A 52731-nucleotide genomic window follows, 5' to 3' on the forward strand; every position below is an offset into this window, starting at 1 on the left:
ACAAACAAAGCACATCTATCCTTTCCCCACCCCCCACCGCTACCCCATGGACTGCTGTCCCTCGGTACTGCCTCGTAACTGACTGTGGGTATAAAAATAGAAAAATAGAAAAATAGAAAAAAGAGAAACTAACATCTGGCTTGACAGTTGACCCTGGTGTTAGGAAACCATAACCTTTTACACGGAAGCCAGCCCACTCATGACCACAGAGGGCTCCACCACCAGATAGTCAAGTAAACCACATCCACCATTTACCCACAGTGTGTTTTTAATGCAGATGCATCGTATTTATGCTGTAAGGAACTATTACTGGTATCATTGTGCAGCTTTCTAAAGTTAAACATGACTTTTTAAATTTCAGTAAAGATAATGAGCAAGATTAGAACCATAAAGAGGTTTAGGAGCTCCCACCTGTAGGTGTAGAACAGCATAGCTGGCTGTTGTTTTCCAGTAGCTACAATGATATAAAAATCCATCATAGATGTATAGATGGTCAGTCTTGAGGATAAATATACAAACTGTGTCAGATAATGGCGTGGAAGTATAATTCTGTAGGATAGTAAGTTATGTTTAATTCCATCTAAATATTTCATGTTTTTTTTAAGAAACAGAGGTATGTGCTTACTATAAGCTGATCTCTGCATCAGCAGGAAGATTTCAGCCTCAGCTGGACTGATTACAGCTGTAGTGTTCAAAGCATCAATGATGTAAGTAAAGGACTGATCTTATTTACACGTTTACAGCTACTTTAGTTACTTTTACCAATATTTTGCTGCAGACTTGTCTATTTTATATAAATTGTAAATTTAGCCTTTTCTGCTTTCAGCTGCATTTGACAGTGTTTTACATCCTTCGATGGGCATTGTTATACTGGAGGTCCTGCACCATGATGGTCTGCAGTAAGAATGGTCCAGTGTTTACAGTGAGGTCACGGGGTGGTGGAGGGAATGTGATGTTTTCTATAAAGTCATGACACCCAGTGAGACACAGACACAGACTGTGGGGAAGCGTACGAGTAATCATGTTCTAAATAAAACTCATACTTCTGTACAAACGTTATGCTTTTCCAGACAACAGAGACATTATGCGAGCTGTGGCTCTTCCTGAAGCTCCGTTAAGCTCCGTTAAAGGAGCTCCAGGTAGAGCCGAGCGACTGGAGGTGAGTTCAGGTGCAGCTGTATGTGCTGAAAGCGGAACTGAATTCCAGGAATGATCAAAGTGTTTTCCAGCACAGAGAAGTACAGATGCCACAGTCAAAGCACAAGAGGATGTGTTTCTGTGCCAGTGATCCTCCTACCTGCAGCTTCGTGTAGTGGAATGACTTATTTTCATAGTTTGTGGTTTAAATTTCACATGAAATTCAGCATCAGGAAAATGTTGGCATGCTTCCTGCTTCCTCTTTTATGTAAACCTGCATGAGGAGTTTAGTTGTACCTTTAAACATAAATGTGTGGCATTTTCTTTTGCTGTGCACATAAAAAGCTATTTTAATTTGTGTTTAAAGTAAGTTACTTTTAAAGACACACAGCAGATTTCCTCAGTAACACACCCCCTGTCGATGGCTAATCCAGCATCTGTCTTACATCCTACATGTACTGTGAGATTCTCCAGACAGTAAAACACCATCTTATCTTTCTTTTCCTCTCTTCTTTGCTGAATCAGCCACGGTGTGCGTTAAAAACCTCCGGTGTGTTCCTATCTGCTTGCTAGCATGTGACACATAAAGCAAAACTCAGCTGCAATGTCACGCGGCGTCCTGGAAAATAAAGTTGTGGCGTTTCAGCCTCAGAAAGCTGCCGGGCAGCAGCAGCTCTGGAAATGTACATAATGGATGTCGCTGCGTCAAACAAGCCTGGAACGCAGAGCTTTGAGGCTGGAGAGTTATGTAGTGTGTCTTTAAGAGTCAAACAGGTTTTGCTTGTCAGAAGAGTTAATTTGGTGGGACAGGTGGTAAAAATGGATCTTTTATAGGTAAACGACCCCTGGATTAGACACTCTTAGAATGCTAAGGCTTTAGACTATAGTCCATTATGCCAAGTTGAGATGAAGATGTTGTCAGTTACAGATCTCGACACGAGTCACCCTCTCATTTCCCACCATCAGCTACTTGGAGAAAATAACTGATCCCTGTCTGGATAACTGTAACTCTCTCTTTCTGGAATTGGTCAGATTTCCATTTCTAGTCTACAGCTGGTCCACAACACTGCTGCTCGTCTGCTAACTGGAGCACACGGATTTCCCCAGTTTAGTTTTCTCTTCACCGGCTCCCTGTGCACCGTAAAGCTGATTTTAAAATCCGTCTGTTAAAGAATAATTTCTTTCAAAATGCTCTTGTTCCACAGTACTTGTAAAAGTTGCTTTTAAATCTCTTGTAAACGCCTTGTTTCCTTTAGCCTTTTCTAATATATGACCAATGTTTTGTGTGTGTTTATGTGGTATGGGTGCACAATGTGTGTTTATGCATATTTAAGCTTTCTTATTGTAGACTTAATCTTTTTATGGTGCATATTATTTCTATATTTCCTGAATGTACAATGGGGTGTATGCTTTTTGTTTTAAATGTGAGAGATGCAGTTTATTCCTGTTAGTCAAGTTCTCAATAGTCTTATTTTGGGTCATTTTGCTTCCCCTCACTGTGTGTACAATGATGACTTTACGCTGTGAAAACAGAAAGTGTAAAGTTTCTAAATACCTTCCAGCACCCACACGACATGCATGCAAGTATTAGCTGGTTGCAGCAATGATGCTGCAGGACTGATAATTTATTCTGTATCTGTGCAGCCACATGTTTCATTAATGATACAAGCCGATATTTGAGGTAGATAATGCATTACATTCGCTTCAGGAAACACGGAAGTTATCTCTAAATTTGGTGACTGTGGCTAACATGAGCTTAGATAGGTTAGTAGCAAAACTCCTCCCCCAGCTCTCTGTGAATTAAAGGAAATAAAGTTTAATATAAGAGATTACTTCTGTTTCACTTTGATGCTTTTGAACTACTTTTATTCCTTTGTTATTTTTTTATAAACCTACTGAAAAGGCAGAGGACTTTTTATATCTTATATTTTTTTCTTTAATCTAAAGAAAAGATTTTCTGGCATCAAGGTAAAAACATTTTATCTTTTAAACTTTTTCTCTGATGTCTTTTCACCAGATGGTAAAACATGAAGGATGAGTTGATCTCTGTCAGATAACAGTAAATGAACAAAGAAAGATCTCTAATACTGACCTCATACTGTTTGTTTTTCTGTATCATGTCAGATTTCATAGAGATAAATGACTTTTTATGTTCATTAAATAAGATCACGTTAGGAATAAAAATAACCTTTATTTATTTCTTTGTTCTTTTCTGAGTTATTATTAGTAACTGTTTAGAGACTTTATAGGAGTTCATAAAGTTATTATATTTTCTTTTTATATTTACATCTCACTACATAAAAACCTCTTAATGGAACAACTGACATGTTTTTTAAAGTTTGGTGTAAAACCTTAAACAACCACTGGGTTGTTTAAGGTGTTCAGCAGTATCTCTGTAAGAATGAGGCGAGTTTAATTCCAGGAAACTGAGCTTATGAGCAGCAACTCATGCAGAGAAACGAGCTGCATTACATTTTTATATCTTCACATGAAAACTAAAATGTTAATAACTAAGCAGAATTAATTTATTTGCATTTTACTGCTGCAAATGATTAAAAATTCATAAAGTACCTCCAATTCTGAAACTAAAAGTGTTCTTGTGTTAATGTTTTTTATGTTTTATTACTAAGGAGCCAAAATGAATCTAAAGAGGGAAACAAAGGATTTTCTTTTTCTTTTATTGGAATAGCATGACATGTTCAAATCTTCTTACAGCACCAATTCCACAAAAAAGGCTCTGTGTAAAATGTAAATAAAAACAGAATACAAGGATTAATAAATCCAATTAATCCATATTTTATTCCCAGTAGAAGATAAATAACGTATCAGATGATGAAACTGAGCCATTTCACCATGTGATGGAAAATATGAGCTGATAGTGAATCTGATGGCAGCGACACGCCTGTAAAAAGTAGTTCCAGGGTGACGTTCGGCACGGTGTAAAAAGAAGTTCCAGGGTGACGTTCGGCACGGTGTAAAAAGTAGTTCCAGGGTGACGTTCGGCAAGGTGTAAAAAGTAGTTCCAGGGTGATGTTCGGCACGGTGTAAAAAGTAGTTCCAGGGTGACGTTCGGTACGCTGTAAAAAGTAGTTCCAGGGTGATGTTCGGCACGGTGTAAAAAGTAGTTCCAGGGCGATGTTCTGTGTGCTGTAGCACCCCCTCTTCTTCTAACATCTGTCTTGGAAGTGAGAAGTCCACTCGCTGGAGTTTTAGGAGAGGAATGTTGTCCCATTACTAGGCCTGTACTATGAAGCAGGATTAATAAACCCAGGATATCTCTGTTACCTGGGCTGACTTACCCAGACATTCACAAAACTGATAACCAGCTACTACTCAACTCGGTAATTCAAAGTCTCCAAAGAGCGTGTAGAGCTGGTCCACTGTTCCACAACCGGGACGAAACCCACACTGCTCCTCCTCAATCCGAGGTTCAACTATCCGACAGAACCTCCTCTCAAGCACCCCTGAATAGACCTTATTGGGGAGGCTGAGGAGTGTGATCCCTCTGTAGATGTAGCACACCCTCCGGTCCCCCTTTATGAAGAGGGGGACCACAACCCCTGTCTGCCAGTCCAGGGGGACTGTCCCCGATGTCCACGCGATGCTGCAGAGGCATGTCAACCAAGACAGCACTACAGAATCCAGAGCTTTAAGGAACTCTGGGGGGACCTCATCCACCCCTGGGGCCTTGCCACCGAGAAGCTTTTTAACCACCTCAGCGACCTCAGCCACAGAGATAGGAGAGCCAGCACCAGCTACCCCAGACTCTCCTTCCTCATCAGAAGACGTGTTGGTGGGATTGAGGAGGTCTTCGAAGTATTCCCTCCACCCCCTAACAACGTCCCGAGTCGAGGTCAGCATCCCCACTGTACACAATGTTGATGGAGCACCACTTTTCCCTCCTGAGCTGCCGGATGGTGGACTAGAATCTCCTCGAAGCCGTCCGGAAGTCATTCTCTATGGCCTCTCTAAACTCCTCCCATGCCCGAGCTTTTGCCTTAGTGACCGTCGAAGCTGCGCTCCGCTTAGCTCGCCGATACCCATCAGCTGCCTCTGTAATGGACCACAAATACTAGTCAATACTACGGATTGGGTGATGAAGGATTTTTATTGTAACAATGCAAATAATCCAGGAGGGTCTGGTCACAAAGTCCATTTTGCCCGCAGAGGGAATTGAAGCCGGCCAGGAGGTTACAGGAACCGAGATGGTTGCGATGAAGCTCCGCTGGGCTGTGGAGACTGCTGAACCAAATCAGTGTTAGTTGGATCTGATAGTGATAAGAGCGGAGATGTCCATTCTGGACAAATCCTAAGGAAATAACCAGGTAAATCCTCCAAATGATCCAAATGAGAGAGAGACAGGTACTGTAATCCAAATCCAATTTCCAGTTTCCAAAATCCAACAAACAGTCCAAGGGTCAGAGTACCGGCAGAATCCTAATGACAGACAAACTGAGTTACCAGACAGGGGCAGGCAGAATCAGGGAATCCAGGTCAGAAAACGGGTTGAAGATTGGAACACAGGTTAGCAGGCAGGAAATAATGGCTGAAAACGTACAGGGTAAACCGAGACGATCTGGCAGGGAAGAGTTGTCACTCACACGTATATAAAGTACCTAGCGCAGGTGGAGCACATCAGCAATCAGAGGCAGAGCTGGAGGGAGTATGCCTTCAGGGACGGCTGGGAAATCCTGACCCCAGCCAAACACCGTGACAGCCTCTGGAGTCCCACAGGCCAAAAAGGCCCGATAGGACTCCTTCTTCATCTTGACGGCATCCCTTACTGCCGGTGTCCACCAACGAGTTCGGGGGTTACCGCCACGACAGGCACCGACGACCTTATGGCCACAGCTGTGGCTGGCCGCTTCGACAATAGAGGCACGGAACACAGCCCATTCGGACTCAATGTCCCCTGCCTCACCCGGGACATGGTTGAAGCTCTGCCGGAGCTGGGAGTTGAAACTCTTTCTGACAGGGGACTCTGCCAGACGTTCCCAGCAGACCCTCACAACACACTTGGGTCTGCCAGGCCTGACCGGCATCCTCCCGCACCATCTGAGCCAACTCACCACCAGGTGGTGATCAGCTGACAGCTCCACCCTCTCTTCACCCGAGTGTCCAGGACATGCGGCCGCAAGTCCGGCGACACGACTACAAAGTCGATCATCGAACTTCGGCCTAGAGCAGGGATCACCAGCTCCGGACCTCTTGAGCCAGTGTCCTGCAGGTTTTCACTGCATACCTACTACAACACACCTGGTTCAAATGAAATAGTCAAAAGTCAAGGTCTACACCAGCCTCTTAACGACCCATTATTTGAGTCAGGTGTGCTGCAGTATGGAGATACTGAAAACCTGCAGGACACTCTCAAGAGAGTTGGTGATCCCTGGCCTAGAGTGTCCTGGTGCCAAGTGCACATGTGGACATTCTTATGTCTGAACAAGGTGTTTGTTATGGACAATCCATGACGAGCACAGAAGTCCAACAACAAAACACCACTCGGATTTAGATTAGGGGGGCCGTTCCTCCCAATCACCCCCCTCCAGGTCTCGCTGTCATTGCCCATGTGAGCATTGAAGTCCTCCAGCAGAACGAGGGAGTCCCCGGAAGGAGTGCTCTCCAACACCCCCTCCAAGGACTCCAAAAAGGGTGGGTACTCTGAACTGCTAATTGGTGCATAAGCACAAACAACAGTCAGGACCCGTCCCTCCACCCAAAGGCGAAGGGAGGCTACCCTTTTGTCCACCGGGGTAAACCCAAACGTACAGGCGCCAAGTTGGGGGGCAATGAGCATGCCCACATCTGCTCGACGCCTGTCACCGGGAGCAACTCCAGAATGGAAGAGGGTCCAGCCCCTCTCGAGGGCAGTGGTTCCAGAGCCCAAGCCATGCGTCGAGGTGAGTCCAACTATATCTAGCCGGAACCGCTCAACCTCGCGCACCAGCTCAGGCTCCTTCCCCGCCAGAGAGGTGACATTCCACGTCCCAAGAGCTAGCTTTTGCAGCCGAGGATCAGACCGCCAGGGTCCCCACCTCTGGCAGCCGCTCAGCTCACAATGCACCCGACCCCTATGGCCCCTCCCGCAGGTGGTGAGCACTTCATCTGGTCCCTCCCCTAGACACCTGTTTGCCATGGGTGACCCTACCAGGGGCATGAGCCCCCGACAACATAGCCATTAGGATCGTCAGGACGCACAAACTCCTCCACCACTCCTCCACCAGGACAAAAACTGTCAACATTTTAGTCTAGTTTTAGTCAGGAGAATCATTTTACCCTTTTAATTTTGTGTCAGCAGGAAATATTGAACATTGTTAAAAGAAGTTTAACATTATTAAACTACATTTAACAAGCCATTTAAAACTTTTACTTAAAACATAACTGTCCTATTTTATACAGAATTAATTGCAGGAATTTTTATGTTTACATGCATTTATTTACATTAATGTTGAAGCCAATTCAAACCAAATGTCCTTGTGATGGTAACCTGAAGACAAACAGAACAGCATTTTATGTCACCAAATAAATACACTGGGATGCTGCTCCTAGACCTGTGGTTCCTTTTTTAGCTTGGAACCCCATTTTGATGAACCCAGACATTCAAAACACACTTTTACTTACGTTCATACCACATTAAGACTATTTCATGTATGAAAATTTAGGTTAAAGTTGTTTTGAATTAAGTGTGGCGTATTATTTAATTTTCCTTTATTTAACCAGGATAAAAACTCATTGAGATTAAAAATCTCTTTGTATCTAGATGATTTGTTTTAGTATGCTTTAGTATGCTTTAGTTTTTAGTTTGTATCCATGTGTAGCTGCCCAGGTGTTTTGTGTTAACTATAGTTCGCTTGCAGCTTCTAGATTAGCTCAAACTTCTGTCTGCTTTAATTAAACATGCAATCCAACTGAAAACATAGTTGCCCGAGCAGTTTAACGTATCTAAGATAACATAAATTCAACTTTACACACAATTTTATCAACAAGTTTAAACTCATCATTTAACGCTGCAATTTGCTGTTAACACTGTAAATAATATCAATACATAAGGTCTAACTTCAAGACAGAGTTTCCTGTAGTTTTAACACAGTACTGACCTGGAAAACAGGCCAAATGTTTGCAGGAATAAAGACACGAACCACATATTTCTCGTCCCGAATTTCCTCTGAGGTAGAGAAGTGACGTTCATGAACGAATCGATTCTTTTGAAGAACTCTTTTAAATGAACAATGGGAACCGATTCACAGCTGTGAGCCGTTCATTTGTGAGCCATTCTTTTTATATACAAATTTTTGACACTGCCTTCATCAAATCAAACTTTATTTGTAAAGCACTTTTCATGCCATAGGCAACATAAAGTTCTTTATATGATTAAAAACATAACAGTAAAAACACTCAATGAAATCTTTCACAGTCACATGCACACACGTAAACACACACACACACGCCAAGCCCAATCCCCCCCCCCCCCACCCCCCTTCCAGTTAAAAATGATTGAATGAATAAATAAATGAATAAATAAGTAAATAAGAAGTAGTACAGTTGAGTGAATGAAAATAAAATAAATAACATTTGTGACATCATAGAAGTCTGATGTCCAACACGCTCCATTCATGTGAAGCATCGATGGGCAGAGAGTATTGTTTGGAAACAAATACTGTGAGTTTTATCCAAAACATTTACTAGAATTTGCACTGACTGCTCCGGTTTATCTTTTTTTATCTCTGTTTTACTTTGAAAGGAACGGCTCCTCAAGATCCGGCTCCCTTCAAAGAGCCATAAATACAAATACAAAAGGGGCTGCACATTTTAAGGTTACCACAACTACGTAATACGATTGTTGTAATTTTAAAAACTTTATCAATGAAGAAACTACTTACATTTGTGAACGTCATTTGACTCAGTAGCCGCCATCTCGCCGGTGAATCGCTAGGCCAGGGGTGCCCAAGTTCAGTCCTCGAGATCTACAATCCTGCAACTTTTAGATGCAACCCTTCTCCAACGCGCTTGAATCAGATGTCATCTGCATGTTATTCAGCTCTGCAGATGCCTGGTAATGAGCCAGTCATTTGATTCAGAAGGAGGACAGGATGATACAAGTTTTTGAGGATTTGTTGAAAGAATTTCTGTAATATTTTCTGCTGATTTTCTCTGTCATTCTCATGAATGTTGCACAATCAGCCATGATTATTTTTCTTTAACTTCCTTTGAGAATCAGATATAAATAATCAGAAACAATTTCCTATCTCATACATCCGTGCTGGGTATTAGATCTGCAGGACAAAATAACGCATTAAAGGAGTTTTTCACGTGTGATTCTGCAGCATTAAAAGGTAAATATGACTTCATTTACACACACAAAGATCATGTTTTGTCTAAAAATGTCCTCTGTGTCTGTATTTTTCTTTTATCTATAAAGATTAAAAAGCAGATAACAGACCTGCAGTCATGAACATGAATATGCAAACTGAGACAAACTGTGACTGGAGGTGCAGAACTCTGCAGTTTTATCAGTAATGTTACATTTTATTAGATTTTTGTTCTAGAAGTATTTTTCTGAAATAAAGAACCCCAGGCTGCAGTTGTTTTTCCTAATTTAATCCTATCCCAAATAGTTTAACTGTGCAGTGGGATTGTAAATAATGTGTGAGCCAGTACATCACTTTTGAGACTCACCCATGCATTCATCTCCAGTGGACTGGATTACTGTAATGGTCTTTTAACAGGACTTCTTAGAAAGATCAACAAGAAAGATAAACACTTTGGAGATTTCAGTCACATGAGAAAACTTGGAGGATTTTGTCAGAAGCCTGGCAGCAGCATTTTGAACCACTTGCAACCTTTCTAGAGAGGTTTAGCTAAGACAGGTGTATAGTCCATTCCAATAATCCAATCATGATGAAACAAAGGCATGAATAATTATTTCCAGTTCAGGATGTGACACAATTAGTTAAGTCAACATCTGCTTCATTGTCAATTCTGCAGCATACAGAACAAACAGAGATCGTCAGAGTCAAGTGTGTGTGTCTGTATGTGTGTGTGAGGGGGCAGAGCAGGGAGAGAGTTCAGCATCCTGACAGCTGCGAGGACGAGGCTGTCTCTAAGTCTGCTGGTCCTGGCCTGCCAGCTCCATAGTTTCCTTCCTGAAACAGACTGAAGAAGCTGAGTGACGGGTGGGTGGGGTCTCCAATGTGCTGGAGTGTCTTCCTGCAGGAGGTAGAGCAGGCACCATGCCACATGGTGATGCCATCGGTCAGGATGCTGTCAGTGATGCCTCTGTAGAAGGTGCACATGATGGGGGCTGGGGCTCTAGCTTTCCTCATATTGCAGAGTAAGTAGAGGTGCTGGTTGGCTTTCTTGGCCAGTGATGTGATGTTGATGGTCCAGCAGAGGTCCTCTATGATGTGCACACCCAGGAAGTTGGTGCTACTCTCTCTCCACTGTAACACCATTGATGGTCAGAGGTGCACGCTGTAGTGGAATTTTATTATCAAAGATCACACACTAAGTGAGAATCAAACAAAGTATTTTTATTAAGAGCTGATCAGCAATGAGAATCACACAGTCAAACAGCTTTGGCTGACCGAGTCTGCAGAGATACACATGAGTTTGGTTAATATAGACTCGCATGACGTGATAGCATCAAGGTCGCAGGTGCAAGCCCTCAGTACACTGTCTTCAGACCCTGCTCAAACTGGTACAGAGTTTCTGAAGAGTGTTAACAGCAGTGTGATAAGAAAGAAAAGCTCATTACCAAATATTTGTTGGGTACAGGTCGTTCTGCTCAGTGAAATATAAGCCATGGTTTTATAATACAAAGTGCAAGACTACATGTCTCATCTAAATACCACACAAATATATAAGGGTTATGTGTATAATTTTCCATTACAACACTGGGGGTGCGTTCTCCTGAATTTCATTCTTCTGAATCTCCTTTGCCTTCTCCACGTTCACAGAGAGATTGTTGTGTTCACACCACAAGGCCAGGTAGTTCACCTCGCTCCTTTACTCGGTGTCATCGTCGTTGCTGATGCTGTTGTAACCCACTCCTGGAAATACACGATTCTCTAGGTCCTGAAAGAGCGAGGACTTGAGTGCAATGACCACAACACCACAATTTCAGTTAACTGCACTTTAACTTTGATATTGATTTATAACAAAAATATGGAACACTTTAAAGAAATGATATTTATATGGAAAAAAATAAGAATGAGTCCCTTTAAAGAAAATAAAAGTCTCAGAGTTTTTGTGTTGTGTGTCTCGCAGTTTGATCACTGTTTTTAAAAGTCAGAGTCAGTCATTTCAGCTCTGTGTATTCTGAGCTGTCTTGATCCAAAAGTCAGAAAATCCGCACGGTCTAAAGATCGTTGGAGTGCACTCTTTCTATCGTGTATTCACGTTGGTGCCGCCTCAGGTGACGGCACAATCCTACCACAGGCAGACAGTTTGTCAGCTAGTTCCCAGAGAATTTGTCGATCCTGTGTCCTGGAATCAAGCTGGGTGGCTCGCCATCTACTGGATCCCTGGAGTTCTTCAGAAGCTTCTTCTGGAAACTTTTCATCCCCAAATAAAAACCTGACCTGTATTTTAAAAAAACAGGTTTAAAATCTTTGCCCTGAGTTATTATAGGACTGTCTATATCCTGTATTTTTTCCTCAGGTATATCTATTGTTGTACAACATTTTTTCCCAGGTTCTCATATCAATTTAAGCACTGCTGGATGCAATTTCTTATGTAAAGAAAGATTACTCTAGTAATGAAATTATTGTAGAATTATTTTGTTCTAACAACATATTTGTCTGGATTTTAACTCACATGGATAATTTAACATTCAGTATCAAACTCCTTCCGCTTAACCAATATAATAAAAGAAATACACAAACATTTCACATAGAGCATTTACCTATAAACCTCATCCTTAGTAAAACAACATTGTAAATGTTTTCCTATATTTTCTATATCACCTTGTTTCACTTAATGTGTAACTTTTAAAACAATTAAATCTAACAACAGCTCATTTTTATAAATACAAAAGTACTGCTTGACTAATGACTTCATAATGAAATCATTCATGGAAAAGAAACTGACTAGTAACTTTTACATTAATAACCCAACATATACGTTTCAGGTAAAATACATCATCTTACTCTGACACATAAAACATATCCCTTTCAATGTGCTTTTAGCAGTGAAACAAACAAAAACATCAACTAATAAATATGCTGTTTAAGGTGCTAATCACATACAGTATGCTTAAATAATCCAAATAAACATTCAGTGCATATCAGCAATTTCAGGAATCAGCAACAGTAATCGCTAACATGTCAAAAATCAATGATCTCTCACCGAGTTACATATTTCACTCCACTACCGAGGCACGCCGGGGCCTAGTCTCGGGCTGCAACCTCGACAAGTGGGAACGCTCGCTGTTTTAATTTCAATTTCTGCTACTGCCAGGACTCCACTCCCTGCCGAGTTGGACCAAACACAGAAAAAACTATAGATAGAGCTGATTTAGCTACCCAAGATTTATCTCTATAATTTTGTTTCCTTGGACCATACCTTAACGTTTCGCTCCTCATGAGCATGCTCTTTGCTGCGACGGCAGAGGCAAAAGAGGAAGTAAAACCTCTGCGACGCTAAAGTCTTTCCCAGTATGGGTCGTACTCGGCATCTGGTTGGCTGCTAAATGCTAGTTTGCTACAACTTGGCTAGCTGATGCAATACCGAATATGCTGCCTTTAGGTGTCCTTGGAATTTTCCACTTTTGGCGAATAAAAGAAAAAAACTAAATTAATGAAATAATTTTAATGAAATAATTTTCCTCTATTAAATTAAAATCAGTTAACCTGGCTTTTTACCCGGGTTACACCCTCCCCCTTTTAACTAACATGAGTCCCTTCATGTTCTTCTCTTTATGAGAGTGTGATCACCTTCAAATGTCTCTACTACAGCTTTATTAAAGCCATCAAACATGGTTTGCATAAAGGAAATGAAGGGATTTCCGAGCTGAGGATATGTGAACTTCCCAGGTGGTTTTCTCTGACGTTCAGACCTATGTATATTCTCTTCACCTGGTCTACTAACAGTAATGTCAGTTCTGCCTAAAGAAACGTGGCCACCAGCTGATGCAACTGGCTGGTTTTCTCCCTGAGAATCAGTATGAACTCCTTCAGTTGACCCCTGCAATGCACTGTTTGACATTTGCGACAACTTCTGTCCTCTTTCAATTTGTTGTTCATTTCTCCTTGTATCAGGTGAAGCTGCATCAGGCAAGTTTGATTGGGTTTCGCTCTGGTTAGATTCAGTTATCTGGTTTTGCATTTCCATCTGATCCTGACCCCCTTCCATTTCAACACAGAAACTTGACTCTCTTCCCACTGGATAGTCTTCCGCAGATACTGCAGTGTTTGGAGCGAGATCAAGCAGATTCCCAGTCAGGTTTGTTAATTCTTCTTCCACAGGTAAGCTTAACATACCTGCTGCAGAAGGTTCAGATAGGTTCACAGGTAAGTTCCTGGGTTCTGCCTCAGGTACATTCTCAAGTCTGTGTGAGGGGTTTGTTTGAGTACATGTCCCTTTTTCAGCAGCTGCGACATTCTCAGATGGAGGCACACTGAAGGGTTCAAGAACTCTTGTCTCTGTCTGTACAATAACAGCAGGATATAGCAGTGGATTTTCATCATCTTCCTCATCTGAATACAAAGGTTTTTTATCCAGTTGTTTGAGGGTGTGTCGGGTTCGAGGCTTAGCTGCTGGAGTTGGTTTTACAAGCTCTTCCTCCACTTGACAGAGGAATCCACAAGGAAGTAATAAATCCCGATGCAATGTGCGGATGAGTCCGTCCTGACCCTCAGGACATATGATATAGACCGGTAGGTCCTCTACTTTCTTTTGTACAACATAGATTGTGGATTCCCACCGATCCGCGAGTTTGTGTTTGCCGCGGGGGCGGAGATTCCGGACCAACACTCCATCTCCTACCTCCAGACTAGACTCCCTCACTCGCATGTCGAATCGCATTTTGTTCTTCTCAGCCACTTTCTTTGCGTTTGTCATAGCTAGTTGGTAACTTGCTGTCAGGTAAGACTTCAGATTTTTCACATATTGTGAATGTGATGTGGATAAGCCCTCTTGGATTGGTAACCCAAAAACTATGTCGATGGGCAATTTGGGCTGCCGTCCAAACATAAGCTCGTAAGGTGAAAAACCAGTAACGTCACTCTGCGTACAGTTATACGCATGAGTGAGGGGCCTTACATACTCACGCCACCTTGTCTTCTCGTCTTCCCTCAGAGTACCCCGCATGCCCAATAGTGTACGGTTAAAGCGCTCTACTGGGTTTCCTCGGGGGTGATAGGGACTTGTCCTAGTTTTCTTAATACCAACCAGGGCACAAAGCTCCTTGATGATCTGTGACTCAAAGTCACGGCCCTGATCACTATGAAGCCGCTCTGGAAACCCATAGTGAACAAAAAACTGCTCCCAGAGACACTGAGCTACTGTGGTGGCCTTTTGGTTTCGAGTGGGTATAGCAACGGCATACTTGAAGTGATCTGTGATGACCAGTATGTCCTTGGTGTTATGACTGTCTGGTTCCAGGGACAAAAAGTCCATACAGACCAATTCCATGGGTTGGCTGGTTTGAATACTGACCAGAGGTGCAGCCTTTTCCGGCTGGCTTTTCCTTTTCACACATCTGGGGCAAGTTTTTATCTTTGACTCCACATCCTAAGCCATTTTGGGCCAATAAAACCTGGATCTGGCCAGTTCAAGTGTACGTTCCACCCCACATGCCCCATTTCATCATGAAGACTGGTAAGTACAGATGATCTTAAGCTTTGTGGGAGGACAAGTTGGTACACCAGTCTGTTGTCACATTGTCGCCTTCTGCATAAGAGGCCATCCTTTAGTTCTAAACGACTCATCTCCCTGAGCATCAACCGAAGCTCAGGGGACTCGGACTTTAGACAGGTAGGCACAGTCTCCCCTGACTGAATCCACCTAATGACACTATTTGTGACCGGGTCTGCTTGCTGTAGTCTAGCTAATTCACCGTCACTATACACAGGAATCGTAGAAATACCTTGAGAGGGTCCTGCCTCCTCCTCAAATGCAGCTGGAATAGCATCTGAGTGGATTGCAAGCGACTCGATTAGACAAGGACGGAGTAAGGGGTCATCCTGTTCTACAATGTGATACTGACAGGCTGCCTTGACAACCTCCACAGGAGCCAAATGGTGGGAAGTAAACTCACGGATCCTTAAGTCTTCCTCCTGAGAGAAACTATCATTGGTCAACTCCCCATGCGGCCTTCTTGAAAGACCGTCCGCATCCTGGTTCTGCTTGCCAGCACAATATTTGATATCAAATGAAAAAGTGGAGAGGGTGGCTAGCCAGCGATAGCTGGCAGCATCAAGCTTTGCTGTGGTAAGTATGTACCGAAGCGGATTGTTGTCTGTTACCACTGTGAAGGTATTGCCATACAAGTAGTCATGGAACTTTTCAGTGATGGCCCATTTCAGTGCTAGAAATTCCAGTTTATGGGCTGGATATCTAGCTTCACTGATTGACAGACCTCTACTTGCATAGGCAATAACGCGATTCTGTCCATCCTGCTCCTGATACAATGCCGCTCCAAGTCCAGTTGTGCTTGCATCTGTATGGAGGACATACGGCACCTTAGGGTCGGCAAACCCTAAGACCGGAGATGAAGTGAGCTTCCCAATGATCTCCTCGAAGGCTTGTTGACAGGCGGCTGTCCACCTTTCCTTGAATGGCTCCTTGGGGTTATGATACTTTGCATCCTGTTTGGCTTTTCGGGTCACCTTCCGTGTTGGGGCATAGCCTGCAGTAAGATTGGTTAAAGGCTTCACAATTTTGGCATAGCCTTTCACGAACCTCCTGTAATAGCCGGAGAAACGATCTCAGTTCCTTCAAAGTCTGAGGTCTCGGCCAGGTTTTGAGGGCTTGGACTTTTTCTGGATCGGTTTCAACTCCATTTCTCGACACAATGTGCCCCAAGTAGCGTACAGAGGTTTGGAAGAACCGGCACTTCTCCGGTGACAGCTTGAGACCATGTTCTCTCAGTCGATTCAAGACATTGATCAATCGAGTTTCATGCTCTTCTAGGGAGTGAGAAAAGACAATCAGGTCGTCAAGGAAAACAAGCACTTCCTTCAGATGTATATCACCCATGCACTTTTCCATTAAGCGCTGGAATGTTGATGGTGCATTTGTTATTCCTTGTGGCATGCGATTCCATTCCCAAAATCCTAATGGACAGACAAAAGCTGTTTTTGGTTTGTCGCTCTCTTCCATCTCTATCTGATAGTACCCCGACTTCAGATCCATCACCGAGAACCACTGTGATCCATTTAGTGCAGAGAACGACTCCTCAAGGTTTGGTAATGCGTATGCGTCCTTTATTGTCTGCATGTTCAACCTCCTGTAGTCCACACATAATCTGATGTCGCCGTTCTTCTTCCTTACAACCACGATGGGTGATGAGAAAGGTGATTCTGACTCCTTGATAATACCAGCGGCGAGGAGAGTTTGGAGGTGGCGTCGCACAGCTGCATAGTCCTGTGGGTGAATAGGACGGGGTCGCTGTTTAAAGGGTGTTTCATCCTTCAATCTGATGTTTATGTTTGACCTTTGTTGCATGGCCAAAGTCATGGTCATGTTGCGAAAAGATGTCAGAATATGAGTTCAATGTCTGGGTTATTCGAGCCTTCCACTCTTCAGAGAGTGGGGAATCTCCAAAATTGAAGTGAAGACCAGCACCCTTACCACCTTGCAGTTGACTTGAGCAGCTAGCTGTTTGTTGTTGAAATGTATGACTAGCTTCTTGTTGCTGACCAACCGGAACTTTCTGGGCTTCAATGATCTCTTGTGGAACACTGAGCTCTGCAATGACACAGTTAGTCGGTAGGACAACGTCATGGTCGGTTCCATTTCTTAGTACAACAGGTATCTTGTGTGGGGCATGAGTTGAAAGGGTAATAAGACAGCTGTCAGTGAAGACCCCACCTGGCAAGGCTGAAATGGTAGGTTGTTCAATCAATGCCCACTTCTCATTGTTCATACTGCTGATATTAGCAAAACCTTCCAGCACAACTTTCTGGCCTGCTGGGATTACTTTTTGCTCACGACCTCGCAGTTTGACAAAGCCAAATTGACCATCTGAGTTTTGTTTGTGTCTGAGCTGTAAAGTTTTTAGAACCTGTTGATAACCACAGTGTGGGTTTTCTATTGGGGACCCATCATCCCAGAACTGTTCGTAGAGTGAGTCAAGAGTGTTAGTTCCGATTAGTACTGGTATGTCACTGTTCGAGCGAACATCTGGTACTATCAGGGCAAGAGTTTGAATTTCAGGCTCAGAAACGATGAACTCTTTCGGGAATTGCATGATTACTTGCACATAGCCTGCATATGGAACTGACTGACCGTTTGCCCCCTCTATTTCCAGTATGTCGCTTACTGGGTGAATGGTGTGGCCTGTTAGATGCAGGTTGTAGAAGGATTGAGAGACAGTTGTGACCTGAGATCCTGTGTCGAGCAATGATCTGCAGTCAACACCATTAACTTTAACGTTGGCAGTGCTCCTGCTCCCAACAAGACCTTTAGGCAGTTTTCTTGTCTGTACAGTTCTGTGTTCCTTCAGTAATGCTTTTGACTTTGTCTTACACTCAGTATTGGGACTTTTACTTTTACCCATTCCTATTTGTCCCTCAATAGGAACAGCTTCTAGTTTAAAGCATCAACAGAAATGTTTTTCTTGTCCCAAGCTTGTTGCTTCTCTTTCAGCTCTTTTCTCTTAGCATTTACTAATGGAGAATTTGGGGGATTGCTGCAGTTGGTGATGATATGACCATCCTCTCCACATTTAAAACAATACCAGGGCCTAGGTCTAGCTGGTGTGGATTGGAGTGGTAACTGCTTCTGAGGAGCTGGCTGAGTTTCATTTGGCTTAAGTTTTAGGCCTTTGTGCATTTTGGGTTTCACAGCGTTCTCTCCCTTCGGAATTGTGAGGGCCAAAATCTGAGCTTGGAGATTGGCTATCTGTTTCTTAATCTGCTCCATGTCTGAAGGAACACTGTTATCTTGGACTGGTAGGTCATAACTAGTTATCTCATTAACACATGCAGCTTGGGTGTTGGCTTGAACTTTCGCCTTTGTAAATCCTAGATGCTGCTTCATTCGACTAGCCTTAGCTGCTTGCTTATCCTCTTCTGTGCGTAGCAACAGCAAAAGCTCTGCGAAAGTGGGTGGATTGTTCTGCTTTTGCTCTAACTGGAGTGTTGCAATCAATGTGTTGTTCCAGCATCCTCTGCAGAACTGTTTGAGTAGCTGTTTGTCTGCTTCACCTGCACATACAACTTTTCTTTTTACAACTGCCGCCAAGGAAGACTGCAGCCTATGAAGATAGCTGGACGGTTTTTCTCCTGAGTTCTGGTGAGTATTGAGAAATTTAGCAAACAACTCATCCCCATCTTCAACGGTAGCATATGCAGAGTCAAGTAAATCCAGGTAAGTGCGTGGAGTAGCCTGAGGCCCTAAATGCTTTATCACATTTGCCGCTGGAGGTAAGAGACTGTCAATAATTCTCCTCACCAGTTGTGATGGGGAAACAGCAGGATCAGTCAAATAGAAATCAACACTGGCTTTCCAGGTGTCATAGTCAACCTCATAATTGGGACATGGGACTTTTCCTGAAAAGGACCTGAGTTTAGCAGGTGAGTGAAGCTGAGAAACAATATCTGTGCTTTTCACAATATGTTCTACTACTACGCGCTGTACTTCCTGCGGGCTGAGATGATCGGGTGACAAGTTAAAGTTATACATGGCCTCTCGCACCACGCGCGAAGGTGACGCAGCTACAGGTTCAGGGTGATGATGAGTTTCAGCATTATCTAATTTAGACACTCTATGGTAAAGATTTGGTTCTGTTTGAGGTTGCATGAGCTTTGGCTGAGCTATGGCAGTTGCAAGGGAAGTTGCTACATTTTCACTCTGCGGTTGCACAGCAGTTGGCCTATTTACAGTTCCGACTCCTCCATCGGGAGTTTGTACTGCAATAGTTTCAGTTATTCTAGTCAACTCTTCTCGCAAAATGTCCTCAAATGACTTTCCGCTCAGTTTGGCTATGCCTTTTAGCTCAGAAAGGAACGTATGAGTTACCCCAGTGCCTACTTTAGCACTGTAAACACTAGACAGGGCTTTCACATGGAACATGATCTGAGGGTCTGCAAGACTTGGCCTATCCAACGGTAAAGTGGCTTCAAGGGCCTGCACTGCTTCTCCTGATTCAAACTCAAGAATCGTCTGGTTGTGAAATTCAGACTCAGGGTTATCAATCTTAACGACCCTTCGGATCGACCCGTATCGCTTTAGGTAGTCTACAATCTCTTCATCTATAGGGGTGTAAGACAATCCACTTACTATCAGAGAGTTTGGCACTTTGATACCTTCTGTCTCAACAATCTCCATTTTCAATAGTTTACTCAAAACGACTAGTATTCAATAACCAAATTAAAATCAGAGACAGAAAATTCTTGTAGAAATCAGATGTGATGTGGTAAATGCACTGCAAAGCCAAGCTCCTGGCTGGCTCGCCAACTTTGTAACCCTGTGTAACCCACTCCTGGAAATACACGATTCTCTAGGTCCTGAAAGAGCGAGGACTTGAGTGCAATGACCTTTTAACAGGACTTCTTAGAAAGATCAACAAGAAAGATAAACACTTTGTTGAGTCACATGAGAAAACTTGGAGGATTTTGTCAGAAGCCTGGCAGCAGCATTTTGAACCACTTGCAACCTTTCTAGAGAGGTTTAGCTAAGACAGGTGTATAGTCCATTCCAATAATCCAATCATGATGAAACAAAGACATGAATAATTATTTCCAGTCCAGGACGCGACACAATTAGTTAAGTCAACATCTGCTTCATTGTCAATTCTGCAGCATACAGAACAAACAGAGATCGTCAGAGTCAAGTGTGTGTGTGTGTATGTGTGTGTGAGGGGGCAGAGCAGGGAGAGAGTTCAGCATCCTGACAGCTGCGAAGACGAGGCTGTTTCTAAGTCTGCTGGTCCTGGCCTGCCAGCTCCATAGTTTCCTTCCTGATGGCAGCAGACTGAAGAAGCTGAGTGACGGGTGGGTGGGGTCTCCAATGTGCTGGAGTGTCTTCCTGCAGGATGTAGAGCAGGCACCATGCCACATGGTGATGCCATCGGTCAGGACGCTGTCAGTGATGCCTCTGTAGAAGGTGCACATGATGGGGGGCTGGAGCTCTAGCTTTCCTCATATTGCAGAGTAAGTAGAGGCGCTGGTTGGCTTTCTTGGCCAGTGATGTGATGTTGATGGTCCAGCAGAGGTCCTCTATGATGTGCACACCCAGGAAGTTGGTGCTACTCTCTCTCCACTGTAACACCATTCATGGTCAGAGGTGCACGCTGTAATGGAATTTTATTATCAAAGATCACACACTAAGTGAGAATCAAACAAAGTATTTTTATTAAGAGCTGATCAGCAATGAGAATCACACAAACAGCTTTGGCTGAGCGAGTCCGCAGAGATACACATGAGCTTGGTTAATATAGACTCGCATGACGTGATAGCATCAAGGTCACAGGCGCAAGCCCTCAGTACACTGTCTTCAGACCCTGCTCAAACTGGTACAGAGTTTCTGAAGAATGTTAACAGCAGTGTGATAAGAAAGAAAAGCTCATTACCAAATATTTGTTGGGTACAGGTCGTTCTGCTCAGTGAAATATAAGCCATGGTTTTATAATACAAAGTGCAAGACTACATGTCTCATCTAAATACCACACAAATATATAAGGGTTATGTGTATAATTTTCCATTACAACACTGGGGGTGCGTTCTCCTGAATTTCATTCTTCTGAATCTCCTTTGCCTTCTCCACGTTCACAGAGAGATTGTTGTGTTCACACCACAAGGCCAGGTAGTTCACCTCGCTCCTTTACTCGGTGTCATCGTCGTTGCTGATGCTGTTGTAACCCACTCCTGGAAATACACGATTCTCTAGGTCCTGAAAGAGCGAGGACTTGAGTGCAATGACCACAACACCACAATTTCAGTTAACTGCACTTTAACTTTGATATTGATTTATAACAAAAATATGGAACACTTTAAAGAAATGATATTTATATGGAAAAAAATAAGAATGAGTCCCTTTAAAGAAAATAAAAGTCTCAGAGTTTTTGTGTTGTGTGTCTCGCAGTTTGATCACTGTTTTTAAAAGTCAGAGTCAGTCATTTCAGCTCTGTGTATTCTGAGCTGTCTTGATCCAAAAGTCAGAAAATCCGCACGGTCTAAAGATCGTTGGAGTGCACTCTTTCTATCGTGTATTCACGTTGGTGCCGCCTCAGGTGACGGCACAATCCTACCACAGGCAGACAGTTTGTCAGCTAGTTCCCAGAGAATTTGTCGATCCTGTGTCCTGGAATCAAGCTGGGTGGCTCGCCATCTACTGGATCCCTGGAGTTCTTCAGAAGCTTCTTCTGGAAACTTTTCATCCCCAAATAAAAACCTGACCTGTATTTTAAAAAAACAGGTTTAAAATCTTTGCCCTGAGTTATTATAGGACTGTCTATATCCTGTATTTTTTCCTCAGGTTTCTCTATTGTTGTACAACATTTTTTCCCAGGTTCTCATATCAATTTAAGCACTGCTGGATGCAATTTCTTATGTAAAGAAAGATTACTCTAGTAATGAAATTATTGTAGAATTATTTTGTTCTAACAACATATTTGTCTGGATTTTAACTCACATGGATAATTTAACATTCAGTATCAAACTCCTTCCGCTTAACCAATATAATAAAAGAAATACACAAACATTTCACATAGAGCATTTACCTATAAACCTCATCCTTAGTAAAACAACATTGTAAATGTTTTCCTATATTTTCTATATCACCTTGTTTCACTTAATGTGTAACTTTTAAAACAATTAAATCTAACAACAGCTCATTTTTATAAATACAAAAGTACTGCTTGACTAATGACTTCATAATGAAATCATTCATGGAAAAGAAACTGACTAGTAACTTTTACATTAATAACCCAACCTATACGTTTCAGGTAAAATACATCATCTTACTCTGACACATAAAACATATCCCTTTCAATGTGCTTTTAGCAGTGAAACAAACAAAAACATCAACTAATAAATATGCTGTTTAAGGTGCTAATCACATACAGTATGCTTAAATAATCCAAATAAACATTCAGTGCATATCAGCAATTTCAGGAATCAGCAACAGTAATCGCTAACATGTCAAAAATCAATGATCTCTCACCGAGTTACATATTTCACTCCACTACCGAGGCATGCCGGGGCCTAGTCTCGGGCTGCAACCTCGACAAGTGGGAACGCTCGCTGTTTTAATTTCAATTTCTGCTACTGCCAGGACTCCACTCCCTGCCGAGTTGGACCAATCACAGAAAAAACTATAGATAGAGCTGATTTAGCTACCCAAGATTTATCTCTATAATTTTGTTTCCTTGGACCATACCTTAACGTTTCGCTCCTCATGAGCATGCTCTTTGCTGCGACGGCAGAGGCAAAAGAGGAAGTAAAACCTCTGCGACGCTAAAGTCTTTCCCAGTATGGGTCGTACTCGGCATCTGGTTGGCTGCTAAATGCTAGTTTGCTACAACTTGGCTAGCTGATGCAATACCGAATATGCTGCCTTTAGGTGTCCTTGGAATTTTCCACTTTTGGCGAATAAAAGAAAAAAACTAAATTAATGAAATAATTTTAATGAAATAATTTTCCTCTATCAAATTAAAATCAGTTAACCTGGCTTTTTACCCGGGTTACACTGTCGTATCACAGTTGTGTCATCTGCAAACTTGATGAGAAGGCTCGAGCTCTGCGACGATGTGCAGCCGTGGGTCAGCAGAGTGAAGAGGAGGGGGCCCAGTACACTTCCTTGAGAAGCCCCCATGTTCAGTGTGGTAATGCTAGCTAGTTTCAGAATGAGTTGTTGGGGAATGATTGTCAGTAAAACCTGAATCAACGATTATGCAAGGTTCCTAAAATAAGATTTAGCTACAAAAACCAAGAGGTCCAAGTTTTCTGATACATGCCTTTCTTCTAGTGCAAAGATACTTATTTCAGTTTTATCTTGATTTAACTGAAGAAAGCTATCTGCCATCCACCGTATAAAGAGTCTGGACACTTTACAAACAATAGAATTTAGACATTTTATTAGGGTGAAACGAGGTGTACAACTGAATATCATCTGCATAGCAGTGATAAGAGAGGCCTCCAAAGGTTGACAGAATGTTCAAGAGTGGGAGCAAATACAATAAAAACAGCAGAGGCCCCAAACCAGAACCTTGGGATACACCAAAATAGACTGGATAAGGGGTCTTTGAAGTAGCTTTTAGATCAGTATAAAGAGAACCAGTACAAGACAGATCCTAATAAACCAACCCAGCGCCTCAGCCTATGAAGCAGAATGTAATGGTCAACTGTATGAAAAGCTGTGGTAAGGTCCAACATAAGCAGCACAGAACATTTACCCTTGTCACTCTGCATTAAAATTTCATTTGACAGTCTCAGAAGAGCAGTTTCAGTTGTATGAGATCTGCGAAACCCTGACTTAAAGTGGCCAAGAATGCTGTGCTGATCAAGGGTGGGGTTGAGAGAACGGGACAAACAGATGTAGTATGATTTGTTTCCTCAAGTTCTGTAAGATTAATTGATGTCATGTATATATGAAATGTACTATTTTCCCTGGGCGGAAGGATATGTGTGGACCGTTGGTCCTGGGGAGATTTTTCAGAATTGAAGTGCTCTCTGGAGGTGAAAAGAGAAATAAACACCTGTCCCGCAGAGTTGATCCCTCTCCGTGTGCTGAGTTTCCCACGTCCATCTACGGACTTGTAACACCCATCAACAACGCAAGAATAGATGTGTTACACAGAGTTGAGGAAGCGAAAGAAATATAAGAAGGCTCACCAGGTGATTAGAGGTGTGGTTGAGGCGTGGTCCTGCTCCCAAACCTAAGTTAACTTATTAACATCATTTAAGAAACTTCTGTTATGTTCTTGATCTATCGATCTGCATTTCACACAGCAGCTCTTGGTACTTTTCAATGCTACCACATAGCAGGTTAACTTTATTCACACTCTCTTGCTCTGACAACTGGACAGAACAATTTCTTTCTTGATTACTGTGGACCACCTAGTGGTCACCAATTCACCACATAAATGTCTATATACACTGAACAAAAACATAAACACAATCCATGTTTTTGGTTCTATTTTTCATGGGCTAAACTCAAAGATCCAAGACTTTATCTATCGACATGAAAGGCTCATTTATCTCAAATATGGCTCATAAGTCTGTCTAAACCTGTGTTAGTTAGCGCTTCTCCTTTGCAGAGATAATCCAATCACCTCACAGGTGTGAAGATACTGATTAGAAAGCATGATTATTGCACAAGTGTGCCTCATGTTGCACACAATAAAAGCATAAATAAAATGTGAAGTTTTATCACACAGCACAAAATAACTGATGCTGCAACTGTTGCCCGTGAATTGTATGTTAATTTTTTTACCATAAGCCGTCTTCAAAGGCGTTTCAGAGAATCTGGCTGTACACCCAACTGGCTTCCCAACCGCAGACCACATGTAACCACACCAGCCCAGGACCTCCACATCCATCATCTTCACCTCCAAGATTGTCTGAGACCAGCCACCCAAACAGCTGCTGCAACAATCGTGTTACATAACCAAGAATTTCTGCATAAACTGTCAGAAACTGCTTTGGGGAAGCTCATCTGCATTTCGTCATCCTCATTGAGACATCGACCTGACTGCAGTTTGTTGTCGTAACCGACTTCAGTGACAAATACCCACATTCAATGACGTCTGGCACTTTAGAGAGGTGTTCTCTCCTTGATTTATTAATCCCCATTTTCACTGTACAGGGCAGACGTACAACATTTTCATCCTTCTTCTGTGTTGGTTACTGACATGATTTGGGCTGTTTTCATAGAGCTTAGCTAGCCATCACTTGATGCAGAAGATGGAGCAGAAAAACTGACATGCAACCAGGGAGAGAAACAAACCAGAGAAGAAGAGGATCAGGAAGAGAGCAAGAAAGCAGAAGAACAACAAAGACGAGCACAACTGTAGAAATTGTGCAAGCTTTTAAAGAAAGACTATATAGGAATGTTTAGGATGTGTTGGGCGGTTGGAAACAACTTTATAGCGACGCATTACTGCTGCTAAACGGTGTCTGAAACTGACGTCGGCTTGCGGGAGTGAACTCTGAACTCAGCACTGCCCACTAGTGGAGGAAATGACTTAACAACCATGGCAACATAAAACGGGAATGGAAATGTGAGGATGACGACATATGAAAATGTTTGAAATTGATGTCACTATTTATGTTTGTAAGGGAACATAAATTAATATGTATGGTTTAATTAAGTCGTATATTCTCTTTACTAAATATGATTATATTGACATTCAGGTTTATGGGCCCATATTGGAGATTCTTGTACATCAAATGTTGAACCAAAATCTTTCATTGGGCCTCATTCACCAATATCTTCTTAAATTTCTTCTTAAGTTGTAGTTGAGAATTGTTTTACGAAAACCCTTCGTCTGATTCATGAGCATGTTCATAGACCGCAGAATTGTTAGTATCTTTACTCTTATATTGGTGAATACCAACCTCTTATAAATGGAGAGGATGGACCAGCTGGTCCTACTTTGCATTAGTTAATGCCCAAAATGCCCATAAAAGGTCATGACTTACAGGCTGTGTGCAAACAGAAGAGAAACAGAGGAGAGAAAATAATAAGCAGGATGAAAAACTGATAAATGCAAACAAAAAAAAAAAAATTTAAAAATTAAAAAGTTGTGCAATGAAGCCCGATTTTCCTCATTTTTTAAAAAGTTTATTTGATCATATATGGAGGACGTGAAATAACACAATGAATTAATTAAATATATCATTCAATAATTACTTAAATGTGTCATTAAATAATTAAAATATTAATTAACTACATAAATGTGTTATTAAATGTATCATTAATTAATTAACATACAAATGAATATATGTAAAAACATATATAATTATTTCACAATTTATTTCATTATTTATCTATTTAATTAATTATTTTACTATTTAATTAATCATTTCTCTATTTCATTATTTCACTATTTAATTAAATATTTATCTATTTAATTAATTATTTCACTATTTAATTAATTATTTATCTATTTAATTAATATTTCACTATTTAATTAATTATGTATCTATTTAAATAATTATTTCACTATTTAATGAATTATGTATGTATTTAATTAATTATTTTACTATTTAATTAATTATTTCGTGGTCCGCCACTGCCATAATCATTAATTTATTTTATCTGTCAGCCTAGCCCATCAAACTCAGTGGGCGGGGCTAACCAGCGCATGTAGCGAGGAAAGCAGAGAGTCCAACAACTTCAACATATTCTCTGCTTTCCTCGCTACATGCGCTGGTTAGCCCCGCTGGTTAGATAAATGATTAATTAAATAGTGAAATAATTAATTAAATAGTAAAATAATTAATTAAATAGTGAAATAATTATATATGTTTTTACATATATTCATTTGTATTTTAATAATTTAATGATACATTTAATAACACATTTGTGTATTTCATTATCATTTTAATTATTTAATTACACACTTAAGTAATTATTGAATGATATCCATCCATCCATCCATTCTCTTCCGCTTATCCGGAGTCGGGTCGCGGGGGCAGCTGCCTAAGCAGGGAAACCCAGACTTCCCTCTCTCCGGCCACATTCACCAGCTCATCCGAAGGGATCCTGAGGCGTTCCCAGGCCAGCTGAGAGATGTAGTCCATCCAGCGTGTCCTGGGTCTGCCCCGGGGCTTCTTTCCGGTGGGACGTGCCCGGAACACCTTACCAGGGAGGCGTCCAGGAGGCATCCTAACCAGATGCCCGAGCCACCTCATCTGGCTCCTCTCGATGTGGAGGAGAAGTGGCTCTACTCTGAGCCCCTCCCAGATCACCGAGCTTCTCACCCTATCTCTAAGGGAGAGCCTGGCCACCCTGCGGAGGAAACTCATTTCGGCCGCTTGTATTCGAGATCTCGTTCTTTCGGTCATTACCCACAGCTCATGACCATAGGTGAGGGTAGGAACATAGATCAACCTGTAAATCACTGCGGACGCTGCACCGATCCGCCTGTCGATCTCTCGCTCCATCCTTCCCTCACTCGTGAACAAGACCCCGAGATATGTAAACTCCTCCACTTGGGGCAGGACCCCATCGCAGACCCGGAGAGAGCACTCCACCCTTTTCCGGCTGAGGACCATGGTCTCGGATTTGGAGGTGCTGATTCTCATCCCAGCTGCTTCACACTCGGCTGCGAATCGCTCCAGTGAGAGCGGAAGATCACGGCCCGATGAAGCCAACAGAACCACATCATCCGCAAAGAGCAGAGACCCAATCCTGAGGCCACCGAACCGGATCCCCTCCTCACCTCGGCTGCGCCTAGAAATTCTGTCCATAAAAGTTATGAACAGAATCAGTGACAAAGGACAGCCTTGGCGGAGTCCAACCCGCACCGGAAACGATTCTGATTTACTGCCGGCAATGCGGACCAAGCTCTGACACCGGTCGTACAGGGACCGGACAGCTCTTACAAGCGAGTCCGGCACTCCATACTACCGGAGTACCCCCCACAGGAGTCCCCGGGGAACACGGTCAAATGCCTTCTCCAAACTTCTCCGACTATCTGACGGACCCTCCTCTGCAGCACCCCTGAATAGACCTTACCGGGGAGGCTGAGGAGTGTGATCCCCCTGTAGTTGGAGCACACCCTCCGGTCCCCCTTTTTGAAGAGGGGGACCACCACCCCAGTCTGCCAGTCCACCCCAGTCTGCCAGTCCAGGGGGACTGTCCCCGATGTCCACGTGATGCTGCAGAGGCGTGTCAACCAAGACAGCCCTACAGCATCCAGAGCCTTAAGGAACTCTGGGCGGACCTCATCCACCCCCGGGGCCTTGCCACCAAGGAGATTTTTAACCACCTCAGTGACCTCAGCCCCAGAGATAGGCGAGCCAGCACCAGCTACCCCAGACTCTGCTTCCTCATCAGAAGACGTGTTGGTGGGATTGAGGAGGTCTTCGAAGTATTCCCTCCACCGCCTCACAACGTCTCGAGTCGAGGTCAGCAGCCCTCCATCCCCACCGGATGGTGGACCAGAATCTCCTCGAAGCCCTCTGGAAGTCATTCTCTATGGCCTCTCCAAACTCCTCCCACGCCCGAGCTTTTGCCTTAGCGACCACCGAAGCCGCGCTCCGCTTAGCCCGCCGATACCCATCAGCTGCCTCTGGAGTCCCACAGGCCAAAAAGGCCCGATAGGACTCCTTCTTCAGCTTGACGGCATCCCTTACTGCCGGTGTCCACCAACGAGTTCGGGGGTTACCGCCACGACAGGCACCGACGACCTTACGGCCACAGCTGCGGCTGGCCGCCTCGACAATAGAGGCACGGAACACAACCCATTCAGACTCAATGTCCACCGCCTCACCCGGGCCTTGGTTGAAGCTCTGCCGGAGATGGGAGTTGAAACTCTTTCTGACAGGGGACTCTGCCAGACGTTCCCAGCAGACCCTTACAATACGCTTGGGCCTGCCAGGCCTGACCGGCATCCTCCCCCACCATCTGAGCCAACTCACCACCAGGTGGTGATCAGTTGACAGCTCCGCCCCTCTCTTCACCCGAGTGTCCAGGACATGCGGCCGCAAGTACGACGACACGACTACAAAGTCGATCATCGAACTGCGGCCTAGAGTGTCCTGGTGCCAAGTGCACATGTGGATACTCTTATGTCTGAACAAGGTGTTCGTTATGGACAATCCATGACGAGCACAGAAGTCCAACAACAAAACACCACTCGGATTCAGATCAGGGGGGTCGTTCCTCCCAATCACGCCCCTCCAGGTCTCGCTGTCATTGCCCACGTGAGCACTGAAGTCCCCCAGCAGAACGAGGGAGTCCCCAGAAGGAGTGCTCTCCAACACCCCCCCCAAGGACTCCAAAAAGGGTGGGTACTCTGAACTGCTATTTGGTGCATAGGCACAAACAACAGTCAGGACTCATCCCCCCACCCGAAGGCGGAGGGAGGCTACCCTTTCGTTCATCGGGGTAAACCCCAACGTACAGGCGCCAAGTTGGGGGGCAATGAGCAGGCCTACACCTGCTCGGCGCCTCTCACCGGGAGCAACTCCAGAATGGAAGAGGGTCCAGCCCCTCTCGAGGGCAGTTGTTCCAGAGCCCAAGCTATGCGTCGAGGTGAGTCCAACTATATCTAGCCGGAACCGCTCAACCTCGCGCACCAGCTCAGGCTCCTTACCCGCCAGAGAGGTGACATTCCATGTCCCTAGAGCTAGCTTTTGCAGCCGAGGATCAGACCGCCAGGGTCCCCGCCTCTGGCAGCTGCCCAGCTCACAATGCACCCGACCCCTATGGCCCCTCCCGTAGGTGGTGGTGAGCCCACGGGAGGTTGTTGAATGATATATTTAATAGTGACACAATGAATTAATTAAATATATTATTGAATGATATATTTAATTAATTCATTGTGTCACTTTATGTCCTCCATAATCATAAATGATCACACGATGAGCTTTAAATAATATAAAAACAGCTTTATGTACAAACCGATCATTAATAACTCCTGAACTTGGACAGAAGCCTGCAGTCACTCCTCCACTCTGCCTCTTGCTGGCTAATTTTTGGGACCCTGAAATGGAATACAAATAAATATAAACAATGTTGTGGGACTGGATTGCCTCACCCAGACATCCCAGTTGGAGTTAGTCAAGCCTTAAATTGTGTCCCAACAGCATTTTATACTGGTGTTAAAATGAACACGGTTACTGATGGCGTTATGTTTTCAGAAACAGGTAATCTATCTACTCACTGCATCCTGTCTCTTCTCTGAGATCTCTCCAGACAGTAAAAATCAGTCTGATTTTAACTTGTTTTTTTCTTCTATCACTCTTTCTCTTTCTTTTCTTCACTTACTTTGATAATGTCTTCTTGGGTTGCTTTGTTGAATCAGCCATGGTGCACATTCAAAACAGCCAATGTGTTGATATCCAGTTGCTGGTGAGTTGTGATGCCTCGGCCTGGAAAAAAGGTTTCTGTGGAAAGTGCAGTTTCTCAGCCTCGGATGCTGCAGGGCAACAACAGCTCCTGTAACGTGCTTAATGGATGTCAGTATACCATCAAAAGGAGTTAGAAGCACAGAGATTTAATGCTGGAAACTTGTGTAGAGCTGCTTTAAACTGTGAGAAGTGAGAAATATTGGAAGATGATTTATTGAAAGAATTTCTTCAGAAGTACTTTCTGCTTATTTCCTTTTTCATTGTGATGAAGATTGCAGAATCATGTTAAGAAATCTTTTTTTTTTTAACTTCATTAAAAAAGCAGCTAGAAACGAGCAGAAACCAGCTGCTATCTACCATATCTGTGAAGGACTTAAGACAGCGAAGGACTTTTTCTTGAGGGATTGTGCACCATTCAAAGGTAAAAGACTTAATTTATACATATAAAGATGTTTTTTAACTCACTGCATTACATCTTTCTGTGTTGGAGAACCACAGCTTGCTGCTTTTCTTTTTCTTTCCTCTGGTTTTATCCAAATATTTGTAACATAGAGAGAGTCCACCAAGAGTGTGTGAGCCAACACATTAGAGTTTTAAACATTTTGCTGAATAATGTTAAAGTAATAAACAACTTGCCATCACGTCTGTCCTACAGCCGTTTGCAAACTGGAAAATGGATGATTTCCATATCAACACCACCTTAAGAGACAAAAGCTACAACTACAGCAACGTCAGTCTCAACTATGATGATTCTACCAACAACACTTATAACTATGATAACAGCACCAATGAAACCCTCGACCAGATCGAAAATGTGGTGGACTGGATTGTCATCTGTTCTGGACTTCCTTTGACTCTAGTGGCCATCGCTGCAGTTTATTCTCTGGTGTGTATCAGATTTACTTTTCTTCAGTATAATAAATGTGCTGTTTCTGATGTTTTCTGTTGTAAAGGATGGACTTTGTCTCAGATCAGTTCTGAATCCAGCCATACGTTAGATTACTAGATAGATAAATAGCTCAGATGCAATTTGTGGGCAGAACAAGTAAATATATTTAGATTTAAATTTCAGAAAATATTTCAAGCTTATTTATTTACATTTAACAATGTTTTCCTGCAGGTACGAAAAGACCACGTTGCTCCAGTTTACATCATCAACCTTCTGGTTTCTGATCTCATTCAGCTCTGCTGTGTGGCTGCATGGAAGGCTGGAAAGGATGATTTCTTCATTGACTCCTTTTATGATTTTGGTGTGTTGGCCAGTGTTGGATTTATGGTGTGCATCTCTCTGGAAAGGTAAATAATTGTTTATCCATGTACCCCACTGTTTGTGTCTGACCCTTAAACTGATATGTTCATCAGCTGTGTATCTGTGTCCATGTTTCATTGCAGGTATTTGATGATCACTCAGCCGCTGTGGTACAGATTCAGACGAAACATCAAGACGTCTGTGGCTGTTTGTGTCGTGGTCTGGATCCTTTCTCTCATTATTTCCTTCTCTTACTATTTCTTTATTCATAATCACTTAGAAAAACCCTTTCTGCTATCTTCCTCCTCCCCTTCCCCCTGTTCATCTTCTGCCTGGTTGGGACCATTAAAGCCCTGTCTGCAGCTCGCAGTGTCCCTGCTGATGAAAGACGAAGAATTGTGGCCATTCTGGTTGTGATGCTGCTGATTTACACTCTGCTGTACCTGCCCAACATCATTTTTCTTTTGGCAGAAGAAGCCATAAATAACCAAACTTTCAACATCATATCTTTCATGTTAGTTAGAATCAGTCCTCTTGCAGACTTGATTCTGTATATTTTCATCAGGAAAGGGACCACAGACAAGCTTTCAGCCTTACTGTGTTGTTGTAAAATCAACCAATCAGCAGACGAGCAACAGGAGTAATGACATGTCAGCTTCATGTAGTCAGACTATATAGATTTTAATTTCAGTCTGTTAACAGACATTATGCTGCAGGTGTAATAGAGTTAAAGTCTGACATCATGTTTTGCAGAATGTTTTTATGAAAATGTTCTTTATATAAAATCTGCTTCTTTTGTTAAGGAATTACAATCATTACCTGAAGCGTTACGACGGAGCTTCGGCAGATTTTCTCACTTGGTCCCGTAACGAAGGTTAATTCGTTTGCATCGTGTCTCTTCTTTCACTGTCTCGTTTTCTTCTCCTTGCTCCCTCTGATAATGTCTTCTCCCATTTCTTGCACATTCAAAACAGCCGGTGTGTTGATATCCAGTTGCTGGCATGTGACGTGGTACTATAAAGTAAAACCAGATTCCACGTGATGCCCCGGGCTGGGGGGGTGGAGGGAAGGTGGAAAGTTATGTAATGTTTCTTAAAGACCAATTCCTTTTTTTTCTTGTCTTTCCTTTGAGCTGAAGAAATGTATTTCCTCAGCACATTTTTCTTTTGTTTTAATGATGTTTTATTGACTATTTCATTATTTTTAGATCAGATCAGATTAAAATGTATTGATCCCTTTGGGCAGGATTTCTTAGGATCCAGCAGCAGTGCAGCACCATAAGAGTTAAAGAAAAACATGATATAGCAAAAATCTACCCAAAGAATAAACTTTAAAATTCACCCAGGAGAAACTCTTGTACTCAAGTAGTCATGGATAAGTGCAGCCAGTCCAGTTTTCCACTACTATTAATTACTTAGTCTGTAATAATGTTAACTGTTCCTCCTTATTGTCGGCTGTTCCTCTGTGTGGAGTTCTACAGGGTGATGGCATGAGGAGAGAAAGAGTTTCTGCTGCTGAAGGAGCTAAATTCTGTACCAGAGGTCACTAACAAGTGGACTGCAGTCCGGATCTGGACCCAGAAACTGTCCCACATAGACCCAGACCTAGAACATAAAATCTGACCGGGTGCTTTTATTTTAACTGGTGCAACATTTTTGTGGTCTTCGGGGTAGTGGTCAGGAAACACGCAGACCAAGTGCATGTGAGTAAATCCATCCCACGTGATACACTCAGCCAAACAGGTCTGTGAGGCTCCCGGCGGTTAACATTGCAGCACTACAGCGCAGACAGACCAGAGTTTAAGAGACAAGTAACATTAACATTACATCATCATTAACTACCCCTTTTTAAAGCTCCTTAGAAAAGCAGATGTAGATGATGAGAAACCACTGGGCAGAGGGCCAGCTGCTACCAGGACATGGGACACTGTTCAATACAAGCACATTTCCCCTGTTTTAGCCTCTTTTCTCTGGCTGCAGGTTCCTTTTAGAGCTTTTTCATTTTCTTCCTTTCGGCCTTGCTCCATCCTGCCTTTCTGAGCTTCTGCAGCCTTATTCACCTACTGGCTCCCTCAGCTCAGAGACGATGGCACTTTCTCTGTTGCAGCACCTAAACTGTGGAATAAGCTCCCTCCACATCAGGCCTCTACGTTGTCAGATTTTACATCGCTCCGTAAAACCCATCTTTTCCATCTGGCTTTTAACACCATTAAGATGTTGATCTGATTTATTTATTATTGTTTTAGTAGTTTTAATTGTTTTTATGTTGTTTTATTTTGTGAGAATTTAGCTCCTTCAGCACAAGGGAAGGTGTGAGAGTCCAACCAATACCACAGAAGCTGCAACACAACCAGAACTGCTCTGGAGGCGACTAGAAAGCTCATTCATGCTAAATTATTACAATGAACGCAGCAAACTTTTCAGACTTGTTAAACTACATTCAGAGCATTGCATTTTAAACTTCTTAGCGATACTCTGACTTCTGCTGTTTGTTGAAATGCACTAAAGGAGTAAAACTAGACAGTTTGGATCAGAGTTCCTGAAGCAAAACCAACAAATCGAAATACTTAAAAAAAGAGTCCTGCTGGCTGGATAAGCTGGTCAGGCGGGTTGGTTCTGTGGTTAGCATGAAGCTGGACTCTGGACATAAATCATTCATGGCCATCATGGATGCCAGTCAGCCTTTGCACAAGGTCATCGGTGCACAGAGAAGCCTGTTCAGTAACAGACTGTTACTCCCCAGGACCAGAACAAGAAGACTAAGAAACTCTTTCTCTCCTCATGCCATCACCCTGTAGAACTCCACACAGAGGAACAGCCGACAATAAGGAGGAACAGTTAACATTATTACAGACTAAGTAGTTAATAGTCGTGGAAAACTGGACTGGCTGCACTTATCCATGACTACTTGAGTACAAGAGTTTCTCCTGGGTGAATTTTAAAGTTTATTCTTTGGGTAGATTTTTGCTGTATCATGTTTTTCTTTAACTCTTATGGTGCTGCACTGCTGCTGGATCCTAAGAAATCCTGCCCAAAGGGATCAATACATTTTAATCAAATCTGATCTAAAAACAATGAAACAGTCAATAAAACATAATTTAAACAAAAGAAAAATGTGCTGAGGAAATACATTTCTTCAGCTCAAAGGAAAGACAAGAAAAAAGAGGAATTGGTCTTTAAGAAACATTACATAACTTTCTATCTTAAAACTCTGCAGTTCTGCTTCATTTTGATGCAACACTTCACACTTCACAACTTTCTTCCCTCCACCCCCCCAGCCCGGGGCATCACGTGGAATCTGGTTTTACTTTATAGTACCACGTCACATGCCAGCAACTGGATATCAACACACCGGCTGTTTTGAATGTGCAAGAAAAGGGAGAAGACATTATCAGAGGGAGCAAGGAGAAGAAAACGAGACGGTGAAAGAAGAGACACGATGCAAACGAATTAACCTTCGTTACGGGACCAAGTGAGAAAATCTGCCGAAGCTCCGTCGTAACGCTTCAGGTAATGATTGTAATTCCTTAACAAAAGAAGCAGATTTTATATAAAGAACATTTTCATAAAAACATTCTGCAAAACATGATGTCAGACTTTAACTCTATTACACCTGCAGCATAACGTCTGTTAACAGTCTGAAATTAAAATCTATATAGTCTGACTACATGAAGCTGACATGTCATTACTCCTGTTGCTCGTCTGCTGATTGGTTGATTTTACAACAACACAGTAAGGTTAAAAGCTTGTCTGTGGTCCCTTTCCTGATGAAAATATACAGAATCAAGTCTGCGAGAGGACTGATCTTAACTAACATGAAACATATGTTGTGGAAGGTTCGGTCATTTCTGGTTTCTTCTGCCAAAAGACAACTGATGCTGGGCAGGAACAGCAGTGTGTAAATCAGCAGCACCACAACCAGAATGGCCACAATTCTTTGTTTTTCATCAGCAGGGACACTGCGAGCTGCAGACAGGGCTTTAATGGTCCCAACCAGGCAGAAGATGAACAGGGGGAAGGGGAGGAGGAGGAAGACTGCATGTAAGGTATCTCTTGACTGATACTGAGCATGGAAATAGAAAGGGAAGGAAAGAATGAAAGAAAGGATCCAGACCACGACACAAACAGCCACAGAGGTCTTGATGTTTCGTCTGAATCTGTACCACAGCGGCTGAGTGATCATCAAATACCTGCAATGAAACATGGACACAGATACACAGCTGTTGAACATATCAGTTTAAGGGTCAGACACAAACAGTGGGGTACATGTATAAATAATTATTTACCTTTCCAGAGAGATGCACACCATGAATCCAACACTGGCCAAAAGACCAAAAGTGTGGAAGTTGTCAATAAAGCCATCAAACTCTCCAGCCTGCCATGCAGTCTGACAGCAGAGCTGAGCGAGATCAGAAACCAGAAGGTTGATGATGTAAATTGGAGCAACGTGGTCTTTTTGTACCTGCAGGAAAACATCGATAAATGTAAATAAATAAGCTTGAAATATTTTCTGAACTTTAAATCTAAATATATTTACTTGTTCTGCCCACAAATTGCATCTGAGCTATTTATCTATCTAGTAATCTAACGTATGGCTGGGTTCAGAACTGATCTGAGACAAAGTCCATCCTTTACAACAGAAAACATCAGAAACAGCACATTTATTATACTGAAGAAAAGTAAATCTGATACACACCAGAGAATAAACTGCAGCGATGGCCACTAGAGTCAAAGGAAGTCCAGAACAGATGATGATCCAGTCCACCACATTTAGTATCTGTTCGGTGGTGGATTTGATGCTACTGTTGTTGAGACTGACGTTGCTGTAGTTGTAGGTTTTGTCTCTTAAGGTGGTGTTGATATGGAAATCATTCATTTTCCAGTTTGCAAACGGCTGTAGGACAGACGTGATGGCAAGTTGTTTATTACTTTAACATTATTCAGCAAAATGTTTAAAACTCTAATGTGTTGGTTCACACACTCTGGATGGACTTGTTACACATTTATGTGTTCAGAAACACAGAAAGATGTAAAGTGGTGACTAAAAAAATCATCTTTATCTGTTTAAATTAAATTATTTACCTTGAAATGTTGCACAATCCCTCAAGAAAAAGTCCTTCGCTGTCTTAAGTCCTTCACAGATTTGGTAGATAGCAGCTGGTTTCTGCTCGTTTCTATCTGCTTTTTTAAGGAAGTAAAAAAAAAAAAAAGATTTCTTAACATGATTCTGCAATCGTCATCAGAATGAAAAAGGAAATAAGCAGAAAGTACTTGTGAAGAAATTCTTTCAATAAATCATCTTCCAATATTTCTCACATCTCACAGTTTAAAGCAGCTCTACACAAGTTTCCAGCATTAAATCTCTGTGCTTCTAACTCCTTTTGATGGTATACTGACATCCATTAAGCACACTACTGGAGCTGTTGTTGCCCTGCAGCATCCGAGGCTGAGAAACTGCACTTTCCACAGAAACCTTTTTCCAGGCCGGGGCATCACGTCTCACCAGCAACTGGATATCAACACACTGGCTGTTTTGAATGTGCACCATGGCTGATTCAGCAAAGCAACCCAGGAGGACATTATCATAGAAAGTGAAGAAAAGAAAGAGAGAAAATGATAGAAGATAAAACAGAAGTTAAAATCGGACTGACTTTTACTGTCTGGAGAGATCTCAGAGAAGAGACAGGATGCAGTGAGTAGATAAATTACCTGTTTCTGAAAACATAACGCCATCAGTAACCGTGTTCATTTTAACACCAGTATAAAAAGGTGTTGGGACACAATTTAAGGCTTGACTAACCCCAACTGGGATGTCTGGGTGAGGCAATCCAGTCCCACAACATTATTTATATTATTTGTATTTCATTTCAGGGTCCCAAAAATTAGCCAGCAAGAGGCAGAGTGGAGGAGTGACTGCAGGCTTCTGTCCAAGTTCAGGAGTTATTAATGATCGGTTTGTATATAAAGCTGTTTTTATATTATTTGAAGCTCATCATGTGATCATTTATGATTATGGAGGACTAAAAGTGACACAATGAATTAATTAAATATATCATTCAATAATTACTTAAGTGTGTACTTAAATAATTAAAATGATAATGAAATACACAAATGTGTTATTAAATGTATCATTAATTAATGAAAATATAAATGAATACATGTAAAAACATCTATAATTATTTCACTATTTAATTAATTATTTATCTATTTAATTAATTATTTCTCTATTTAATTAATTATTTATCTATTTCATTATTTCACTATTTAATAAATGATTTCACTATTTAATGAATTATTTATCTATTTAATTAATTATTTCTCTATTTAATTAATCATTTATCTAACCAGCGCATGTAGCGAGGAAAGCAGAGAATATGTTGAAGTTGTTGGACTCTCTGCTTTCCTCGCTACATCAATCAATCAATCAATCAAAACTTTATTTATAAAGCGCCTTTCGTACAGGATTGTGGCTCAAAGCGCCTTACATTTAAAAACATTCCGGTCCAATCACCCTCACCCCCCAACCCCCATACAGGCACACACACTCCTTCAGCCTAGAATAATTCAAAGTACATGATGCCAGGTGCAGATGGACAAATGAGGAAACCTCATCAGAAGGGGATCCATCTGCACCAAGGGTGGGACAGTATTCTGCCAAGTTTCTGCAACTGCAGGGACACAGGAGCACGGCGGCCCGGGGAGACCTGGCTGAGACACCAGCCCCCACCGCCAAGACGTACGTCCCACCGCACCGATCAGCCACAGCCGGACACCACCCCCAGTACAGACGGACCCCCGTAGAGGAAACACTGGAAGGATCCAGAAACAATAAAAGGCAGTAAAAGAGCATTCAGTGTATAAAACGTCAGAAGTAATAAAACCAAATATTACGAAGCTAATTAATACTTAAATAACTGAATATCAACTAAAAGCTAAGCTGAATAGATGGGTCTTCAACCGAGTCTTAAAAACATGAATGTTCTCTGCAACCCTGAGGTCCTCCGGCAGACTGTTCCACAGGTGAGGGCCGCGCCACTGGAACGACGCCTCCCCGTGGGTGTGTGTCCTGACCCTAGGAATGACTAAAAGTCTACTGCCGGAGGACCGCAGGGATCGCGAGGGTTCATAGGGTAAAAGCAGATCTGAGAGATAAGAAGGTCCAAGACCATTAAGACATTTAAAAACTAATAAAATGACCTTAAAATCGATCCTGAAGCACACAGGGAGCCAATGCAGTGATCGTAAAATGGGTGTAATATGGGCCCGCCTTCTGGTCTTTGTCAGGACACGTGCTGCTGAATTCTGAAGAAGTTGTAAACCTGAGATGGTTTTTTGGGGAAGACCAGAAAGCAGGGCATTACAGTAGTCAATACGACTTGTGATAAAAGCATGCATAAGCGTCTCTGTGTTGGCCCGGGAGAGAATTGGGCGCACTCTGGCAATGTTTTTTAAATGATAAAAACCTATTTTGGTAATATTCTTAATATGGGGAATAAAAGTCAGCTCAGAGTCAAAAATCACGCCCAAGTTTTTTACTTGTGAAGATGGATTAAAAGACAATGATTGTAGTTTAGGTAAAAGTTTCTCTCTCTGGGCCTCAGGACCGATGACTAAAAACTCAGTTTTGGCCTGGTTAAGCTGGAGAAAGTTTTCTGCCATCCAGGATTTGATGTCCAAAATACAGTTAAAAAGAGCATCCATTGGCCTTGAGTCATCAGGAGACACGGAGATGTACAGCTGGGTGTCATCAGCATAGCTATGAAAGTTGACCCCATGTCTCCTGATGACCCCGCCAAGAGGGAGCATGTATAGATTAAAAAGCACTGGGCCCAAAACCGAACCCTGGGGCACACCACATGTGATCTCCCGGACCCTAGAGGAGTAGGTGTCCATGCTTACCATAAATGTCCTGTCTGTGAGGTATGAGGTGAACCACTTGTGAACTGTACCAGAGAGGCCGAGCTGCTTTAATCCAGATAAAAGAATAGTGTGGTCAACGGTATCAAAAGCAGCACTTAGATCCAGGAGAACCAACACTGTTGTCTTCCCTAAGTCATAATTTAATCTAAGATCATTTAACACTAGAAGTCCCAGAGAGGGGTCAATTGACCTTTCTACCTTTACAACCCAGAGATGGGTCGATTGACCAGTAGGATTTTAGCTAAAATCCTGTCTTAAGCTGTGAACAGCTTCTTTTGTTTGTAGACGAGTCAATTACTGGCACACCCCAGGAGGGCGCATACTTAGGGGAGACACTGTAGACTCTTGAAACCTGACTGTCAACTTTTGCCCAAAGCTTGGCTTGAGACACTGCTTGGTCCCCTGAGTATGAGATTGGAGTAGACCTCAAACAGATTCAGAAAGGTTTTCCTGCATTCTGGTATATTTCAAATAATTAAAAATATATTTGATATGATATATGATATATACCTCCTCGACACATTTGTGTGCTTTTAGAAGAAAAAAAAAAGATAATCATTGTGGGCCTTCAATAAAAAAGCAAACAATTTAGAATGATATGACAAAATGATGAATTCATATTTTTTTTAAAAATCACTTTAAAAGGTCCAGCTCTCCTCTTTTCATACAAATGAAAAAATACAAATTTTTCAAAATTTTTGACCAATTTTTCAAACTTTCTAACCCAATGTTCATGTACCTTATGTCCAAAAAGCCCAAGCAATGAACAATTTTGAATATTTAAAATGAACATTTTTTGATTGTGGTGGTACAGGCAGGGTCTGTGAGTAAAATGTCCAGAAGCATTAGTGTCTAAGTCAAGAGGGCATAAATGTCAACATGACAAAGATATAAAAGAACAACTGTGAATTTTTTCCAATGCTTTTTATTTTTGTCATAAAAAAAACAACAAAACAGTTAAAATAATGCAAGTAATGAAACAATTTCACAAATATTTACACAAGGCTACAGTGGCATGCCCTTGTGTGAATGGCTTTTCTGCTCTTTCAGCAGTCCGTCTGTGCTAAGTCCAAACATGCTTGGCACTTCCATGGTATCTCCATCCTGCATTTGCCACATGTGTATTTGTAGCAGTCAACACATCTTACAGTTGCGCAATTGTTCTTGCATCGATGGTTGACCTGACATTTTGCCCTTTTCCCAGGGCTAGGTGTGGGAGGTTGCTGCTGAAGCAGTTGCTCCTTATGTGCCTTCTTCTGACTCACATGAGAGTTGGCCAACTCTTTCGCGAGCTCAACCAGGAAGTCCACTCTTCTCTCCTGCACTCCGGTGCATTCCTTATGAAGAACATGAGCGTTCAGTGCCGCCATGTCGATCATGTTGTAGAACACGGCGACTGGCCATCTCCGTGTTCCTGCACGCACGCTGTACTCCCGCACCATCTGGTCCATCACATCCACACCACACTTTGTGGTGTTGTATTGTGTGACAGTGTTTGGCTTCCTTTTGGTGGTATTCTCAGTCTCAACCACATTGTGCATGCTGCTGAGAAGATAGACAGTCTTTTTCCGTTTCGGCGCATATACTGTGAGTGTTGCACCAGTGGTGGAAAACACTCGAGTGGTGAATTTAGTGTGGTCCTTCTGTCTAGTTGACTGAGGAATTTCCCGGTGAATCTTGTTGACTGTGCCAAGGATGGTGGTTTTCCGGCTAAGCAGTCGTTGCGCAAGGGACAGCGATGTAAAAAAATTGTCTGTTGTTACAGTTCTGCCCTTATCCATGAACGGCTCCATCAGCCTCATCACTACACTCTCAGAGAGTCTCTCTCCACTGGGACGACTGGGGTCCTTGCCAAGATATGGCAGGATATTGCAAATGTACTTTGATTTCAAGTCACAAGCCAGCCAAAACTTAATGCCAAATTTGTCCGGTTTTGTTGCAATGTACTGCAGAAAACTGCAGCGAGTCTTTGTCGGGAAAAGCTGTTGATCAATAGTGATGTGTCGACCAGGGTTATAAGATCTGATGCAGTTATTGACAAAAGATTCCCACAGATTAGAAATTGCAGCAAACTTATTTGTCTCCACTCGCTCACTGCGTGTGAACATGTTATCAAAGCGTAGGTGTTGCATGATGTTTTGGAAGCGGTTTCGGGCCATAGTAGCAATGATTCGTGGGTTTCCCAGCTCTGCTGACCAATTGTCACGTAGTGATGGAACTTTCTTCACCCCCCGCAAGATAATAATTGCAATAAATGCCATTAGTTCTGGGAGGTTCATGAACCAATCTGCCTGCTCCTTTTGCCGTGCATGCTGAATGGTCCATTCTTGAATGCTACGAAGCATTTCAAGTGTTATAAAACAGAAGAAGCTTTGAAGACGAGTCCGGATACTTCTTCTGGCCTTAGCAGTTGGCTCTCCATCTGTGCCGTATGGTTCTATTGGGGTGAAATTGAGACATGTCCCCAGCTGTTCTTCATGCCACACTGTGCCATCTTTAGCCATCTCTGTCCTCTCACTTCCCAACCGAGCCCTCTTTTCTGGCAGTGGAGCAGTCTCATCATCTGCAAGGTAAACAATTTCACAATTTCAGAGGACGAAAATAGGATGTTTTGGAAATAAGATTAAAAAAATCCTTTATTTGTACCAAAATGGAGAAATTCCAGTGTTGCAACTCACAGTACAGGACAAAGCAGAAAGAAAGAAATTTGTCATACCAAAAAGTTCAATAATAGTTTCAAATCTTACCTGAAGACTGCTCAGAGTCAGAGTCCGAATCCAGCTGAATTTGTATCTCTTCTCCATCTGAGTCACAAGGGTTTGTATCGCTGAGGATCAGGTCCAATGCCTGCTGAGTTGTAAGCCGCCTCTGCATTTTGCTTCCTTCTATTTGTTGGAGGTGAAGCTAGCTACTATTTATCCCCCTCAGCCCACCATCCCCCACTGCCACAGAATTTACCAGACGTTTCAAGGTAACAAGGAGGGGCTGGATGCAATGGGTGCATTCCTCAGGTAATGGCTGCATTTACAAATGAAGAGATGCTAATTTTTGCCAGCAGAGTCGTCAGTTTGGACTAAAGGTCTTTCGACCCTTCTCTGGGACTTTAGGGAGATATCAAAATTCCTGGGACTTCTAGTGTTAAAATCTTAGAAAGGGCCGTCTCAGTGCTGTGGTTCACCCTAAACCCAGACTGAAATTTCTCAAGGACATTCTGTGTGTTTAAAAAATCAGCGAGCTGAATAAAAACTAGTTTCTCTAAAATTTTACTTAAAAATGGTAAGTTGGACACTGGTCTAAAGTTATTAAGGTCATTAAAATCCAAACCGCCCTTCTTCAGCAGGGGCCTCACCACAGCTCCTTTAAAGGCAGCAGGGAAGACCCCCGTCTGAAGAGAGCAGTTCATAATGTTTAAAAGCTCGTCTCTAAAAGATGCATAAAATGACTTAAAAAACGAAGTTGGGATTGGGTCCAAAAGACATGTGGTAGGCCTCACTGAGGAGAAAACCTTATCAAGTGTCACAGCGTTAACCAGGGCAAAACTGTCCAGTGTTTCCTCCGGTAAAGGCAGACACTCAGATGTATTTAAAATAATGTTATTTTGAAAGGATAAAATATCACGTCTTATAGTGTCTACCTTACCCACGAAGTGGTCTGCAAACTCCTCGCATAGAGCATGTGTTGGGTTAAAATTGGATATAATGGAATCTGGATTTAAGATATTATCTATTGTTGAAAAGAGGATTTTGGGGTTGTTTTTATGGTTACTGATTATTTTTGAAAAGTAATTATCTCGTGCATTCCTAAGGGCGTTATTGTATATTTTTTGTTGATCTTTGTAAATTTGATAATTTATTGTTATTTTGTTTTTTCTCCATCTCCTCTCAGCCATCCTGCATTTCCTCTTAATTTTCTTCAGTTCCTCATTCCTCCATGGGGCTATAGGTTTAGTATAAATGGATGTAGTTTTTTGTGGGGCAAGAATGTTGAGGGCTGACTGAAGTCTACTGTTAAAATTTTCAACAATAAAATCACAGGAGGCAGTTAAAACAGCAGGAGGACATTTCTCTAACACCTGGAGAAAGTTTGCAGCCACTTCAGGGGTCAGATGACGTTTCCTCACCGTCCTCACCGAGGCACCCCGCTGGATAAAACTGGTGACGTTAAAAAACACACAGTAGTGGTCAGAAACAGCCAAGTCGACAACGGAGGACACACCAGCAGACAGGCCATACGTGATGACGAGGTCTAGGGCGTGCCCCCCGTTGTGACTCGGCTGCCCCACATGTTGAATAAAACCCATGTAACTAAGAACACTTAAAAACTCAGCTGCCACAGGATCTGAGGGTTTATCTATGTGTAAGTTAAAATCACCAGTTAAAACAATCATACTATAAGAATTATAGATAATAGATAAAAAATCAGAAAATTCTCTAATAAAAGCTGAGCATTTCTTGGGTGGTCTATAAATGGTTATAATCAGGATGGGAGGACTGCTAAGAATGATTGCATGGTATTCAAAAGTGTCATAGTGATTAAATAAAACAGGTTTGGTGGCAAGAGCTTTTGATGTTATTGAAGCAGTGCCACCTCCCCTTTTACCATGTCTTGTTGAAAAAGCAAAGTTAAAATTAGGCGGTGAGGCCTCAGCAAGGACAGCAGTCGCATCTGCACCCAGCCAAGTTTCAGTTAAAAACATACAGTCAAGCTTGAAGTCTAAAACTAAATCATTGATAATAAAAGACTTATTTACTAAAGATCTTACGTTTAAAAGAGCCATGCTCAGAGATGTAGGGCAAGCTTTATTTCTGAGTTTGTTTACAGTGATGTTGACTGGTTTAAGAGTGCGGTTTGTTCTTTTCGTCTGTCTGTATGTATTTCTATTCGTGGATATGACTGGGATAGATGAAAGAATGTAACAATTGTCTGTTTTGTCCGGATCTAATGATGGCGGTTGTTGATTGGATGGTGGATCAAGCTGTAGGGATCGGATGGGGGGGCTAGTGAGCACGGGGTAATCGGATACTGGTTGTGGTTGTACAGAGGAAGAAATGACCGTGGGGACGTCAGATGTAAACAGTCAGTGTGCATCTGATTGCAATGTGTACTGTAAATTGAATGCTAGAATACGGGAACCTAATCTATTCGGATGCAGACCGTCCGATGTGTAATAAGTGGAACGGTTCCAGAACACGTTAAAATTGTCGATAAAATCAATGTTCAAAGCTTTGCAAGTATGCTGGAGCCAAGTGTTCAGTCCGAGTATTCTGCTAAAACGCTCTGCGCCGCGATTCAGAGTGGGAAGCGGGCCGCTAATAAAAACAGACTTGCCGCTGCTTTTTAAAATGTTAAAAAGATCCCTAAAATTGTTCTTAGTTGACTCCGATTGACGGTGGGTGGTGTCGTTGGTCCCGACGTGCACAACCACCCGCTTCACTGAGTCTGGAAGAGACTGCAGCAGACCGGGGAGCTCACTCATGATTACCGGTACGGTGGCACCCGGCATGCATTTTGTGGTCGCATTAAAGAAACGGACATGTCTTACCACAGAGTCCCCGATTATGAGGGTCGTAGGGGGAAAGAGAGGAGGTGTGCATGAACGCCGGGCCGTCCGGTGGTGAAGGGGATCCAAGGAGGAGGACGCCACCCCTTCGCCCGCGGCAGAGGAGAAGGATTGCGGGGTATTTGGTGGCTGAACACCCAGTGGTGGAAACTCTCGCTCATTCAGGATGAAGCCAGCAGCAACGGCACCAGACCGGGACGACCCGGAGTCCTGCGCCGACCCTGAACGTCGGCGAACTGCCTCTTTGAGGAGTCTCCGCCGCGACGCTGAGGTCGAAGGCACCTGCCCCGACCCTCGACCGCCAAAGCCTCCGGTCAGCCTGCCCTGTACATCTCCAGACGACAGCCCAGTCGAGTGGCGGCTCACCGCCTCCACGTCAGGTGCCGCGGCCAGCCCGGTCACCGATCCATCCGCGGGGGAAGCCAGCTCATCTCCCCTCGCAGCTAGCTCGAAGAGACCTGGGCCGGCTGTAGGATGATCAGATGGATGCGCCAGGGCTTCAAAGCGGTTATGGAGGCTTAATGGAGGCTGAAGATCTTTGGAGTCATTGCGGGTCTTTTTCCCACCACGACGGACTACGACCTCGGACCACTGGTGCTTCGGTGTGGAAGAGGATGTTTGTACCGTGTCGGGATCCCAAACTGCTGTATCCTGGAGGGCCAAGGTAAGTGACATGATCTGTTGTGACTGTTCGTGGGCAACATTTTTGAAGCGGGTGAGAAGGTCATCTTTGTTTTTTAGTTCAGTTGATAGCCGGCGGATATCTGCGGTGAGGTGGTGGATTTTCTTGTTGGCTCTCTGTAGTTCAATGGAGATATTGAGGGGCAGGTTTGAATCCATCTTGTTTGGCACATGTAGCTTAGCATGTAGCTCACTCACGCCTCACGCCGACTTGACTTCAATAATAATAATAAAATAAAATAATAAACTAGACCCGTCAGACCCGTCGATGAAGCTGCACAACAGCACAGGATTATGCCAATCCCTATTACTTTTAAGTGTAATATCGCCAGAAACCACGGAGGATGATGCATAACAGTTTGTGGCTTCACGCTTTCCTTCTAGTCTGTCCACTGATCTGGTTGTTGTGGTTTTCTTCCTTGAGGTTTTACAACAGGCGGATCAATACTTACGGAAGCGTCCAGCTGCCACAGCCATGAAAAAAATATCGAAGCAGTTTCTCGTTAAAACGAGATAGATTCTCGTTATAACGAGATATAAATCACGTTTTAACGAGATGTATTTATCTCGTTATAACGAGAATCTTTCTCGTTATAAGAAACAGGCTGGTGCAGACCTGGTTTATTCTTGCACACAAGACCGTTATAAGCAACACGGTGCGTCACCTGCCTGCACGCAGTGAGACGGTGCGTGCATGTGTCTGAGTGACAATAGGGTGTGCGCGCTGCTTTCAGTTAATAATATGTTGTCTCCTGACAATAAAAATGAAAATTATAAAGGCTTTATGCACCGCTGGGACTGGGAGAAATAAGTTGCCGACATAAAGACGTGGTCCTGTCTTCTTAAAGGGTGCAACGTCAACAAGTGTCCTCCAAGCTTCATCAAATCTCTCCAATGAAGTAAAACTTAATCCCATGTAGTAAATTAGGAATTTCTCTGGAAATAATAAACCACACTGAAAACCTTCAGGACACTGGCTCAAGAGGTCCCAAGTTGGGGAAGCCTGCTCTGTGGCAATTCAGACACACACAGGCACGCACCGTCTCACTGTGCGCAGGCAGGTGACCTACGTGTTTCTCATAACTGTCCCACATTTCTGTACAGCAATAAACCAGAGTAGAACAATTAATCATTGTCACAAAGAACTGAAAAGTTTCTGCTTGATGAGTATATTTTCCATGAAATGTATTTTGCTCCAATATAGGTCGTAACAACATCTGCATACAGTACAGGCTATGTTCTTATAATAAACTTATCACGTTATAACGAGATAAATACATTTTTAACTTATCTCGTTATAACGAGAAAGATTCTCGTTATAACGAGATAAATACATCTCGTTAAAACGTGATTTATATCTCGTTATAACGAGAATCTATCTCGTTATAACGAGAAACTGCTTCGATATTTTTTTCATGGCTGTGGCAGCTGGACGCTTCCGTAAATACTCTACCAAAACATGCCATTTGTTTTCACTTTTAGGAGTTTTAGGCTAACATGCGCTGGTTAGCCCCGCCCACTGAGTTTGATGGGCTAGGCTGACAGATAAAATAAATTAATGATTATGGCGGACCACGAAATAATTAATTAAATAGTAAAATAATTAATTAAATAGATAAATAATTAATTAAATAGTGAAATAATGAAATAGAGAAATAATTAATTAAATTGATACATAATTAATTAAATAGTGAAATGATTAAATAAATAGATAAATAATTAATTAAATATTGAAATAATTAATTAAATAGATAAATAATTCATTAAATAGTGACATAATGAAATAGAGAAATAATTAATTAAATTGATACATAATTAATTAAATAGTGAAATGATTAATTAAATAGATAAATAATTAATTAAATATTGAAATAATTAATTAAATAGATAAATAATTAATTAAATAGTGAAATAATTATATATGTTTTTACATGTATTCATTTGTATGTTAATTAATTAATGATACATTTAATAACACATTTATGTATTTAATTATCATTTTAATTATTTGATGACACATTTAAGTAATTATTGAAGGATATATTCAGTTAATTCATTGTGTCACTTCACGTCCTCCATATATGATAAAGTAAACTTTTTAAAAAATGAGGAAAATCGGGCTTCATTGCACAACTTTTTAATTTTTTTTTTTTTTGTTTGCATTTATCAGTTTGTCATCCTGCTTATTATTTTCTCTCCTCTGTTTCTCTTCTGTTTGCACACAGCCTGTAAGTCATGACCTTTTATGGGCATTTTGGGCGTTAACTAATGCAAAGTAGGACCAGCTCCATCCTCTCCATTTACAAGAAGTTGGTATTCACCAATCTAAGAATAAAGATACTAACAATTCTGCGGTCTATGAACATGCTCATGAATCAGACGAAGAGTTTTCGTAAAACAATTCTCAACTACAACTTAAGAAGAAATTTAAGAAGATATTGGTGAATGAAGCCCAATGAAAGATTTCGGTTCAACATTTTACGTACAAGAATGTCCAATATGGGCCCATAAACCTGAATGTCAATATAATCATATTCAGTAAAGAGAATATACGACTTAATTAAACCATACATATTAATTTATGTTCCCTTACAAACATAAATAGTGACATCAATTTCAAACATTTTCATATGTCGTCATCCTCACATTTCCATTCCCGTTTTATGTTGCCATGGTTGTTAAGTCATTTCCTCCACTAGTGGGCAGTGCTGAGTTCAGAGTTCACTCCCGCAAGCCGACGTCAGTTTCAGACACCGTTTAGCAGCGGTAATGCGTCGCTATAAAGTTGTTTCCAACCGCCCAACACATCCTAAACATTCCTATATAGTCTTTCTTTAAAAGCTTGCACAATTTCTACAGTTGTGCTCGTCTTCGTTGTTCTTCTGCTTTCTTGCTCTCTTCCTGATCCTCTTCTTCTCTGGTTTGTTTCTCTCCCTGGTTGCATGTCAGCTTTTCTGCTCCATCTTCTGCATCAAGTGATGGCTAGCTAAGCTCTATGAAAACAGCCCAAATCATGTGCGTAACCACACAGAAGAAGGATGAAAATGTTGTACGTCTGCCCTGTACAGTGAAAATGGGGATTAATAAATCAAGGAGAGAACACCTCTCTAAAGTGCCAGACGTCATTGAATGTGGGTATTTGTCGCTGAAGTCGGTTACAACAACAAACTGCAGTCAGGTCGATGTCTCAATGAGGATGACGAAATGCAGATGAGCTTCCCCAAAACAGTTTCTGACAGTTTATGCAGAAATTCTTGGTTACGTAACACAATTGTTGCAGCAGCTGTTTGGGTGGCTGGTCTCAGACGATGTTGGAGGTGAAGATGATGGATGTGGAGGTCCTGGGCTGGTGTGGTTACATGTGGTCTGCGGTTGTGAAGCCAGTTGGGTGTACAGCCAGAGTCTCTGAAATGCCTTTGAAGACGGCTTATGGTAAAAAAATAACATGCAATTCACAGGCAGCAGCTCTGGTTGAATTCCTTGCAGTCAGCATGCCAACTGCACGATCCCTCAAAACTTGCAGCATCAGTTATTTTGTGCTGTGTGATAAAACTTCACATTTTATTTATCCTTTTATTGTGTGCAGCATGAGGCACACCTGTGCAATAATCATGCTTTCTAATCAGTATCTTCACACCTGTGAGGTGATTGGATTATCTCTGCAAAGCAGAAGCGCTAACTAACACAGGTTTAGACAGACTTATGAGCCATATTTGAGATAAATGAGCCTTTCATGTCAATAGATAAAGTCTTGGATCTTTCAGTTTAGCTCATTAAAAATCAGGAGCAAAAACATGGATTGTGTTTATGTTTTTGTTCAGTGTATATAGACATTTATGTGGTGAATCGGTGACCACTAGGTGGTCCACAGTAATCAAGAAAGAAATTGTTTTGTCCAGTTGTCAGAGCAAGAGAGTGTGAATAAAGTTAACCTGCTATGTGGTAGCATTGAAAAGTACCAACAGCTGCTGTGTGAAATGCAGATCGATAGTTCAAGAACATAAAAGTCAACTTCTGCACAAATTTCTTTAATGATGTTAATAAGTTAACTTAGGTTTGGAAGCAGGGCCACACCTCAACTAAACCTCTAATCACCTGGTGAACCTTCTTATATTTCTTTCACTTCCTCAACTCTGTCTCGTTCTCTCAACCCCACCCTTGATCAGCACAGCATTCTTGGCCACTTTCAGTCAGGGTTTCGCAGATCTCATACAACTGAAACTGCTCTTCTGAGAGTGTCAAATGAAATTTTGATGCAGAGTGACAAGGGTAAATGTTCTATGCTGCTTATGTTGGACATTACCTCAGCTTTTGATACAGTTGACCATTACATTCTGCTCCATAGGCTGAGGTGCTGGATTGGTTTTTTAGGATCTGCCTTGTACTGGTTCTCTTCGTATGTATCTGACAGCTACTTCAAAGTACAGATCTACCCCTTATCCAGTCTATTTTTTTAAACTGTACCAGTTTGAGCAGGGTCTGAAGACGGTGTACTGAGGGCTTGCACCAGCGACCTTGATGCTATCACGTCATGCGAGTCTATATTAACCAAGCTCATGTGTATCTCTGCGGACTCGCTCAGCCAAAGCTGTTTGTGTGACTCTCATTGCTGATCAGCTCTTAATAAAAATACTGTGTTTGATTCTCACTTAGTGTGTGATCTTTGATAATAAAATTCCACTACAGCTTGCACCTCTGACCATCAATGGTGTTACCGTGGAGAGAGTGAGTAGCACCAACTTCCTGGGTGTGCACATTACGGAGGACCTCTGCTGGACCATCAACACCACATCACTGGCCAAGAAAGCCAACCAGCGCCTCTACTTACTCTGCAATAAGAGGAAAACTAGAGCCCCAGCCCCCATCATGTGCACCTTCTACAGAGGCATCACTGACAGTGTCCTGACCAATGGCATCACCATGTGGCATGGCGCCTTCTCTACATCCTGCAAGAAGACCCTCCAGCACATTGGAGACCCCACCCACCCGTCACACAGCTTCTTCAGTCTGCTGCCATCAGGAAGGAAACTGCAGAGCCTGCAGGCCAGGACCAGCAGACTTAGAGACAGCCTCGTCCTCGCGTCTGTCAGGATGCTGAAATCCGTCCCTGCTCTGCCCCCTTTCCACACACACACACACACACACACACACACACACACACACACACACACACACACACACACACACACACACACACACACACACACACGCACACACACACACACACAGACACACACACTGGACTCTGACAATCTCTGTTTGTTCTGGTTGCAAGTGGTTCAAAATGCTGCTGCCAGGCTTCTGACAAAATCCTCCAAGTTTTCTTAAGTGGCTCAAATCTCCAATGTGTTTAATGATCTTTCTAAGAAGTCCTGTTAAAAGACCATTGCAGTAATCCAGTCCACTGGAGATGAATGCATGGGCGAGTCTCAAAACTGATGTACTGGCTCACACACTATTTACAATCCCACTGCACAGTTAAACTATTTGGGATAGGATTAAATTAGGAAAAACAACTGCAGCCTGGGGTTCTTTATTTCAGAAAAATACTTCTAGAACAAAAATCTAATAAAATGTAACATTACTGATAAAACTGCAGAGTTCTGCACCTCCAGTCACAGTTTGTCTCAGTTTGCATGTTCATGTTCATGACTGCAGGTCTGTTATCTGCTTTTTAATCTTTATAGATAAAAGAAAAATACAGACACAGAGGACATTTTTAGACGTGACAAAACATGATCTTTGCGTGTGTAAATGAAGTCATATTTACCTTTTAATGCTGCAGAATCACACGTGAAAAACTCCTTTAATGCGTTATTTTGTCCTGCAGATCTAATACCCAGCACGGATGTATGAGAAAGGAAATTATTTCTGATCATTTATATCTGATTCTCAAAGGAAGTTAAAGAAAAACATAATCATGGCTGATTGTGCAACATTCGTGAGAATGACAGAGAAAATCAGCAGAAAATATTACAAAAATTCTTTCAACAAATCCTCAAAAACTTGTATCATCCTGTCCTCCTTCTCCCAGATGTTGCCCATCATTCTTATATTCCTCTCTTAATCTATTTGTATTATCTATGTAGGCTATAACAATTACTCCCAAATCTGTAGCTCTACCAGCTGATTTCTGTTTAAGTGACAGTTAGGTGGGTTTAAGTTCTCATATAGTCTTGTCATTTTTTAACACTGTCTTGTTTCCTGTTTTATTTTGGAAAGATGTTAAACCTTGTGTATTCTGTCTACTTTACTTCCTGTTCCCGGCTTCCAGTAATTAACTGTCACACCTGCTTCTCGTCTCGTAATCAGTAGTGTGCCTCTAGAGAGAGAGTGGCGCCACCGGAAGCTCAAAACGCTTGCCGATCACGTGGTCCATGTAGCCTCCAAAAGTTCCAGGAAGTGCTTGGCGGCCAATACAAAATAATAAGAAAACTACGATAATCGGTAAATAATGATCAATGAAGGCTTTGCTTTGCAATATTTTTATAGTTGTGTTCATTGATATGAATCATGTTAAGTTTACTAAACCTGTATGACATCAACAGCAATGTAAATCGTAATATTTTCTGTTTTTTTAACTTTATCTTTCAGACTTGACTGAGGCATACCAACAGGTGACGACAATGATTTACCAAGTGACTACACAATAAATCTAGGCTCACAGCATAATGATAACTGTTCTTACAGGAAATCTATATCCAATAGATAAAATTTAGATCCCAATTCATTTCAAATAAATGGGTTATCTATTCTTACTTATTAGTATCTACTTGTGTGAATTGCTTTTAAGTCTTAAGACTTATTTTGACTGAGGCAGACTGATAACTAAGTCTGGACTCACAATATAATGTGTTCTTACAGAAAATCCATGGCAAATAAATAAAATTTTGAATTCAATTCATGGAAAATACATGGCTTTCTATCACTATTTGTTAACTATCCCAAGACTTACTCCCTACATATACATAATAAATCAGACAAACACCCTTTGTTTTCCAA

The 52731-nt window shown here is 42.2% G+C and overlaps 2 protein-coding genes across 2 annotated transcripts; one reads left to right on the plus strand and one right to left on the minus strand.

The window, feature by feature from the left end:
* The first annotated feature begins 9393 nt into the window (after nt 1–9393).
* On the plus strand, nt 9394–32232 carry LOC121655963 (G-protein coupled receptor 4-like). The gene is given in 6 exon segments (XM_042010913.1): nt 9394–9467; nt 30643–30741; nt 30976–31206; nt 31441–31616; nt 31713–31809; nt 31812–32232. Coding segments are annotated over 4 exon segments (888 nt in total). The 5' UTR covers nt 9394–9467; nt 30643–30741; nt 30976–30993; the 3' UTR covers nt 32214–32232.
* A 3021-nt stretch (nt 32233–35253) lies between these two features.
* LOC121656139 (ovarian cancer G-protein coupled receptor 1-like) lies at nt 35254–36444 on the minus strand. The gene is made up of 3 exons (XM_042011196.1): nt 36265–36444; nt 35855–36030; nt 35254–35758 (listed from the first exon to the last, which is right to left on the minus strand). The coding sequence occupies exons 1-3, from the start codon at nt 36442–36444 to the stop codon at nt 35254–35256; spliced, it is 861 nt and encodes a 286-aa protein (XP_041867130.1).
* Nucleotides 36445–52731: the final 16287 nt, after the last annotated feature.

The sequence above is a fragment of the Melanotaenia boesemani genome, chromosome 16 (genome assembly GCF_017639745.1).
Source record: "Melanotaenia boesemani isolate fMelBoe1 chromosome 16, fMelBoe1.pri, whole genome shotgun sequence".
NCBI lineage: Eukaryota > Metazoa > Chordata > Actinopteri > Atheriniformes > Melanotaeniidae > Melanotaenia > Melanotaenia boesemani.

Coding starts and splice junctions, on each gene's coding strand:
- LOC121656139 (XM_042011196.1), bottom strand. CDS start 36,444: ATGAATGATTTCCATATCAACACCACCTTAAGAGACAAAACCTACAAC. Junction 36,031..36,264: donor TCGCTGCAGTTTATTCTCTG/GTGTGTATCAGA, acceptor GTTTTCCTGCAG/GTACAAAAAGACCACGTTGC. Junction 35,759..35,854: donor GTGTGCATCTCTCTGGAAAG/GTAAATAATTAT, acceptor GTTTCATTGCAG/GTATTTGATGATCACTCAGC.